Source organism: Nothobranchius furzeri, chromosome 8 (genome assembly GCF_043380555.1).
Source record: "Nothobranchius furzeri strain GRZ-AD chromosome 8, NfurGRZ-RIMD1, whole genome shotgun sequence".
NCBI classification, from domain to species: domain Eukaryota; kingdom Metazoa; phylum Chordata; class Actinopteri; order Cyprinodontiformes; family Nothobranchiidae; genus Nothobranchius; species Nothobranchius furzeri.
The window spans coordinates 55,369,647-55,441,330 of record NC_091748.1 but is presented as its reverse complement, the minus strand read 5'-3'; the positions used below and the strand labels follow the sequence as shown (position 1 = coordinate 55,441,330).

Sequence of the window (71,684 nt, the reverse complement as noted above, 5' to 3'; positions counted from 1 at the left end):
AAGCAAGGAAACAAGAAGAAAGAATAAAGAAGAAAGAAAAGAAAAAAGAAGAAAGAAAAAAGTTGAAATAAAAAAGATGAAAGAAAAAAAGAAAGAAAAGAAAAAAGAAGAAAGAAAAAATTTGAAAGAAAAAAGATGAAAGAAAAAGAAGAAAGACAAAGAAAGAAAAAACAACGTTGAAAAAGAAGAAAGATGAAAGAAAAAAGATGAAAGAAGTAAGAAAAAGAGAAGAAAAAAGAAGAAAGAAAATTGTTGAAAGAAAAAAGAAGAAAGAAGAAAGAAAAAACAAGAAAGAAAAGAAAATAGAAGAAAGGAAAAAAGAAAAAAGAAACAAAAACAAAGATGATAAAAGAAGAAAGATGAAAGAAAAAGATGAACGAAAAAAGATCAAAGAAAAAGATAAAAGATCAAAGAAGAAAAGAAGAAGGAAAAAAGAAAAAGATTAAAGAAAAAGATGAAAGAAAAAATGAAGATGAAAAAAGAAGAAAGAAAAGAAAAAAGATGAAAGAAAAAAGAAGAAAGAATAATGAAAAAAGAAAAAAGTTGAAAGATAAAAGAAGAAAGAAAACAGAAGAAAGAAGAAAGAAAAAAGCAAAAAATGATTAAAGAAAACAGATGAAAGAAAAAAGATAAAAGAAGACAGATGAAACAAAGATAGAAAAAGATGAAAGGAAAAAAGAAGAAAGCAAAAAGATGAAAGAAAAAAGATCAAAGAAAAAAGATCAAAGAAGAAAAAAGAAAGAAAAAAGATCAAAGAAAAAAAGATCAAAGAAGACAGAAAATCTTTTTTCTTTCTTCTTTTATCTTTTTTCTTTCTTTTTCTCTCTTCTTTGACCTTTTTTCTTTCATCTTTTATCTTTTTTCTTTGATCTTTTTCTTTCTTTTTTCTTTCTTCTTTGATCTTTTTTCTTTCTTTTTTCTTTCTTCTTTGATCTTTTTTCTTTCTTTTTTCTTTCTTCTTTGATCTTTTTTCTTTAATCTTTTTTCTTTCATCTTTCTTCTTTCTTCTTTTTTCTTTTCTTTTTTCTTTTTTCTTTTATCTTTTTTCTTTCTTTTTTCTCTCTTCTTTGATCTTTTTTCTTTCATCTTTTATCTTTTTTCTTTCTTCTTTGATCTTTTTTCTTTGATCTTTTTTCTTTATTTTTTCTTTCTTCTTTGATGTTTTTTCTTTCTTTTTCTTTCTTCTTTGATCTATGTCCTCGATCTTTTTCTTTCTTTTTTCTTTCTTCTTTGATCTTTTTTCTTTGATCTTTTTTCTTTGATCTTTTTCTCTCATCTTTTTTCTGTCTTCTTTTTTCTTTGATCTTTTTTCTTTCTTTTTTCTTTCTTCTTTGATCTTTTTTCTTTCATCTTTTTTCTTTCATCTTTCATCTTTTTTCTTTCATCTTTCTTTTTTCATCTTTGTTTTTTATTCTTTCTTCTTTTTTCTTTCTTCTTTTATCTTTTCTTTCTTCTTTTTTCTTTCATCTTTTTCCTTCATCTTTCTTTTTTCATCTTTGTTTTTTCTTTCTTCTTTTTTCTTTCTACTTTCATCTTTTTTCTATCATCTTTTTTCTTTCTTCTTTTTTTCTTTTTTCATCTTTGTTTTTTCTTTCTTCTTTTTTCTTTCGTCTTTTCTCTTGTCTTTCTTTTTTCTTTCATCTTTTTTCTTTCATCTTTTTTCTTTTTTCTTTCTTCTTTTCTATTTTCTTTCTTCTTTCTTCTCTTTTCTTTCTTCTATTTTCTTTCTTCTTTTTAAATAAAGGAAAAAAAGAAGAATAAAAAAGAAGAAAGGAAAGAAAATAGAAGAAAGAAAAAAATTGATGGAAAAAAGATGAAAGAAAAAAGTTGAAAGTAGAAAGAAGAAAGAAAAAACAAAGATAAAAAAGGAAGATGAAAGAAAAAAGATGAATCATTTTCTTTCTTCTTTTATCTTTTTCTTTCTTAATTTTCATTGTCCTTTGATCTTTTTTCTTTGATCTTTTTTCTTTGATCTTTTTCTTACATCTTTCTTCTTTTTTCTTTCTTCTTTTTCTTTTCTCTTTCTTCTTTTTTCTTTCCTTTCTTCTTTCATCTTTTTTCTTTCTTCTATTTTCTTTCTTCTTTTTTTAATAAAGGAAAAAAGAAGAATGAAAACAGAAGAAAGAAAAATAAATAGAAGAAAGAAAAAAATTAATGGAAAAAAGATGAAAGAAAAAAGATGAAAGTAGAAAGAAGAAAGAAAAAAGACAAAAAAGGAAGATAAAAGAAAAAAGATGAAAGGAAAAAATGAGAAAGAAAGGAAAAAAGATGAAAGAAAAAAGAAGAAAGAAAAAGATGAGAGAAAAAAGAAAAAAGTTGAAAGAAAAAAGATGAAAGAAGAAAGAAAAGAAAAACGAAGAAAGAAAAGATGAAAGAAAAAGTAAGAAAGAAAAAAGAAGAAGAAAGAAGAAAGATGAAATAATAAAGATGAAAGAAAAAAGATCAAAGAAGAAAGAAAAAAGAAAGAAAAAGATAAAAGAAAAAAGATAAAAGAAGAGAGAAAAAGAAAAAAGAAGAAAGAAAAAAGAAAGTAAAAAGATCAAAGAAGAAAGAAAAGAAGAAAGAAAAAAGAAAAGTTTAAAGAAAAAGATGAAAGAAAAAAGATAAAAGAAAAAAGGAAAAAGAAAATACAAAGATGAAAAAAGAAGAAAGAAAAGAAAAAAGAGGAAAGAAAATAGTTGAAAGAAAAAAGATGAAAGAAAAAAAGAAAGAATAAAGAAAAAAGAAAAAAGTTGAAAGATAAAAGATAAAAGAAGACAGAAAAATGATGAAAGAAAAATGACAAAAGAAGAAAGAAAACAGAAGAAAGAAGAAAGAAAAGAGAAAAGAAGAAAGAAAAAAGCAAAAAAAGATTAAAGAAAACAGATGAAAGAAAAAAGATAAAATAAGACAGATAAAACAAAGATAGAAAAAGAAGAAAGATGAAAGAAAAAAGAACAAAGGAGAAAAGAAGAAAGAAAAAAGATGAAAGAAAAAAGATCAAAGAAGAAAGAAAAATGATCAAAGAAAAAAGATCAAAGAAAGAAAAAAGATCAAAGAAAAAAGAAAGAAAAAATATCAAAGAAATAAGAAGAAAGAAAAAACAAAGATGAAAAAAGAAGAAAGATGAAACATGAAAGAAAAAGATAAAAGAAAAAAGAAGCAAGGAAACAAGAAGAAAGAAGAAAGAAGAAAGAAAAGAAAAAAGAAGAAAGAAAAAAGTTGAAATAAAAAAGATGAAAGAAAAAAAGAAAGAAAAGAAAAAAGAAGAAAGAAAAAATTTGAAAGAAAAAAGATGAATGAAAAAGAAGAAAGACATAGAAAGAAAAAACAACGTTGAAAAAGAAGAAAGATGAAAGAAAAAAGATGAAAGAAGTAAGAAAAAGAGAAGAAAAAAGTTGAAAGAAAAAAGTTGAAAGAAAAAAGAAGAAAGAAGAAAGAAAAAACAAGAAAGAAAAGAAAATAGAAGAAAGAAAAAAAGAAAAAAGAAACAAAAACAAAGATGATAAAAGAAGAAAGATGAACGAAAAAAGATCAAAGAAAAAGATAAAAGATCAAAGAAGAAAAGAAGAAGGAAAAAAGAAAAAGATTAAAGAAAAAGATGAAAGAAAAAATGAAGATGAAAAAAGAAGAAAGAAAAGAAAAAAGATGAGGAAAAAAGAAGAAAGAATAATGAAAAAAGAAAAAAGTTGAAAGATAAAAGAAGAAAGAAAACAGAAGAAAGAAAAAAGCAAAAAATGATTAAAGAAAACAGATGAAAGAAAAAAGATAAAAGAAGACAGATGAAACAAAGATAGAAAAAGAAGAAAGGAAAAAAGAAGAAAGCAAAAAGATGAAAGAAAAAAGATCAAAGGAGAAAGAAAAAGATCAAAGAAAAAAGATCAAAGAAAAAAGATCAAAGAAGAAAAAAGAAAGAAAAAGATCAAAGAAAAAAAGATCAAAGAAGACAGAAAATCTTTTTTCTTTCTTCTTTTATCTTTTTTCTTTCTTTTTCTCTCTTCTTTGACCTTTTTTCTTTCATCTTTTATCTTTTTTCTTTGATCTTTTTTCTTTCTTTTTTCTTTCTTCTTTGATCTTTTTTCTTTCTTTTTTCTTTCTTCTTTGATCTTTTTTCTTTCTTTTTTCTTTCTTCTTTGATCTTTTTTCTTTAATCTTTTTTCTTTCATCTTTCTTCTTTCTTCTTTTTTCTTTTCTTTTTTCTTTTTTCTTTTATCTTTTTTCTTTCTTTTTCTCTCTTCTTTGATCTTTTTTCTTTCATCTTTTATCTTTTTTCTTTCTTCTTTGATCTTTTTTCTTTGATCTTTTTTCTTTATTTTTTCTTTCTTCTTTGATGTTTTTTCTTTATTTTTCTTTCTTCTTTGATCTATGTCCTCGATCTTTTTCTTTCTTTTTTCTTTCTTCTTTGATCTTTTTTCTTTGATCTTTTTTCTTTTATCTTTTTCTCTCATCTTTTTTCTGTCTTCTTTTTTCTTTGATCTTTTTTCTTTCTTTTTTCTTTCTTCTTTGATCTTTTTTCTTTCATCTTTTTTCTTTCATCTTTCATCTTTTTTCTTTCATCTTTCTTTTTTCATCTTTGTTTTTTCTTCTTTCTTCTTTTTTCTTTCTTCTTTTATCTTTTCTTTCTTCTTTTTTCTTTCATCTTTTTCCTTCATCTTTCTTTTTTCATCTTTGTTTTTTCTTTCTTCTTTTTTCTTTCTACTTTCATCTTTTTTCTATCATCTTTTTTCTTTCTTCTTTTTTCTTTTTTCATCTTTGTTTTTTCTTTCTTCTTTTTTCTTTCGTCTTTTCTCTTGTCTTTCTTTTTTTCTTTCATCTTTTTTCTTTCATCTTTTTTCTTTTTTCTTTCTTCTTTTCTATTTTCTTTCTTCTTTCTTCTCTTTTCTTTCTTCTATTTTCTTTCTTCTTTTTAAATAAAGGAAAAAAAGAAGAATGAAAAAAGAAGAAAGGAAAGAAAATAGAAGAAAGAAAAAAATTGATGGAAAAAAGATGAAAGAAAAAAGTTGAAAGTAGAAAGAAGAAAGTAAAAACAAAGATAAAAAAGGAAGATGAAAGAAAAAAGATGAATCATTTTCTTTCTTCTTTTATCTTTTTCTTTCTTAATTTTCATTGTCCTTTGATCTTTTTTCTTTGATCTTTTTTCTTTGATCTTTTTTCTTACATCTTTCTTCTTTTTTCTTTCTTCTTTTTTCTTTTCTCTTTCTTCTTTTTTCTTTTCTTTCTTCTTTCATCTTTTTTCTTTCTTCTATTTTCTTTCTTCTTTTTTTAATAAAGGAAAAAAGAAGAATGAAAACAGAAGAAAGAAAAATAAATAGAAGAAAGAAAAAAATTAATGGAAAAAAGATGAAAGAAAAAAGATGAAAGTAAAAAGAAGAAAGAAAAAAGATAAAAAGGAAGATAAAAGAAAAAAGATGAAAGGAAAAAATGAGAAAGAAAGGAAAAAAGATGAAAGAAAAAAGAAGAAAGAAAAAAGATGAGAGAAAAAAGAAAAAAGTTGAAAGAAAAAAGATGAAAGAAGAAAGAAAAGAAAAACGAAGAAAGAAAAGATGAAAGAAAAAGTAAGAAAGAAAAAAGAAGAAGAAAGAAGAAAGATGAAATAATAAAGATGAAAGAAAAAAGATCAAAGAAGAAAGAAAAAAAGAAAGAAAAAGATAAAAGAAAAAAGATAAAAGAAGAGAGAAAAAGAAAAAAGAAGAAAGAAAAAAGAAAGTAAAAAGATCAAAGAAGAAAGAAAAGAAGAAAGAAAAAAGAAAAGTTTAAAGAAAAAGATGAAAGAAAAAAGATAAAAGAAAAAAGGAAAAAGAAAATACAAAGATGAAAAAAGAAGAAAGAGAAGAAAAAAGAGGAAAGAAAATAGTTGAAAGAAAAAAGATGAAAGAAAAAAAGAAAGAATAAAGAAAAAAGAAAAAAGTTGAAAGATAAAAGATAAAAGAAGACAGAAAAATGATGAAAGAAAAATGACAAAAGAAGAAAGAAAAAGAAGAAAGAAAACAGAAGAAAGAAGAAAGAAAAGAAGAAAGAAAAAAGCAAAAAAAGATTAAAGAAAACAGATGAAAGAAAAAAGATAAAATAAGACAGATAAAACAAAGATAGAAAAAGAAGAAAGATGAAAGAAAAAAGAACAAAGGAGAAAAGAAGAAAGAAAAAAGATGAAAGAAAAAAGATCAAAGAAGAAAGAAAAATGATCAAAGAAAAAAGATCAAAGAAAGAAAAAAGATCAAAGAAGAAAAAAGAAAGAAAAAATATCAAAGAAATAAGAAGAAAGAAAAAACAAAGATGAAAAAAGAAGAAAGATGAAACATGAAAGAAAAAGATAAAAGAAAAAAGAAGCAAGGAAACAAGAAGAAAGAATAAAGAAGAAAGAAAAGAAAAAAGAAGAAAGAAAAAAGTTGAAATAAAAAGATGAAAGAAAAAAGAAAGAAAAGAAAAAAGAAGAAAGAAAAAATTTGAAAGAAAAAAGATGAAAGAAAAAGAAGAAAGACATAGAAAGAAAAAACAACGTTGAAAAAGAAGAAAGATGAAAGAAAAAAGATGAAAGAAGTAAGAAAAAGAGAAGAAAAAAGAAGAAAGAAAAAAGTTGAAAGAAAAAAGAAGAAAGAAGAAAGAAAAAACAAGAAAGAAAAGAAAATAGAAGAAAGAAAAAAAGAAAAAAGAAACAAAAACAAAGATGATAAAAGAAGAAAGATGAAAGAAAAAGATGAACGAAAAAAGATCAAAGAAAAAGATCAAGGAAGAAAAGAAGAAGGAAAAAAGAAAAAGATTAAAGAAAAAGATGAAAGAAAAAATGAAGATGAAAAAAGAAGAAAGAAAATAAAAAAGATGAAAGAAAAAAGAAGAAAGAATAATGAAAAAAGAAAAAAGTTGAAAGAAAAAAGATAAAAGAAGAAAGAAAACAGAAGAAAGAAGAAAGAAAAAAGAAAAAAATGATTAAAGAAAACAGATGAAAGAAAAAAGATAAAAGAAGACAGATGAAACAAAGATAGAAAAAGAAGAAAGGAAAAAAGAAGAAAGCAAAAAGATGAAAGAAAAAAGATCAAAGGAGAAAGAAAAAGATCAAAGAAAAAAGATCAAAGAAAAAAGATCAAAGAAGAAAAAAGAAAGAAAAAAGATCAAAGAAAAAAAGATCAGAGAAGACAGAAAATCTTTTTTCTTTCTTCTTTTATCTTTTTTCTTTCTTTTTCTCTCTTCTTTGACCTTTTTTCTTTCATCTTTTATCTTTTTTATTTGATCTTTTTTCTTTCTTTTTTCTTTCTTCTTTGATCTTTTTTCTTTCTTTTTTCTTTCTTCTTTGATCTTTTTTCTTTCTTCTTTGATCTTTTTTCTTTAATCTTTTTTCTTTCATCTTTCTTCTTTTTCTTTTCTTTTTTTCTTTTTTTTCTTTTATCTTTTTTCTTTCTTTTTTCTCTCTTCTTTGATCTTTTTTCTTTCATCTTTTATCTTTTTTCTTTCTTCTTTGATATTTTTTCTTTGATCTTTTTTCTTTGATCTTTTTTCTTTATTTTTTCTTTCTTCTTTGATGTTTTTTCTTTCTTTTTTCTTTCTTCTTTGATCTATGTCTTCGATCTTTTTCTTTCTTTTTTCTTTCTTCTTTGATCTTTTTTCTTTGATCTTTTTTCTTTCATCTTTTTTCTTTTATCTTTTTCTCTCATCTTTTTTCTTTGATCTTTTTTCTTTCTTTTTTCTTTCTTCTTTGATCTTTTTTCTTTCATCTTTTTTCTTTCATCTTTTTTCTTTCTTCTTTTTTCTTTAATCTTTTATCGTTCTTCTTTTTTCTTTCATCTTTTTTCTTTTCTTTCTTCTTTCAACTTTTTCTTTTAACTTTTTTTCATCTTTTTTCTTTGATCTTTTTTCTTTGATCTTTTTTCATTCTTATTTTTTCTTTTATCTTTTTTCTTTCATCTTTATTTTTTCATCTTTTTTTCTTCTTTCTTCTTTTATCTTTTTTCTTTCATCTTTCTTCTTTTTAATCTTTGTTTTTTCTTTCTTCTTTCTTTTTTTTTGTCTTTTATCTTTTCCTTCTCATTTTCTCTTTCTTCTTTTTTCTTCTTTTTCTTTCATCTTTTTTCTTTTCTTTTTTCTTTCTTATATTTTCTTTCTTCTTTTTTCTTTATTTTTCCTATTTTTCTCTCAAATTTTTTCTTTCTTCTTTTTTCTTTCTTCTTTCATCTTTTTTTCAACTTTTTCTTTCTTCTTTTTTTCTTCCTCGTTTTTCTTTCTTCTTCTTTTCTTCTGTTTTCTTTCTTCCTCTTTTTTCTTTCTTATTTTTTCTTCTTTTTTTCTTTCTTTTTTCCTTCTTTTTTTCTTTCTTCTTTCATCTTTTTTCTTTCTTCTTTTTTCTTTCTTCTTTTCTTTCTTCTTTCAACTTTTTCTTTTAACTTTTCTTTTCATCTTTTTTCTTTGATCTTTTTCCTTTCATCTTTTTTCATTCTTATTTTTTCTTTCATCTTTCTTTTTTCATCTTTCTTTTTTCATCTTTCTTCTTTTATCTTTTTTCTTTCATCTTTCTTTTTTTTAATCTTTGTTTTTTCTGTCTTCTTATTCTTTCTTCTTTTATCTTTTCCTTTTCATTTTTTCTTTCTTATTTTTTCATCTTTTTCTTTCATCTTTTTTCTTTTCTTTTTTCTTTCTTCTTCTTTTTTCTTTCTTCTTTTTTCTTTATTTTTCATATTTTTTCCCTCAAATTTTTTCTTTCTTCTTTTTTCTTTCTTCTTTCATCTTTTTTCATCTATTTCTTTCTTCTTTTTTTTCTTCCTCGTTTTTCTTTCTTCTTTTTTTCTTCTTTTTTCTTTTTTCTCTTTTTTCTTTCTTTATTTTTTTCTTCTTTTTTCCTTTCTTTTTTCTTTCTTTTTTCTTTCTTCTTTCATCTTTTTTCTTTCTTCTTTTTTCTTTGATCTTTTTTCTTCCATCTTTTTTCATTCTTATTTTTTCTTTCATCTATCTTTTTTCATCTTTTTTTCTTCTTTCATCTTTTTTCTTTCTTCTTTATCTCTTTTCTTTCTTCTCATTTCTTTCTTCTTTCATCATTTTTCCTTCATCATTTTCTTTCTTCTTTTATCTTTTTTCTTTCGTCTTGTCTTTCTTTTTTTCTTTCATCTTTTTTCTTTTATCTTTCTTCTTTTCTATTTTCTTTCTTCTTTCTTCTCTTTTATTTCTTCATTTTCTTTCTTCTTTTATCTTTTTTCTTTCTTAATTTTCATTGTCCTTTGATCTTTTTTCTTTGATCTTTTTTCTTATATCTTTCTTCTTCTTTTTTCTTTAATCTTTCTTCTTTTTTACTTCTTCTTTTTTCTTTTCTTTCTTCTTTCATCTTTTTTCTTTCTTCTATTTTCTTTCTTCTTTTTAAATAAAGGAAAAAAGAAGAATGAAAAAAGAAGAAAGAAAAGAAAATAGAAGAAAGAAAAAAATTGATGGAAAAAAGATGAAAGAAAAAAGATGAAAATAGAAAGAAGAAAGAAAAAAAGATAAAAAAGGAAGATGAAAGAAAAAAGATGAAAGGAAAAAATAAGAAAGAAAAGAAAAAAGAAGAAAGAAAAAAGATGAGAGAAAAAAGAAAAAAGTTGAAAGAAAAAAGATGAAAGAAGAAAGAAAAGAAAAAAGAAGAAAGAAAAAAGAAAAAAGATGAAAGAAAAAGTAAGAAAGAAAAAAGAAGTTCTTCTTTCTTAGAAGAAAGATGAAATAATAAAGATGAAAGAAAAAAGATCAAAGAAGAAAGAAAAAAGAAAGAAAAAGATCAAAGAAAAAAGATCAAAGAGAAAAGATCAAAGAAAAAAGATCAAAGAAGAAAGACAAAAGAAAAAAGAAAAAGAAAAAAGAAAGTAAAAAGATCAAAGATAAAAGATCAAAGAAGAAAGAAAGGAAGAAAGAAAAGAGAAAAAGTTTAAAGAAAAAGATGAAAGAAAAAAGATAAAAGAAAAAAGGAGAAAGAAAATACAAAGATGAAAAAAGAAGAAAGAAAAGAAAAAGTGGAAAGAAAATAGTTGAAAGAAAAAGGATGAAAGAAAAAAGAAGAAAGTTGAAAGATAAAAGATAAAAGAAGACAGAAAAATGATGAAAGAAAAATGACGAAAGAAGAAAGAAAAAGAAGCAAGAAAACAGAAGAAAGAAGAAAGAAAAGAGAAAAGAAGAAAGAAAAAGAAAAAAAAGATTAAAGAAAACAGATGAAAGAAAAAAGATAAAATAAGACAGATAAAACAAAGATTGAAAAAGAAGAAAGATGAAAGAAAAAAGAAGAAAGGAAAAAAGAAGAAAGAAAAAAGATGAAAGAAAAAAGATCAAAGAAGAAAGAAAAAAGATCAAAGAAAAAAGATCAAAGAAAGAAAACAGATCAAAGAAAAAAGATCAAAGAAGAAAAAAAGAAAGAAAAAAGATCAAAGAAAAAAGATCAAAGAAATAAGAAGAAAGAAAAAACAAAGATGAAAAAAGAAGAAAGATGAAACATGAAAGAAAAAGATAAAAGAAAAAAGAAGCAAGGAAACAAGAAGAAAGAAAAAAGAAGAAAGAAAAAAGTTGACAGAAAAAAGATGAAAGAAAAAGAAGAAAGACGAAGAAAGAAAAAACAACGATGAAAAAGAAGAAAGATGAAAGAAAAATGATGAAAGAAGAAAGAAAAAGATCATAACAAGAAAGAAGAAAGAATAAAAGCAAAAAAAGATTAAAGAAAACAGAAGACAGAAGACAGATGAAACAAAGATAGAAAAAGAAGAAAGATGAAAGAAAAAAGAAGAAAGGAAAAAAGAAGAAAGAAAAAAGATGAAAGAAAAAAGATCAAAGAAGAAAGAAAAAAGATCAAAGAAAAAAGATCAAAGAAGAAAAAAGATCAAAGAAAAAGATCAAAGATGGAAGGAAAAAGATCAAAGAAAAAAGATCAAAGAAGACAGAAAATCTTTTTTCTTTCTTCTTTTATCTTTTTTCTTTATTTTTCTCTCTTCTTTGACCTTTTTTCTTTCATCTTTTATCTTTTTACTTTCTTTTTCTTTCTTCTTTGATCTTTTTTCTTTGATCTTTTTTCTTTCTTTTTTCTTTCTTCTTTGATCTTTTTTCTTTCTTTTTTTCATTCTTCTTTGATCTTTTTTCTTTCGTTTTTCTTTCTTCTTTGATCTTTTTTCTTTAATCTTTTTTCTTTCATCTTTCTTCTTTCTTATTTTTTCTTTTCTTTTTTTTCTTTCATCTTTTTTCTTTCATCTTTCTTCTTTCTTATTTTTTCTTTTCTTTTTTTCTTTTATCTTTTTTCTTTCTTTTTTCTCTCTTCTTTGATCTTTTTTCTTTCATCTTTTATCTTTTTTCTTTCTTCTTTGATCTTTTTTGATCTTTTTTCTTTCTTTTTTCTTTCTTCTTTGATCTTTTTTCTTTCTTCTTTGATCTATTTCTTTGATCTTGTTCTTTCTTTTTTCTTTCTTCTTTGATCTTTTTTCTTCGATCTTTTTTCTTTCATCTTTTTTCTTTTATCTTTTTCTATCATCTTTTTTCTGTCTTCTTTTTTCTTTGATATTTTTTCTTTCTTTTTTTCTTTCTTCTGTGATCTTTTTTCTTTCATCTTTCTTCTTCTTTTTTCTTTCTTCTTTTTTCTTTCATCTTTTCACTTTCTTCTTTTTTCTTTCTTCTTTCAACTTTTTCTTTTAACTTTTTTTCTTTCATCTTTTTTCTTTGATCTTTTTTCTTTCATCTTTTTTCATTCTTATTTTTTCTTTCATCTTTTTTCTTTCATCTTTCTTTTTTCATCTTTTTTCTTTCAACTTTTTTCTTTCTTCTTTCTTCTTTCTTCTTTTTTCCTTCTTTCTTTCATCTTTTTTCTTTCATCTTTCTTCTTTTTCATCATTGTTTTTTCTTTCTTCTTTCTTCTTTTTTCTTTCATCTTTTTTCTTTGATCTTTTTTCTTTCATCTTTTTTCATTCTTATTTTTTCTTTCATCTTTTTTCTTTCATCTTTCTTTTTTCATCTTTTTTCTTTCAACTTTTTTCTTTCTTCTTTCTTCTTTCTTCTTTTTTCCTTCTTTCTTTCATCTTTTTTCTTTCATCTTTCTTCTTTTTCATCATTGTTTTTTCTTTCTTCTTTCTTCTTTTTTCTTTCATCTTTTTTCTTTCGTCTTTTTTCTTTCAACTTTATTCTTTCTTCTTTTTTCTTTCTTCTTTTGTTTTTCATCTTTTTTCTTTCTTCTTTTATCTATTTTCTTTGATCTTTCATTTTTCTTCTTTGATATTTCTTCTTTTATCTTTTTTCTTTCATCTTTCTTCTTTTTAATCTTTGTTTTTTCTTTCTTCTTTTTTCTTTTTCATTCTTCTTTTATCTTTTCCTCCTCATTTTTTCTTTGTTTTTTCATCTTTTTCTTTCATATTTTTTCTTTCTTCTTTTTTCTTTCTTCTTTTTTCTTTATTTTTCATATTTTTTCTCTCAAATTTTTTCTTTCTTCTTTTTTCTTTCTTCTTTAATCATTTTTTTCATCTTTTTATTTCTTCTTTTTTCTTTCTTCCTCGTTTTTCTTTCTTCTTTTTTTTCTTCTTTTTTCCTTTCTTCCTCTTTTTTCTTTCTTCTTTTTTTCTTCTTATTTCTTTTCTTTTTTCTTTCTTTTTTCTTTCTTCTTTCATCTTTTTTCTTCTTTTTTCTTTCTTCGTTTCTTTCTTCTTTCAACTTTTTCTTTTAACTTTTTTCTTTGATCGTTTTTCTTTGATCTTTTTTCTTTCATCTTTTTTCATTCTTATTTTTTCTTTCATCTTTTTCTTTCATCTTTCTTTTTCATCTTTTTTTCTTCTTTTGTCTTTTTTCTTTCTTATTTTATCTTTTCTTTCTTATTTTTTCTTTCATCTTTCTTCTTTTTAATCTTTGTTTTTTCTTTCGTCTTTTTTCTTTTCATTTCTTCTTTTATCTTTTCTTTCTTATTTTTTCTTTCATCTTTTTTTCATCTTTTTCTTTCATCTTTTTTCTTTTCTTTTTTCTTTCTTCTTCTTTTTTCTTTATTTTTTCATATTTTTTCTCTCAAATTTTTTCTTTCGTCTTTCTTCCTCTTTTTTCTTTCATCTTTTTCTTTCTTCTTTTTTCTTTCTTCCTCTTTTTTCTTCTTTTTTCCTTTCTTTTTACTTTCTTTTTTCTTTCTTCTTTCATCTTTTTTCTTTCATCTTTTTTCTTTCTTTTTATTCTTTCTTCTTTTTCTGTTTTATTTTTGTTTATTCTTTCTTTCATCTTTTTTTCTTCTTTCTTAATTTTTCTTTCCTCTTTTTGCTCTCTACTTTCTTCTTTCATCTTTTTTCTTTCTTCTTTTTTCTTTCTTCTTTTTTCTTTCATCTTTCTTCTTTTTTCATTTTTGTTTTTTCTTTCTTCTTTTTTCTTTCATCTTTTTTCTTTCATCTTTTTCTCTTTTCTTTCTTCTCGTTTCTTTCTTCTTTCATCATTGTTCCTTCATCATTTTCTTTCTTCTTTTATCTTTTTTCTTTCTTAATTTTCATTGTCCTTTGATCTTTTTTCTGTGATCTTTTTTCTTTCATCTTTTTTCTTTCGTCTTTCATCTTTCTTCTTCTATTTTCTTTCTTCTTTTTTCGTTTGTTTCGTCTTTCATCTTTTTTCATTTTTATTTCTTCTTTTTAAAGCAGGAAGAAAGAAAAAAGATGAGAGAAAAAACAAAAAAGTTGAAAGAAATAAGATGAAATAAGAAAGAAAAGAAAAAAGAAGAAAGAAAAAAGAGAAAAGATTAAAGAAAAAATAAAGAAAAAAAGAAGAAAAGTGAATGAAAAAAGATCAAAGAAAAAAGATCAAAGAAGAAAGAAAAATGAAAGATCAAAGAAAATAGATAAAAGAAGAAAGAAAAAAGATGAAAGACAAAAGAAGAAAGAAAAAAGAAAAAAGAAGAAAGAATAAAGTTGAAAGAAAAAAGATGAAAGAAAAAAGATGAAAGAAAAAAGAAGAAAGAAGAAAGAAGAAACAATGATGAAAAAGAAGAAAGAAGAAAGAAAATAGTTGAAAGAAAAAAGATGAAAAAAGATTAAAGAAAAAAGATCAAAGAAAAAAGATGAAAGAAGAAAAAAACAAAGATGAAAAAATAAGAAAATGAAAGAAAAAAGATGAAAGAAAAAAGAAGAAAGGAAAAAAGAAGAAAGAAAAAGATGAAAGAAGAAATAAAAGAAAAAAGAAGAAAGAAATAAGAGGAAGAAAGATAAAAGGAGAAAGAAGAAAGATGAAAGAAAAAGAAGAAAGAAAAAAGTTGAAAGAAAAAAGATAAAAGAAGAAAGAAAACTGATGAAAGAAAAATGATGATGAAAGAAGAAAGAAAAATAAGAAAGAAAAGAGAAGCAAGAAGAAAGAAAAGAGAAAAGAAATAAAAAAGATTAAAGAAAACAAACGAAAGAAAAAAGATAAAAGAAGAAGGAAAAACAAAGATGAAAAAAGAAGAAAGATGAAAGAAAAAAGAAGAAAGAAAAAAGAAAAAAAGAGAAGAAAGCAGAAAGAAAAAACAACAATGAAAATGAAGAAAGATGAAAGAAGAAAGAAAAGAAGAAAGAAGAAAATAGAAGAAAGAAAAAGATTAAAGAAAAAAGATGACAGATGAAAGAAAAAAGAAAGATGAAAAAAGACGAAAAATGAAAGAAAAAAGATGAAAGATGAAAGAAAAAAGAAGAAAGAAAAATGAAGAAAGAAAAAAGATGAAATAAGAAAGAAATGAAAAAAAGAAGAAAGAAAAAAGAAGGAGAAAGAAGAAAGATGAAAGATGAAAGAAAAAATATGCAAGAAAAAAGTTCTAAGAAGAAAGAAAGAAAGAAAAAAGAAGAAAGACAAAAGAAGGAGAAAGAAGATGAAAGATGAATGAAAAAATATGAAAGAAAAAAGATGAAAGAAAAAAGAAGAAAGAAAAAAGATGAAAGAACAAAGAAAAGAAAAAAGAAGAAAGAAAAAAGAGGAAAAAAGAAGAAAGAAAAAAGAAGAAAGAAAAGATAAAAGAAGAAAGAAAAATGAAAGAAAACAGATAAAAGATGAAAGAAAAAAGATGAAAGAAAAAGATCAAAGAAAAAAGATCAAAGAAGAAAGAAAAAAGATAAAAGACGAAAGAAAAAAGATCAAAGAAAAAAGATCAAAGAAGACAGAAAATCTTTTTTCTTTCTTTTTTATCTTTTTTCTTTCTTCTTTGATCTTTTTTCTTAGATCTTTTTTCTTTCATCTTTTTTCTTTCTTTTTTCTTTCTTCTTTGATCTATTTTCTTTGATCTTTTTCGTTCATCTTTTTTCTTTTTTCTTTGATCTTTTTTCTATGATCTTATTTCTTTTTTCGTTCTTTTTTTCTTTCTTCTTTGATCTTTTTTCTTTGATCTTTTTTCTTTCTTCTTTGATCTTTTTTGTTTCATCTTTTTTGTTTCATCTTTCTTCTTTTTCTTTCATCTTTTTTCTTTCTTCTTTTTTCTTTCTTTTTTCTTTCTTCTTTGATCTATTTTCTTTGATCTTTTTCGTTCATCTTTTTTCTTTTTTCTTTGATCTTTTTTCTATGATCTTATTTCTTTTTTCGTTCTTTTTTTCTTTCTTCTTTGATCTTTTTTATTTGATCTTTTTTCTTTCTTTTTTCTTTCTTCTTTGATCTTTTTTGTTTCATCTTTTTTGTTTCATCTTTCTTCTTTTTCTTTCATCTTTTTTCTTTCTTCTTTTTTCTTTCTTTTTTCTTTCTTCTTTGATCTTTTTTCTTTCGTCTTTCTTCTTCTTTTTTCTTTTCTTTCTTCTTTCATCTTTTTTCTTTCAACATTTTTCTTTTTTCTTTCACCTTTTTCCTCTCATCTTTTTTCTTTCTTTTTTTTCTTCTTTCTTATTTTTTCATCTTTTTTCTTTCATCTTTTTTCTTTTTTCTTTTATCTTTTCTTTCTCCTTTTTTCTTTTATCTTTTTCCCTCATCTTTTTTCTTTCAACTTTTTTCTTTTTTCTTTCACCTTTTTCCTCTCATCTAATTTTCTTTTCTTTCTTCTACTTTCTTTTCTTTCTTCTTTTTTCTTTCTTCTTTTTTCCTTTCTTTTTCCTTCATCTTTTTCTTTCATCTTTCTTTTTTTCTTTCTTTTTTCTTTCTTCTTTTCTCTTTTCTTTTTCTTTCTTCTCTTTTCTTTCTTTTTTCTTTCATTTTTTTCTTTCTTCTTTTTCTTTTTCCTTCTTCTTTCATCTTTTTTCTTTCAACTTTTTTCTTTTTTCATCTTTTTTCTTTCATCTTTTTTCTTTAATCTTTTTTCTTTCTTCCTTTCTTTCTTCTTTTTTTCTTTCATCTTCTTTTCATCTTTGTTTTTTCCTTCTTCTTTCTTCTTTTTCCTATTTTCTTTCTTCTTTTATCTTTTCTTTCTCCTTTTTTCTTCCAGAAAATGAAAGAAAAAACGATGAAAGAAGAAAGAAAAGAAGAAAGAAGAAAATAGAAGAAAGAAAAAGATGAAAGAAAAAAGATGACAGATGAAAGAAAAAAGAAAGATGAAAAAAGAAGAAAAATGAAAGAAAAAGATGAAAGAAAAAGATGAAAGATGAAAGAAAAAATAAGAAAGAAAAATGAAGAAAGAAAAAAGATTACATCAGAAAGAAATGAAAAAGAAGAAATAAAAAGAAGGAGAAAGAAGAAAGATGAAAGATGAAAGAAAAAATATGAAAGAAAAAAGATCAAAGAAGAAAGAAAGAAAAAAGAAGAAAGACAAAAAAGGAGAAAAAAGAAAGATGAAAGATGAATGAAAAAAGTTGAAAGAAAAAAGATCAAAGAAGAAAGAAAAAAGAAGAAAGAAAAAAGAAAAAAGAAGAAAGAAAAAGAAGAAAGAAAAGAGAAAAGAAGAAAGAAAAAAGAAGAAAGAAACAAGAAAAAAGATGAAAGACGAAAGAAAAAAGATAAAAGAAAAAAGAAGAAAGAAAAAACAAAGATGAAAAAAGAAGAAAGATGAAAGAAAAAAGATGAAAAATGAAAGAAAAAAGATGAAAGAAGAAAGAAAAGAAAAAAGATGACAGAAGAAAGAAAAGAGAAAAGAAGAAAGAAAAAGAAGAAAGAAGAAAGAAATACAACGATGAAAAAGAAGAAAGATGAAAGAAAAAAGATGAAAGAAAAAGATGAAAGAAAAAAGAAGAATGGAAAAATGAAGAAAGAAAAGAAAAATGAAGAAAGAAAAAAGTTTAAAGAAAAAAGATGAAAGAAAAAGAAAAAAGAAAAAAGAAAGAAAAAACAAAGATGAAAAAAGAAAAAAGATGAAAGAAAAAAGAAGAATGAAAAGAAGAAAGAAAAAAATCAAAGAAAAAAGAGCAAAGAAAAAAGATCTATGAAGAAATAAAAAAAGACTTCATCATTGTGACAATATAAACTCACATACATGCGTGTTTACAAATACACATTATTTTACTAGGGGTGGGAGTTGATTTAAAAAAATTATCTAATGAATTAGAGGTTTTGTAATTAAAAAATCTAAATAATCATATCTTAATCATTCAGGTAAATGTTTGCTCAATGCAAAATTTTTAATTAAAAATAATCAGGCAGAGAATCAAACACTAGACATGGATATTATTACTGTAAACTCAAGCTTCATTTCTAAAAAATGCATTTTAATTTTTCAAATGTCACTTTGTGACATGAAACAAGTCACAAATCAACATAGATTAATAATTCAATTCAATTCAATACTTCTTTGTTTTTTTACATAGCTAGAGCTCACAGCCTCAGTGTGTCTTGTGACACAGGGACCATGACGGAAATTCATCTTCCAGAAAGTCCCAGAGCAGTGTCCACACCCCTGAAAAGACCAAGATGTGAGGTGTCTGCTGTTGATTCCAGCTTCCACCTCAGTGACAGTGCAAGCTCTGTGAAATGTTCAAGGTAAAAATTTTTTTAAACATTTCAGAATTTTTAAGATATTAACAATTAAATAAGTATGTGATTACATCATGAAGGAGGCGACTGATTCTGCCCCTGTGACACTTGGTGGTGACGTGTGAGCTGATTCACCTGGTAAATAACTTTTACATTAAATATTATGTTTTTGCTATCAAAAGTAAATTAACTAATAGCCTGCATTACTGCAGGACACTCAGCAAAATATAGACTCTACACCATGAGGCAGGCACAGGTTAATACTCTATAAGAGCACATAAGGTGAGCAACACTATAGATTATTGTTATTACTGTATACTGTCCTGGATTTGTTTTCTTTCTGCCTCCCATCCTAATTTGAGATATTCTGGGAACCACCAGTAAACCTGCAGTCTGAGAGCGAAGTGCTTGGTTAGGAACGTATGGAACAATCAGATCACTCAGTGTGTTTACATGCAGCCAGTAACCCTTTTAAAACGCGAATATTCACAATAACCCGGTTCCGCAGGTCTGGTTTTTAAAAACCCGGTTACTACACCTGGGGTAACCCTTTTCTAACCCGAATGTTTGGTCGTGTAAACGCATATCGGGATATCTCCATCAAAGCGTGTGTTCTGCGCATGCTCTGTTCGCAAGGAATCTTGGTCTTTGAGTAGTGAGACATCTTGTATGCGCCAGAACACCGGAAGTAAACAACAAGTTGGGAGCAACATGGCGAGTCGCGGCACAGCACCACACTTTTGGAGTGACAAGGAAACTAAAGCGCAAACAAACGTGGTCGCTATCTCTTCTGAACTGGGAAACATGTTGTTTTCACGGATACCGGAACAAGAATAACCGGAAATTATGCGTATTGCGTCTGGACGTAGTCCATACGTCCTGACGCTACCCCAACGTCCGGATTTAAATTGGGTTATGCAAGTTAGAGGTAACTCTTTCTACTTATGCTTGTAAACGGGTTATTCTGATCAACTCAGAAACCCGAATACCGACCTTAACCCGATCATAACCCGGATATTGGCTGCATGTAAACGTAGTCACTGATGTATGATGGAGCTTGATTATTAAGAGCTTTGTACATGAGAAGGAGGATCTTAAAATCTATTCTGAATTTAACAGGTAGCCAATGTAGCGAAGCTAAGACAGGAGAGATATGATCTCTCTTTTTAATTCTCATCAGAACTCTAGCTGCAGCATTTTGGACAAGCTGAAGACTTTTAACTACATTCTGTGGACTTCCTGAGAGTAATGAATTACAGTAATCCAGTCTTGACGTAATAAATGCATGAATTAGTTTTTCAGCATCATTCCTGGAAAGGACGCTTCTAATCTTAGCAATATTCCGAAGGTGGAAAAAGGAAATCCTACAAACCTGTTTAACCTGGGATTTGAATGACATTTCCTGATCAAAGATAACACCAAGGTTCCTTACTTTGTTCTCGGAGATTAATGTAATGCCATTCAAGTCAGGTGATTGGCTAAGCAATTTCCTTTTCTGGATTTCTGGTCCAAAGATGAGAACTTCCGTCTTGTCTTGATTTAAAAGCAAAAAGTTTAGAGTCATCCAATGTTTTATGTCCTCAAGACAAGCCTGTAATCTACCCAACTGATTAGGTTCATCAGGGTTAATGGATAAATATAGCTGAGTATCGTCAGCATAACAGTGGAAGTTTATCCCATGCTGTCTAATGATTTTACCAATTGGGAGCATATATATAGTAAAAAGAATTGGTCCAAGCACTGAACCCTGTGGAACTCCACAAGTCACCCTGGAGTATGAAAATGATTTGTCATGTACATTTACAAAATGAAATATTTCAGACAGGTAGGATTTAAACCAGCCTAATGCTGTTCCATTGATCCCTACACATGTTCAAGTCTTTCTAAAAGAACATTGTGATCAACTGTGTCAAAGGCAGCACTGAGATCTAACAAGACTAGAACACAAGATTCTTATCGGAGGCCATGAGAATGTCATTTGTAACTCTCACTAATGCAGTTTCAGTGCTGTGATACTCTCTAAAACCAGACTGAAATTCCTCAAACAGATCATTAGTGTTTAAATGCTGACATACTTGGATGGCCACTATTTTCTCCAGTACTTTGGATAAAAATGGAAGGTTAGATATTGGTCTATAATTCTTTGGGTCAACTGGATCCAGAGAAGGCTTCTTAAGTGAAGGTTTGATTACAGCAACCTTAAAATCCTGTGGTACATATCCATTTACTAAGGATAGAATACAAATAGAAAACACCTGAAACTGGTTCCTGGCCGTATTTTACTAGGGGTGGGAGTTGATTAAAAATTTATCTAATGAATTAGAGGTTTTGTAATTAAATAATCTAAATAATCACATCTTAATTATTCAGGTAAATGTGTGCTCAAAGCAAATTTTTAAATTACTGAGATAAATGGACTTTTGCACCATATTCAATGTTTTTCAGTTTCACTTGTTTGTATAAGTGGGTGTTTTATTTAGCATTTCTATTTCTCATAATGTAGTAAATGCATTTCTAGAAATAAAAATCCTTAAAAACGAGACTAGAACAGGCACAAATATGATGGAGGACTTAAACTTTTTTACAGGGGGACTAAAGGGGGACTAAAGAGATGATCAGCAACACTATCTGGTTCCAGTTGGATGACTGGAGGATGACTGGAAGATAAAAGGTCATGAAGAGGCTTTAATGTTGCATAAATGTAAAAGAATTAGCTTACCTCGACTTTTGTAAAGCTCTCTAACCCTAACCCCCAAAAGGGTGTATAAGTGCCTACTTATTACTGTGTGGTGTAATTATGTCAGTAGAATAACTAGATAAATGAGCTTTCTGGCACAAATGCTGTTTAAAAGCTGGTTACTGAAGAGATGAGCAGATCCATCAGGTTATAATGTGTCAGGGATTTAGAAATGTGGGTGGGGGGTGAACTGGACCACCCAGAGAAACGCATGACACATTGTTCCAACCAATCAGAGCTTTCGGCTGCCGCAGGATAATCTGGTGTTGACTTCAAGTGTCCAATCCACTTTACTCCAACTTATCAACAATTCAGAGATATAAAACAAGGCAACGCCATTTTAAGTCAGTTCCATTTTGACTTCAGTTCTATTCAACATCATCCTAAAGAAAAGCACAGCCTGTCCAGATGTGTTTTCTTCTCTAAACTAAGAACTGTGAAACGGGAGATTTTCGTCGTTTAACAACCAGACGACGTCCTTTCAAAATAAGAGCACCTGCTGACATCGACGAACGGTACCGGGGTCGACCCTCCAGACGGGCTTTGAAACGTTGCGACCGCTGCACCGACAGCTCCAGCGTACATCCGAGGTTCTTGGACCTGGCATTTCCTGATCTACCTGGGAGACCCCCACTGGGTACGTACACGGCAAAATAGCGGCTCATGTCATCACTTTATAAGCCTCGTGATATCTAGTCATAACAAAGACGACCAGATTCCTTTACGTCAGCCTAGAGAATCTGAACCAAACACACACACACGCACCAACACAACATCCGAATCCATTCTCATCCATCACAGAGTAGTCCTGGTAGATTGTTTAGAATTTATAATTCAGAAATTAAAGATTCTCAAACGATCCCATCTCTCTCTCTTTTATTGTCTCAAAGTCAATACAGAGTGTTTAATTAAACTCCCTGATGATAAAAACAGCCTATTCTTCTGTTTATGAAAAGTGAACTACTAACAGTGTATTAAAATACAACTTTAGATAGTTAAATCACTTCAATTCCGTTACACCCCCATGCAGCACAACGAGACAGAAATAAATTGATCAGGTGATCTTTTTCCTGTGAGATAATCCTTGTGCTGCATTTTTTTTATACGCCATGGTGGACGGAGTAGATTCTAGATAGAAACACCTCCTGACTGAATGTCTGACCCCAACAGGTCTTGCGTTACCACCCATGCCCACGTGCCTCTGGCAGCTCGTCCACATCCAGTGTCTTTGTTATCCAGACTTCTTAATGAGAGAGCTACATTTCGTTTTAAAGGTTTGGAAAAGTTTCTTCTTCTGACGCTTGGGTTTCAGATTTAAGTCTTTCTTCACTTGGTTCTCTGACTGAGACAAACACTCCTCTGCCTGGACTAACTTTTCAGATTCTGTGTGTTTAGCTTTTAGATACAGGACTTGTTCATGAAGGACTTTATTTAGGACCTGGTTTGTTGTAAGTTTCTCCGTTAAATGCTCAACATTCTCCTCCAAGCGTTCATTATCCTCAACCAGAGCGCTAGTAACTTCTAGAAACTCCTCAGTTTGGCATTCAAGGCTGCTAATTTTCTCACAGGCATAATGAAAGTCCAAAATGCTTTGATCCAAAGCCATTTTCTGAATTTCCATGTTCTCTTGACTCTTCTCCAGGTCTATGGTAGTGTGTTTGAGTTTCTCATCGAAGTCTGTTTCTTTCAGAGAGGGAGCTGTTTAAATCGCGCAGGAACCTACACTCATATTCAGAACCGTCGGGTTTAAAATGTGTGGCTTGGAGCTCCAGAGTCTGTTCTTCTAGTTTCTCCTCTAGTTCTCGAACTTTCTCGGTTTTCTGAGATAACTCGTTGTTACTAAAGGCAAGTGTTCTCTTCAGATCCCCAACTTGGTCACAAAGTAACTTATTGTCTTCCCTCCCCTTCTCAAAGTCCACTTTAACGTTCTGGAGTTTAAGACTTTGTTCTTCCATGACTTCGTGTTGTTTTTTTCAGATGTTCCAGTTGGTTGTTGAATTTTTCATAAAAGTTGAGAACCAATTTCTGATTTTCCTCTTGCAGTGAAGTGATTTTTTCACGTAGAAAGTGATTTTCTTCTAAAATGTCCTCTTTTTCCTTTTGGATCCGTTTAGACTTCCTATTTCTAAATGTTTCTATAGTTTTACGAAGGTCTTCCACAATTTTATGGAGTCCTTCATTGTCTTGTCGAAGGCTAGCATTCTCTCGGCTGAGAGAATCAGGAGTACCAGTTTGGTCTTGAAGACCCGTGTCTCTCCTTCTTCTTGCTGTTTGGACCAGTTTCATTGTTCTGATTTATTAGGTTCAAAACAAAAACGTGCTCTAACAGGGTATGTGTTTACAGCGGTGCGACTCTAGAGATGTGATCTGTAGGTGTGATCTGCAGATGTGATCTGTAGAACTGGTGAGATGAGCACAACAACATGCATATAGGCATCAAAGTGATGATGATGATGATGTCATAAAGAGCATTCTAGAACTTGCTGTATGTCCTTTGATTACAGCAGATTGCATGGTAACAACATCCAAATAAATGAATAATGCCCAGCATGCAGAATAAATCAAAATACAAATTTTGATCATTCGATGACTTCATCATTGTGACAATATAAACTCACATACATGCGTGTTTACAAATACACATTATTTTACTAGGGGTGGGAGTTGATTTAAAAAATGTATCTAATGAATTAGAGGTTTTGTAATTAAATAACCTAAATAATCACATCGTAATCATTCAGGTAAATGTGCGCTCAAAGCAAATGTTTAAATTAAAAATAATCAGGCAGAGAATCAAACACTAGACATGGATATTATTACTGTAAACTCAAGCTTCATTTCTAAAAAATGCATTTTAATTTTTCAAATGTCACGTTGTGATATGAAACAAGTCACAAATCAACATAGATTAATAATTGCAAATAAAAAACACCTGAAACTGGTTCCTGGCCCTTTAAATTGTCTCTGTGTTGAATTATTGAGATAATTTGCACCATATTCAATTTTTTTCAGTTTCACTTGTTTGTATAATTGGGTGTTTTATTTAGCATTTCTATTTCTCATAATGTAGTAAATGCATATCTAGAAATAAAAATCCTTAAAAATGAGACTAGAACAGGCACAAATATGATGGAGGACTTAAATTTTTTTAACGCCTGAGTGTTACAGGGGGACTAAAGAGATGATTAGCAACACTAACTGGTTCCAGTTGGATGACTGGAGGATGACCGGAAGATACAAGGTCATGAAGAGACTTTAATGTTGCATAAATGTTAAAGAATTAGCTTGCCTCGACTTTTGTAAAGCTCTCTAACCCTAACCCCCAAAAGGGTGTATGATGCTTGTTCAATTCTATTACCTTTTTTCAAGTTATGTGCCTACTTATTACTGTGTGGTGTAATTATGTCAGTAGAATAACTAGATAAATGAGCTTTCTGGCACAAATGCTGTTTAAAAGCTGGTTACTGAAGAGCTGAGCAGATCCATCAGGGTATAATGTGTCAAGGATTTAGAAATGTGGGTGGGGGATGAACTGGACCACCCAGAGAATACCCCCATGCAGCACAATGAGACAGAAATAAATTGATTGGGTGATCTTTTTCCTGTGAGATAATCCTTGTGCTGCATTTTTTTATACTCCACGGTGGACGGAGTAGATCAGGGGTGGGCAATTATTTTTTCCATGGGGCCACATGAGAAATAGAAAATATTGTGGAGGGCCAGGCCAAAAGGCTGAAGTCAATTATGCATAATATTAATGGTATTTCTTTATAAAAAGCAGTAAATACCATTGTTTTTTCAAGCTGGTAAGAGTAGGCTATATGTTATAAATGAGCAAAAAGGAAAAAGTGAGGTTGGCTTACAAAAATGTGATTTATTCAAATTTCCCAAGGCAATGGTAAACAAAGTGCGCATTTGGTTTTTGTTAAACATTTGTGACTTATATTAGTTAACAGTTTTAGTCACATTCACTCCAAAACACATTTTGAGTTTCAAATATTGTTGGAAAGAGGTTCTTAGCATTCTACAGACACACAGTATTGTCTGTAAAATAAAATCACTGAACTGTGATCTTGAGAAAGAGGTTTAAAAAAAAGTGTCCCAGTTCACTGCTAGTTGCCTACATTTGTGGTCCAAACACCTTATTTTGTGTTTTTAAGCGATTTTTTTCTTATTCAGTGAGAGAAATCTAGTCTCTGCTGGGCTTTAACGAGTGCATCAGTCAGGTTGAATGTCTGAGGTGGAGATGCGAAGCACAGCTGACAAATGAGCATCAGTGAGAGAGGATCTTTACCTGGATTTTGTAAACTTCATCATTGAAAATGTTTGTTCACAAATGTAGGTAGAGCCGAAGAAAACCAACATCTTCTGAGCATGTCTCCTCAGGTTTGGAAAGTCCTCCTTAAGAGAAGAGTAGAAATCCAGCAGAGATCCTGAATCTCTGCTTTCAAGTCCCAAACCCTCTTCAGCACTTTCCCCAGGCTGAGCCATCTGACAGCTGTGTGGAGTCCTCCAAAAGAGCTACAAACTGTCTGTGATTTATTGCCCGCGCCCTGATGAAGTTTATTATTTTAGTAACAACATCAGTAACATGGTTGATTTTTAGCACTGACTTTCACAACACATGTTGGTGTATAATTCAAGGCAAAAACACCTATTTTTAATCTGCATCGATTTCTGTCACTTTATCTTGCATGCATTTCTAAAGTTCGACATTTTTCCCTGTAAGATTTGGACAACCGTCTGTTGTGACACCTGACAGTCTCTCCCATTTCAATCCCAGAGTGTCCGTGCACGCATTTACCTCTGTAAAAAGATCACTCCCTGTCGTTGTCCCTTTCATCGGCTGCATTGCTGCCCGCTCCTCTGTGAGCTCCGTTATCCCCCGGACAAATACGAGCAGCTGGGCTGTGTCCCGGACATCACAGCTCTCGTCTGATGAGAAAAAGTCTAAACTTGCCACTTCACGTTGCAGCTGAAGCTCCAGGTTCCCCGCAATGTCCTCGATCCTCCCGGTCACGGTTCGCCTGGACAGCGGGATTTGCTCAAATGCGCCTTTTTTTCAGGGCATATTAGTGCGGCAGAGTCCACCATGCACTCTTTGACAAACTCTCCCTCTGAAAACGGCTTGTTGTTTTTAGCTATTTTGTGGGATATCACAAAGCTGGTCCTGGTTGCTGCATCCCTGGATGTGTGAAGCTTAGTAAAACAGCCTTGCTGCTTTTGCAACTTTGCTAGCAAAGCTTCGGATGTCCGTGCCCTCTCAGCATCAGACAAGTTCTTGTATTTTTCCGAGTGTTTCTTGTCGTAATGCCGACTCAAATTGTAGTCCTTAAACACGGCAATCTCCCCCCCGCAAACCAAACACACGGCTTTACCTCCGGCTTCAGTAAAAAAAATACTTAGCAGTCCAATTTTTGTTGAAAATCCTGCATTCGGCATCTTTCTTTCTTTTCTTTTTTTTTTTTGCATGAGCGGACATTTCTCGGGCTACAATCACCATGTCAACCGCAGGCACCTGTTGCTATACGTATTGCGTCATTGTGCACGTAAAAAACAACTTCAAAATAAAAGCAATGCAGCCTTAGCCCATGCATGAGGTAAAATGAGAAAATACATTTATTTTGTAATTTCCAATTAACCTTACGCGGGCCGGTCAAAGTCAACCAAAGGGCCGTATGTGGCCCGCGGGCCGTAAAATGCCCAGGTCTGGAGTAGATCCTAGATAGAAACACCTCCTGACTGCATGTCTGACCCCAACAGGTTTTGCGTTACCACCCATGCCCACGTGCCTCTGGCAGCTCGTCCACATCCAGTGTCTTTGTTATCCAGACTTCTTAATGAGAGAGCTACATTTCGTTTTAAAGGTTTGGAAAAGTTTCTTCTTCTGACGCTTGGGTTTCAGATTTAAGTCTTTCTTCACTTGGTTCTCTGACTGAGACAAACACTCCTCTGCCTGGACAAACTTTTAAGATTCTGGGTGTTTAGCTTTTAGATACAGGACTTGTTCGTGAAGGACTAGATTTAGGACCTGGTTTGTTGTAAGTTTCTCCGTTAAATGCTCAACATTCTCCTCCAAGTGTTCATTATCCTCAACCAGAGCGCTAGTAACTTCAAGAAACTCCTCAGTTTGCATTCAAGGCTGCTAATTTTCTCACAGGCATAATGGAAGTCCAAAATGCTTTGATCCAAAGCTATTTTCTGAATTTCCACGTTCTCTCGACTCTTCTCACAGAATTTAAATGAAAAGCATCATCAGAAAAACAGAATATTCCAAACATGTAAGTTGCAGACCCGCCTTGTCTTTAATTGACATGAACTTCTTTTAGTCTTCCTTGGCTTTTTCTTTTATTTTCTCCTTGTGTTCCTTCCACAACTTGTTTTCTTGCATCACCATTAAAGAAGTGAAAGACATGAAAGAATCTGAATATGTAATTTAAGGTCTGAGCTTCTATAAATGACTGTGCTTTTCATTCCAGAGTTTTAAAGGGACTTTACGGACTTTTGAATTTTTATGCTCGCGATTGCCCCCTCAGGCCAACAGCGTAACGGCAGCTTCAATAGTAGGCTCGTGCATGAGGCGCGCATGCTGTACGTGCACACTCCTGAACGAAAATAACAGTTGAGACAGTCCCGTGTGTGTGTGTGTGTGTGTGGCTGAGCTAATTAATTAAATAATTTGGTTCTGTACCTTTCTCTTCAGCACAGCCGACAAAGGTTTAAGATGGGTCAGTCCTCCTGCATGCTCAGATCAATCCCTTCCCTTGCTTGAAAAATTGTTCCAAAATGAAAGTTGAACCCACATCTTTTTTATCACATAAAAATTTGGGCATCGTACTGTAAAAAAAATACCATTAATGTAAAAAAGAAACTCTAAATGAACTATGTTCACATCCAGAATTGAACCCAGGTCTTCTGCATGGGAGTCAGACATCTTACAAGGTGAGCTACTCTCTAGTAACATTACAGTATCTGTATCTTTTATATCAGTGATGACACCTGAAACAACGTTAAACCAAAGAACGGTTCAAAGCGAAAATGGCTATTTTGTTGCTAATTTGCAGGAAATAACTAGAAAAAAGTTCTACAGAAAGTAGCTAAGTGTCCTCAGAAATGTAGCTAGGTTTGTCACTAGGCGTTAGGAACAGTGACAAAGTGGTAGTGCCTCACTCTCTGCTGCTAAAGCTTCTGATAGCAAATGCTACGGGCTATGCCTGAGCGTGAACGCGCATGAAGCAGCCTGCTCGACCCGAGCAGCTCTCTTTTTCTGTGATTTTACATACAAACAGGCAATCACAGTAAAAATGCCAGGGCTCATTCTACAGGACCAGGGCATTGCAGGAGAATGTATGAAGAAGAAATGTATTATTTCTATACATGTTTTGGCTGTCAAACTTCCATAATGCCCCTTTAAAATGAGATCAGCTTTTGTTCACAAATTTTATTTTAGTCAAATCTTAAAAAACTGTAAAACAACATCTTGTGTAAGACGTTTGCACCTTTGGCTACTAACATATGGTATTTCAACTTGAGTATATGAGTAAATATGAGTAAAACAGACAGAATTGAAGCCATTTGTTTTTGCTAAGTTAAATTGCTGTAGATCTGCTGCACATAAGTTGATTATTTTCTGAGAATTCATGAAAAATCATTCAGTGAACACCCAGTAAATATAGTAACAAGCAAAAGCATTACCACCTACCACCAATAGGTGAAAGACCAGTAAAAAGTGATGGATCTGCACAAAAAAAGCCTGCAGGAAGGCACTCTACTGAGATCACGGTGGATTTCCCTACTAAACCTTTCATTAGGAGAGATATAAGTGTGTTGGTGAAAATCTGTGAGCAGAATGACGCAACAACGTCTCTTATCTTCTGCAAACGTAAACAAAACACAAGAAACCTGACTGAGCTGTAATATGTAATGGACAGGACTAATCTAGAAGCCTACTCTGCTTATCAGCAACTGCATGAGCACTGAACCAAACTCCTGATGCTGTGATTGGATAAAATTACTGTACTGAGTGCTTTTGAGGCTGGTAAAAGAATTTAAGCTCAATCAACTGCTGGAAAAGAACATCAGCTAAAAGCCTCATGGCAGCAGCTTAATTGTGCTAATCACTACAAATGAGTATAATGCGACGTATCTACAAAGAGGATGCAAACTGCCTGTGTGAGTGCAAAGTTATGAGTAGCTACAGGTCATAAAGGCTTCAGACATAATTAGATTATAAAAATACTGAAAGTAAAGCATTAAAGAGTCCAAGTGTTTGGTTTGGCAAAGCTTTAGCTTTTCTCTTAATGTAAATAAATCCTGCATGCTGAGCCACAATGTGCACAATGGATGCTTACTGGATGCCTGGTGGTGCAGTTGGTAGCACTATTGCCTCAAAGCAAGTAGGCTGCTGGTTCAAATCCCTGCTGCGGCCTTTCTGTGTGGACGTAACAAGTTCTCCCCATGCGTGGGTGGGTTTTCCACAAACCACACATGTAAGTCCCTTTGGATAAAAGCATCTATAAAATGATAAAACATTTGTAAAGACACACATGAAAATTCTTCCTTTAACTTTTTTTTTTTTACAATAAAGCACAAAGAGGTTGTTCAAGCTTTATAACATCCACAGGCTGTTATTGTTCAGGACAGATGGGTAAAATCAATGCTGCAGAGTTCTCTCAGCTAGTGGGTGTTATCTGCTTTTTTCCATGCACCACTGAATGCCATAATTTCTTCTTCATTTCAGGAGCTTGCTAAGCACTCGCACAAGGAGAGGTATCACTTCCCCTCGACAGCTTCACCTCCAAATTTCTCACACATGTGCGTCACACGGGCAGATTATGTGACTTATTTTGCACGCATGCTTCATGAAAACAAGTCTGTCTGTGCATGCAGCTGACGTTCTTGCCACATATTTAACAGCATCATGCTGTAGCCAGTAAAGTCACCATGACAGCTCATGTTTCTATGCAGCCTGGCAGCCAGTGGTTTCACTGCAGGACAGTGTGGTATGGTGATTAATCAGTGGACAATGCTTGGCTGGGATAATCTGTATCCTTGAGAAACCGAATGCTGTTAGTACAAACATGCTAAATGTTTAATAATAAGCTGTCCTGTAATTAGGAGGCCATTTGAAAAGCACTGAAAGTTGAGAATGGGATTTCAAGTGCTGAAAAAGAGGGTGGGGGTAAGATGCAATCAATAATTAACTGCCTGCAAAAATAGGTTTGAACAGGTTCATGAATAAAAAAAGATGAATTACCAGATTTGCCAAATCAGATTCAAAGTAATGGATTACTGTTGTTGTTTCTTTGCTAACAGTGTACACTGCGTGGCACAAAAAATGTCACCATCCAAAATAAAATCTCACACACTAATATTTTGTTGGATTGCCTTTAGCTCTGATTACGTCACACATTTGCTGTGGCGTTGTTTCGATAAGCTTCTGTAACGTCACAAGATTCATTTCCATCCAGGGTTGCATTTGTTTTTTACCAAGATCTTGCATTGATGATGGTGGAGTCTGACCGCTGCACAAAGCCTTCTCCAGCACATCCCAAAGATTCTCAATGGAGTTAAGGTCTGGACTGAAAATGATGTCTCATGCTCCCTGAACCAAATTTCGACTATTTGAGATGATGAGTCCTGGCATTGTCATCTTGGAATATGCACGTGCCATCAGGGAAGATGGAATAACCTGGTCATTCAGTATATTCAGGTAGTCAGCTGACCTCATTCTTGGAGCACATTGCTAGGTTGCTGAACCTAGACCTGATCAACTGCAGCAACCCCAGATCATAACACTGCCCCCACAGGCTTGTGCAGTAGGCACTAGGCATGATGCGTGCATTACTTCTTCTGCCTCTCTTCTTACCCTGATGCACCATCACTCTGGAACAGGGTCCATCTGGACTCAACAGACCAGTTTTAATAATGCGTTGGACAGTTCTTAACCCAGTTTTAGTCATTTCAAAAATCTTCTTAGATGTTTTCTCTGCTTGATCCATGCCAATGATCCTTCTCAGACAGACCAACACAGTGAACCTCAACTGGTGGAATGCAGGGCACATCCGGCTCGCCAGGCCTTTATGCCCGGTCCCCCAACCCTTTGGGCCCTAACGGGGAACTTTGAAGTTAAACAGCAAAGTTCATGTCCCTAATACCAATAATTGTTTACATTCTCCAAATATAACTAAAACTACAATCAAAACAGTTTAGAGTGAAAACAAAGCCATTTTAAATATTAATAAATTAAGATGCAATAATACTTGAACTTTATTTTAGAAGAGCATCTGGCCATCACAGTGTCTTCTAAAAAAAACTCCGGCTCTTGAACAAATTTAGTTGAGGATCCCCGGACTAACATCTTTTCCACGACCATCAGATGTGCCTTTCTACATTGTTTGAGAAATGAGAAGCAACTAATTGCACCAGTTGGGGTTACATAACTTGTTACCAGCTGAAAGATGCATACAGTTATTATCCAATAAGAGGCTTGTACCTGTTTGCTTAGTTGAATCCATGTGGTGACTTTTTTAGGGGCAGGCAGTTTATAAGATACATGTGAATAAAAGTAATAAAATCAGTATTTGGGGAAACTGACTTTCTTTCGTTAGATGAAGTGATCAGAGATGTGCCTTGCAGAGACAAAAATGAGATGGCAGAAGAAAATAAAAAAGGTTTTAATCACAAAGATGTCACAGCAGAAGCATCTCGGGCCTTTTTTGTTAGTTGTGTGATAAAACAAAGGAAATGTCTGAGTTGTAACTCAAAACTGTTGTTTGATGAGCAACAGTTCTCAAATAGAGAGCTAGTGATTTCATTTAAGTCAGATCAGGTCTGTGATGTTGAGCTTTAGTTAATTGGTTAGAAAAATTATAAAGATGTAGTCATAGAAAATGTACTTCTAATGGATAATTCTGCTTTGGCAGTGTTTTTAATTTTTGAGGATTTTAAACTGAGAATTAAAAACGTTGTTGCATTTGAAATAATCATCTGTAGCGTGATGAATTGTCCATTTCTGACCTAAAAGGCCCTGCTCTGTTTTGCTCTGCTCAAAGCAAAACCAGCAGTTTCTGACACAGAACTAAACTGCATGAGATTTTGCTCAAGGTCTCATGCTCTGCTTCTAAACTGTTTCTTATTTTCCAGCTCAAGAGAAGAAGAAGAAGACGAACACTTTCATTTTAATAAATTAGAAGAACTCTTTCTCTATTTTTAATAAGCTAATCAAACAAAGTGTTGGTCCAATAATAAAATATGAGCCAATCTGTGAAATGACAATGTTTATGATCAGTAGTATTTTAATAAGTAATATACCTTTAAATATTTCCACTAGACATTCTCATCATGTAATGCTAAGATCACGTGACACATTTCCTTTTTCTGATATAGTCAGAACCTTCCAGATCTGATGCGAGGCGTGGTTTTGTTAGTGCTTGGTAAATCCCCTCTGGTTGTCCTTTTTTGATTCGACCGTAAATCAAAACATCCAAATTATAAAACTATGCCTACGTCATCTTAACTTAAGTCCAAGCGTTCTAGAGAAGTTGTCGGAGTGGCCAATCCATAAACTTTCCTCTTCAGCCAAAAGAACCTAACGACAAGCTGGATTAAATCTTTTGCATGTTCCACCTGCTGCAACAGTTCCTTTAAGAATAAAAGCTGAACCATCACAACCCCTTTTTGGATCTCTCTAGATGCCGATAAAACTGTCGTGACCCGGAAGTATCTCAAGACTGGTCTGGTCGGCAACCGCTGCTTTTCCTACCGGCTTTGGCTATAGAGAAGGTCAAGCTGGACCTCGACATTCCTGATCTAACGGGGACTTCCGCAAAGGGTACATAGGCCGGCAGAATGGCGTCTTAATGTGTGTTATAAATCTCCAAACCAAAGCTTAGCGCGAAACATCATCTTCACTCCCATCAGAACTAATTGTTTCTCTGGATTTGCTGGTTCTGAACATAATTTCACACATACACCATCCTCAGTCTTACTTCACCTTAGTTACACCATACACCTAGTGTTTAAAGTTAGTCTTGTTTAATTTGTTTAGTAATAAATCTTTAAACTTTTATACCTGACTCACTCTCTTTTCTTGAAGTTAATACGAAGCGTTGCTCAATCCCTGCAATAAAAAGATCTGATCTTCTGGTTAAATGTACTCAAAGATCCATGAAGGTGATATTTCATCTTTCGTGATATTTCACATTTTATGGTTTCTAATTAAATGTAGGAACATCTTCTCTACACATCTAAATGGGGAAAAGTAATTTTGTAAAGCTATTATATTCCTGTTTTCTGTTTTACCTCCTCAGTCTTTCAGGCCATGTAGGAAAATAACTGGTCAGAACTATTAAATGCTCTATTTTCAAATCTATTGAGAGCTTTCTGGGTATTATGACAGGCTTTGTGTCCTTCATGATTAATGCTAGAACAAGCCTCCTGAGAGGGACATTTAAAAATAAATGAGCAACCTTCTTTATAAAAGAAGAAAAAAGCAACACATAATGTTTAGGATAGTTCACTGTTTGGTGGATTGGATGGTTGATTAGTTGGGTAGTAGGTCACTACTTGGTTGATTAGTTCACTTTTCTGGTTCACTGGTTGGTTTAGTTTGAATAGTTGTTTGCCTAATTTTGGTTGGTTAAGTTAGAATAGTTGTTGAACCTGTTTTGGTTGGTCGGTTGGTCAGCTGGTGGGTTAGTTAACTGTTTGATGGATTGAATGGTTAATTAGCTGGGTAAGTCACTGATTGGTTGATTAGTTACCTATTTTTTGGTTCGTTGATTGGCCTGTTTGTTTAGTTTGAATGGTTCTTTGCTTTATTTTAGTTGGTTGGTTGTGTTAGATCATTTGTGTATTATTAGACTGCTGGGTCACTTCATTTGACATCAGTCAGCTGTGAGTTCTATGCTTTTTCTTTATAAAAAAATAGTTAAACCAACCTACTGCATAACGGTCCTTTTTAGGGAGCATATCAGTAACAGAGTTCCTCCAGAGTTTCCTTCCAGAGTGTAACTGGTCTTCGTCACCTGGAGGTAAAGAACCAAGAAAATGAGGTCCTCTAGCTGGAGGTGAGCTACTCCAGAAAGGAGCTTTCTCAAGACCTTGAACAATAACTGTTCATCTGATGGGTTAGTTCAGTGGTTGTTGGTTGGTAAATTCTGGTTGATTGGTTGGGTAGGTCACTGATAGTTTGGTTAGGTCACTAGTCGGTTAGTGAAATCATTGGTGATTGGTTAGTTCAATTCCATTCAAGTTTATTTATTTAATGCCAAATCACGACAAGCGTCGTCTCAAGGCACTTCACATAATAAACATTCCAATACAGGTCAATTCATTAAGCCAATCAGAAAAAAGTTTCCTGTTGGGTTATAAGGAACCCAACAAATTGCATCGAGTCACTGACTAGTGTCAGTGACTTTACAGCAATCCTCATACTAAGCAAGCATGCAGCGACAGTGGAGAGGAAAACTCCCTTTTAACAGGAAGAAACCTCCTGGCTCAGTATAAACAGCCATCCGCCACGACTCACTGGGATCAAGAAGACAGAGCAGACACACACACACACACACACACACACACACACACACACACAAAGTAGTGTTTCCATGGTTACATTGTGATTTCTTAGTAAATATTCTATTTGGTGAGAGATAAACTTTATTGTATTTATCCTAGTGAATCTATAATTAAATGGTTAAACCAGTAGTAGCACATTCAATGTCAAGGAAAGTAAAGTGTTATTATCAGGAGAGGGAGAATGATTAAATGGTTAGCAATAGGGTTCAAGACGATGGCCCTCTCCATGAGGCTACCACAGCTCAGCAGCACATCATTGTAGCTTCTTCTGGGGAGAAAAACACTTAGAGAAAAAATAAAGTTAACAGCTGAATTTGCAAGAAATAATACGGTTAAAGAGCAGATTGCAGAAGAAAGTAGTAGAGTGTGGAAAGTGGTCAATGTGTCCTCCAGCAGTCTAAGCCTATAGCAGCATAACTACAGAGATAACTCTGGATAACCTAGCCTTTTAGATGGAGGCATGTTGGAGGCAGGGCAAGGGAGAGCCGTCTTTACCGACTGTACACTCCACCTCCCTCTACTCCCCCACTTGTCCAGATCTAGGCTAACATCAGATTTTAACCATAGGCCCTATCAAATAAAAATGTTTTAAGCCTAGTCTTAAAAGTAGACAAGGTGTCTGCCTGACAGACTAAAGCTGGGAGTTGGTTCCACAAGAGAGGAGCCTGGCAACTAAAAGATCTGCCTCCCATCCTATTTTTAGATATTCTGGGGAACCACCAGTAAACCTGCAGTCTGAGAGCAAAGTGCTCAGTAAGGAACATATGGAACAATCCGGTCACTGATGTATGATGGAGCTTGATTGTTAAGAGCTTTATATGTGAGAAGGAGGATCTTAAAATCTATTCTGAATTTAACAGGCAGTCAATGTAGGGAAACTAAGACAGGAGAGATATGATCTCTCTTTTTAATTCTCATCATAACTCTAGCTGCAGCATTTTGGACAAGCTGAATACTTTTAACTACATTCTGTGGACTTCCTGAGAGTAATGAAGTACAGTAATCCAGCCTTGATGTAATAAATGCATGAACTTTCGTTATTAAGCCTGATATTTAATCTGTGTGGTTTTGGCCGTGGGCAGGACACTGTCTCTATGGGGTAGTGGGTGGGTAACAGTACTGAAGCTGCAGAGGGGTGTGTTAAACTACAACTCTGCTTCCTGGTCTGGACCCTGGGTTGTCATGGAGGACTAATAAAATTGGCCATGTTCCTAGAAAGAAGAGCTGCTGCATCCAAAGAGGGATGGATGCTGTGTCTTCGCATCAGACCAGGTTTTCCCCAAAATGTTTTCCAATTATCAATGTAGCCCACGGGACACCATCTAGACAACCAGCGGTTGAAGGACATCATGCGGCTAAACATGTCGTCACTGGTCCGATCAGACAGGGGGCCAGAGAAAATTACGGAGTCCGACATTGTTTACGCAAACTTACACACCGAAGCAACATTAATTTTAGTGACCTCCGATTGGAGTAACCGGGTGTCGTTACCGCCAGCGTGAATAATAATCTTACTGTATTTACGCTTATCCTTAGCCAGCAGTTTCAGGTAAGATTTAATGTCGCCCGCTCTGGCCCCAGGTAAACATTTAACTATGGTTGCTGGAGTCTCTAATGCCACGTTTCTGACTATGGAGCTGCCATGATCAGAGTCGGCTTATCAGTGGGTGCGTCACTGAGCGGGGAAAATCTATTAGAAACGTGGACGGGTTGGTGGTGGCCCACGGGCTGGGTTCTATGCTTCCTGCGTACCGTCACCCAGCCGGCCTGAGGTCCCGGGTGCTCGAGTTCTGCTGGAGGACTGCTACGGGGTGGTTCTGAGCTAGTTAGCTCCGCACTAGCTAAGTAGCTACGGCTATCTACGGGCTTTTCTACAGCGCAAAACCGGGCCTCCAATTCCGACACCCTCGCCTCCAAAGCTACAAAAATGCTACGTTTATTACACGTACCATTATCACTAAAGGAGGCAGAGGAGTAACTAAACATCTGACACAGAGAGCAAAAGATGGGAGACAGAGAAGCAGAGACAGAAGTAGCCATAGCCGTGCTGAGGCAACTGGACAAGCAACTCTTTCAACACCAAATAAACTGAGTGCGAACTCAAATGGTTCCCAAAAAGCTAGGTGGAATAACAGAAAATGTGTTTTAGCATGCTTATGTGCTACAATAACTCAGAGATATCCTAGTACAGAGAAATTTAAGTAATTTTAGCGAGCCACAAACACGAACAGCTACACGTAGTGCAACACTGAAAACAGGAAACGCCTTACCGCAGATACGGCCACCTACAGGGAGCCAGGTAGAGTTTAGTAGGTTAATTGGTTGGTTAAATGTTTTGGTAAAATAAATATGATATATTTCCCATTACATTTCCAACCCCTAAGGCAGCCCAATAAACATGTGTATTCTATCCCCATTACATGAATCATTTCAAAGATGCACTTTCACATTTTTCCATTTATAGAATATAACTATTTTAAAACAAAATTCAATAATCTGACCAAAACCAGCAGGTGAAAAATACAACACAACATTTGCATCATTACTTAAACTGGGAACATGATAGATGGATGATTGTGCTGAGACTGATCAACAGCCCTCCTGTGTTGAGCTGTGTATGTGTGTGTGTGTGTGTGTGTGTGTGTGTGTGTGTGTGTGTGTGTGTGTGTGTGTGTGTGTGTGTGTGTGTGTGTGTGTGTGTGTGTGTGTGTGTGTGTGTGTGTGTGTGTGTGTGTGTGTGTGTGTGTGTGTGAGTGAGAGAGAGAGAGAGAGAGAGAGAGAGAGAGAGAGAAAACTCAGTCAGAGAGATGTTGGCCACAAAGGGACAGCTGCTTCTTCAAATGCTGGAGCTGTTTTGGGTAAGCGAGCAGTGAATCGTGCTGGCAAATTGATTCATTTCTTGTGCTGATAAGCACCTTTTCTCTTCGTACTCTTATGCTGCGATGGCTTTGAGAGGAGCTGCTGAAAACCTGTGCCTCTGCAGTAAAAAGGAACAAGTTGGGTAGATGACAACAGCAACATCTGGCGGCATGCAGCTGAGTGACACAGGTCAACATCATAAACTCCTACTTCAGTGATCTGCTCAGAGTGAGGCTGCACTTCAATGAATACTGCAAACTTTTTTGATTTGCATTCTGTTCTCCTGCTGGGTCTGGATTCTGCATGTATTTAATTTGTTTACTTGATTTTTTGTTTCATGAGTTTGATAAACACTAAACAGACATGCATGACTTGGGGAGTTTGCATTTAACAAAAAAAGCTGGGACTCTTCTTGTCATGCAGCTGTTCATAGTAAGAAAACAGGCTGCAAGAAGTTTTAAAAAACACACTAAACCAGCTGGTGTTACAATTTCAGCTCAGGAAGCCACCTGTTGCTGAAGCCACCGAATGTTTGAATCATTGGGAACAGATCAACACGTGTCAGCTGGAACAAGCTGCAGGGAAGTGATGAGCACATTATTTGGTTTCCACAAATCATGTCTAATTTGTGTATTGACGCTTTGCACGTGAGGTCACGCCACTCATGGGATCACCCCGTTCACCATGATGGACGGCAAAAAGGCCATTTACAAACGTTGAAACTCTGGTGAAGCTAGTTGAAACAAGCCCGTTTGTAGCCTTTTATCACTTTTATTTAGCTGGTTTCACAGTATAATGGTAACAACTTGTTACGTGGCTGGCTGCACTAACAGACAAGGATGTTAAGCCAACTTTTTTTTTTTTTTTTTTTTCAAATAACGTTGATCGAAACTTGAGGACGGAGATGAATTGCAGCGATCAATCAAACGGACTAGCAGCCCTCAGGTTTACAGCTAACATGTTTTTACCAGGTAAGGTTAACATTTATTTATTTCACGACGAAGACAGGGACAGGGACGTGCCTTACACGTGCGATCCAGCTGTCTTCCAGGAAGTAAAAGTATCTACATGACAGAAGATGCAGCACCCTCTACTGGGGACATAAGGTACAACTCATTTACAGCTAGATTATATTACAGCTAGATGACTACCTAATATCCTGCTCAATTTAGAAGAGTTACACAAGATGTATTTGAACCTGCATCACGTGGAGCAGAATCAGGTATCCATCTTAACTCCTCACTCATGTCTTCTCCTACCTACGTTCTCCTATCCTAAACTGCCCCTAGTGGTAGACACAAGGTCTAAATTGAAGAAAATAAAATGTTATAGTGCAAGAAGCTGATGTCCTCAGGGATGGGGTCAAGATTAAAGTTGTGCTTATGAAAAATAAAATAATGTATCTGACTTGCTTTTGGAGAAACACACTCCAAAAATAATTTAGGTCTAGTAGGGCTGGGCAATATGGCCTAAAATCAATATCACGATATTTTCAGGATTTAATCTCGATAACGATAAATGGATAACTACAGGTATGCACAGAAACAAATGTTGTCCACTAGATGGGGCTGTCACATGTAATACATGAAGTCACTTTTACATGACTCAAGGTGGTACAGCTTCTTAAAAGGACACCAACGTTGCCAATCTACACCAAGCCCCCACAATGCGGGTGAAAAATTGAGGCCAAAGCGGAAGTGAAATAAATTGCAGTTCCACCCTCATCTGCTGGGGGCTGGTGTCAGAAGCGAGCAAATCCTCATGACTCCCATGTTAAAAATACCAATTTCACAGCAGAAATAAACATGTTTACAGCCTGGTACCAAAACATGTTTTCTGTTTAAATTATCTAGTTAACACTCATGACAACTCTGAGGGGGGTGAATTTTTTTCTCACTCTTCTGTCTAAGTGTATTAAAAGCCTAAAATTCTGTATAATTAATGAGCATCAGACCCACATGACCGCAGAGCTAGCTCCGTGGAAAGGCCTCAGTCTGAGCCTCTGCCTCGCCTGAAAACTGTTCCGTCATTTTCAGTCTCTCAACTTAGACCATTAGTTGTAGCGTTTGTGCGTTCTTGTTTGGATATTTTTTGTGCAATTGTTGGACAAAATGACTTGCTGTGACATTAATTGCACTAATAGAGCGTCCAAGGAGTCTCCACTTCATTTTTTTCGGTAAGTAAAATTATATTTATGTATTTTAGGTCACTGCCAAGCTGAGCTTAGATTTTAACATGTACTGTTTAACCATGAAATTTAAATGTAATAGGGTAGAACCCAGTGCATTTAACATAATGCTGCACTTTAGAAAATGGCTTGAAATATAACATGTTGGTGGAGCTGGGTTCCGACTATCGGCTTGTGGAGCTCTTGGGAGACCGATGTTTTCCACCCGGTTCTCCCTTCCCCGCAGCTCGGCACATCTCTGTCTGATCGCGGCTTCTGTCTGCTGCGCGGGCTGACGGCTTGTGGAGCTCTGGGATGGAAATCTTTCCACCCGGTTCTCCCCAACGGCAGTTCTGCGCATCTCAGATCGCAACGGCGCTTGCCTGCTGTGCAGCTGCCGGCTTGTGAAGCTCTCGGGAGACCTCTGTGTTCCACCCGGTTTTACCCAGCGGTCAGCCCGGCGTATCTCTGACTCAGAAGCTCTGGTGTTGTGCACAGTTAACTCTGGTTGTAGCTAGGTTGCTACCTCCGTTAGCTTAGCTCCCACCTCCTTGTTAGCTTGTAGCTAGTTTGACCGGGTGTCATCAGTTGATCCCAGCCTTACAGCCCCACCCTCAGCTCCACCTCTCTTCCCTTTTGTGGAATTGTCTGGGCTTGACGGAACTTGTGACACAGTCACACCTCCCATTTTTCTTCACAAACGTGTTATTGGAGAGTCTATGGAAACCCACTGTCCAATATTTATATGTCGATGATCTACACACATCTTTTCATTTCTTTATTGACATGGAAAAAATATCTCCATTAGTCAGAAATTTTGAAAACAATACATTTTTGATTCATTGCCTAGCCCTAAGTTCTAGTTATAAAGTATGAATTTGAAACGGAGAGTAAATTAAACAGTGACTCAAAGATAGAGGATTCTTCAGAGAAAACCTGTTAGCAGGATTAAGTTAACTGCGTGAGTTCCTGCTGCAACACACTCAGAGTTTCAAACATCTGTTTCTGAAGCAATTTGAGTTTCTGCAGAGCCTCAATCGGTTTGCTGCTGCCGCTGCCTGCACGTGCACGCTGCTTTGGGTGTTTACAACTAAACATCAAGGAGGATTTGCTTGAACAATGTTCCTTCCAATGTAATATCTGTGAAGTGCATGAGTGTGTTTTTGTTGTGCAGTAGTCAGTTAAGCAAAAATGACCGACTTTTATTTGGAGGCTGGATTCGCCACTTGCTAATGATGTAATCAGACAGCTTCCATATTCAACTGTGGCATCTGCATTTGCAGACCGACAAGAGTGAACGTTGTGCCGTCTGCATGCTTCTCCTAGCCGTCACTGCAGGTAAACACACACCGTTTATGGAAATGACTTGCTGCATGCATGTGTCAATCCTATGCAAATCCTGGAGGCTGTTATTTGCAAACGTTGGGTGACAGAGTCTCAGACGATCGCCTCTGAGACCAGTTTGTTCCTGTGACGAAACAGAAACATCAGGATTGAGTTGTGTTCTAATTTTAATTTTTAATAAATGCTATAAAGAAGTATTGTTTTTTCCTTCACCAAAATCTAAACACTGGCATGAAATGAGAGAAGGTTCCTGCTGCCAAATGTCTGAAAATGCTCCGAGGAGAGAGTTTAATGTGCTGTCGTTGAACAGTATTACAAAATAAGCTCTCACAAAATAATCACAACTTTTACAGGTTTGAAGAATCCAACAGCATCGGAGTGCTGAAAGTGCAGCAAGTGGAGGTGAAGCAGAAACACACACACACACACACACACACACACACACACACACACACACACACACACACACACACACACACACACACGTCAGTTCATTTCATGAATTTCAATGTCATTTTCCTCTCAGTGCTGAATGATGCTCACAGCGGTGGAAGTCACACTTCTGATCAATATTAAATTTCCTACTGCAGCCTGCTGACGCTGAGCTCTTACTGACATCATGTAATTATTCTTCCCGCAACGCAGCGGACTGCTTGTTTACACAAATACATTACAGGTTATTCACACCCTGACTTTCCAGAACCAAATTGATTTTGATGAACTAGAAAGTAGTTTCTGTGTGAGCTGAGAGCGGACTTCTCCAAGCAGCTCTTTTCTTGTTTACATTTTTAGTTTAGAGGTTTCTCTTAAAAAACCCATGTTGACTATTATTATTATTATTGTCTTCCTCCTGGTACGCTCACTTTTATTATTGCTGTAATAATGAGACTTTATTCTTGATCTGCACTCAAATTATTAACAATTGATTTAAAACAAGATAATCAGATACAGACCATTTGGATGGATGGAAAAGAGGAAATGATGTCCCAGGATTGTTTAAACACTAAAATGAATGCCCATAGGCACTTAAACCAGTTTTAGACGCTATTTTTTACACTTCAGGTTAGGAATAATATGTAGCAATAGGGAGTCAAGCACCTCTTAATTAGAGGATTATCAGTGTTTACAACAAAATCAGTCAGGTGAGGGATGGCATTGTAGTTTTAACTCATATGATCAACAATCAGCTCCAAAAACTGTTTTCTCCATCAACAATGGCTTGATTTTGCACCTTCAGGAGGCTCCTCATCCTCGTCATGTCTAATGAAGGTCTTTCTTGGAAATTTTCTGTTGCATTTCTGTGTGTGAGCCACTCTTCCACCTGCCAGTACCTGGTGGGTGCACCTAAAGCGGTTTAATGTGTGTACGGCAGCTCTGGCGCACCCGTGCGTTCCCCCATCTCGACATTCTGAAAGTCATTATACTGTTAATGGCCTCGCAGCACTTCACAGCAGCTCCACTCCTGCCTCAATTAGGAACTGTGATGCTTCTACAACCTCATTCATGCTTCTTCATCTTACAAATAAAGAAAAGGGGCAGACTGAGAAATGTATGGGTGATTCCCGTTACTTTTGTGTCTGCTGCTTCAGAAAAGGAGGAGTGGAGGAGAAGCACCTTCCATCTCCTCTTGATGTTTCATTAAAGTCAAATTTAGGAGGAAAGAGGGGAGGCCTGGTGATCTGGCAGGTTTGAGAAAGGTTTGGCGTTTTTTACTTCAAAAACAAAAGTTCATCCGAGCTCTCTGGAGGTAATGGTCCAGATGGAAGTGAGAGCCCTCAGTGATGGGATGGAGCTCAGATGACTCCGTAGTCCCTCAGAGATTTAAGCAGCACTGTGTCCCGGACGTCGGTGAAGACCTTGCGAATATTGTTGGTATCCGTTGCACAGGTGAAGTGCGGGTACAGAGTTTTCCAGTCTTTCTGGTTTTCAGGGTTTACGGCGCGATCCTCGTACATTTGAAGGATGAACTTCTGTGCGGTCTCGGCATTTTGCCTTTTGTCTGTATGATGGAGGAGATGGTGGAAACAAGAGAGGAGAATTACGGACACATATGAGACATGATGCTGCTAATCAATAAAGAGCAAGTCACCCCCAAATCAACTTCATTTTGCTGATAAACTATATAAATGAGTGTCTAACCATGAGGTAGACATGTGTAGTCAATAATTTGGCACTTTAGAGCATCTTAGGAGAAAGAAAAATGTTCTGCCTAAAACTTGTTGCACCCTCTTCAGATAAAACCTCTGCACTACATTTGAATTTAAATCTACCATCGCTTAAGGTAAAGAGGTACTCTATGACGTCAGCTGGTACATTATAATGTCACAAAGCCGTTGTGAGCCTGTGTGTGTGTATTTGTCAGTGGCTCTGCCCTCTTGGTCTGCCATGCAACAGCATTTGTTGCATTTTTCTAACTGGAAGTGGAAATGGAGAAAGACTCTGGTAGTGGGTGACTTGCTCTTTAAAAAATCACTTACATTTAAATTAGAATCATAAGACCTCTTGAAATAAATGAACACTAAATGAGAATTTGGATCCAATCAACTCATTCTTGATTTTTACTTTTACAATGAAAAATAAGCCATTTTGACAAACTTTAGATTTGGGTCGTCCATGCACAATCCTGGCTTTCTAAACAAAGTTTCACACAAACAGTAAAACCAATGAAAAAGCAGGAACAGAGACGACACGTGTTCTGTGTGGATTAATTTCCTCTCATCGGAGCAGCTAAAGACACCCAAACTCTCCTAGGTGCAAAGCACACTTTGTCAAATCTTCAAGCAGAAGCAGGAAATGTTTCCTGATATAATTTAATTGTTTAGAACTGGTTCAAAGTAGTTTCTCTCTGTTCCAAAACAGCCTGGGGCTCCAGAGATACCTGACAGCCAAAGCCTTCAAATGCAGTTAGAGCAGCAGTAATAAGGGCCACGCAGCCCCCGCACAGGAACACAACAGCATTAGCAGCAAACAGCAGCCGATGGCAGGAGCTGCTCCCAGTCGCCATTAAGGTTATATTGACATCAAGTACCTTGACCCTGTATGAGTCATTATTTTACCCTGCTAATGCTAGTGGTGCAACACTAAAGGAGCTCACACACACACACACACACACACACACACACACACACACACACACACGCAGGCTCAGATGTGAACACCTGGGGGTGATCAGGTGGGGGTGTAGGGAGCAAAGTATCTGTCTGTAGTTGCCAAGGGTAACAGAAGGAAGGTGGTGGGGATGGAGGTGTGTGTGTGTGTGTGTGTGTGTGTGTGTGTGTGTGTGTGTGTGTGTGTGTGTGTGTGTGTGTGTGTGTGTGTGTGTGTGTGTGTGTGTGTGTGTGTGTGTGTACACAACAGAGCTAAAGAAAGAAGAATTCGATAGATGGATGGTTAAAAGGAGAGTGGACAGAAGAAGGAAAAATGACGAAAGGAATGGAATGGAGGAAGAAAAAAGGAAATGATACAGAAATATAGGCAATATACAAGGAAATGGAAGAAGTGAGTCAAGGAGAGGGGGAAAGAAGAGCCAAAAGAATATAAAAACAAAAGAGAAGGAGAAATGAAAGACAGGATCATTTGTCTTTAAACTAGAATATGAAGGTGATGAGAGGAAACGGCGAGGATGAAAGCAACACGGCAGTCCCAGTGTCCTGACAGTGAGTCTGTCCGCTTCGTTGTGATGAGAATAAACAGCAGCCGCTGAGCTTGCTGAGGGCTCTGAGACAGAATGATAACCAGCTTCCGACTCCGTTCTGCTGTCATTACTTGTCTGGAAGTCGGATCCAACAGGTTTCAGTTAACACAGCTCTCCTCGGTCTGCTGACTACACAGTAAATAATACTCTCAAGTGTGATAGTTTAAGTACTTTTGGAAGATTTCTGAAACGCAAATATATTTTTTATTAAATCAATTAGTGGAGAAAAAGTCTCAAGTTGTGTCTTTTCAAGCTCTTTTTAGGCTTTCATTTAAATCTTCAAATGCGAAACAAGAACAGAAACATTATCGAACGCCAACGTTCTAACCAGAGCAAACACCATTTATTTAGTGAAATAATTAAAAACTTTGAGGTGATGATTTGTTTGAGCTACATAACTACATGCTCCTCTTGTGTATGAGGAGACAAAAAGGAAAATAAAATAAATTTTAGATAAATTATAAAACTTATAATCATGTACAACCAATAATTTGAGTGAATGCTTCTCTGTTAACGTCAAGATTATAATTCTCTATTTCAATGAGAAGCAAATAGCTAATCTAAGGCCAGCTGACCTGTGAACTTGGGGAAGTATCGGCTCAGGTCCGAGGTTTGGATCTTGTCAGCCAGGATGTCGGTTTTGTTGAGGAAGAGGATGATGGAGGTGTTCATGAACCATGCAGAATGGATGGTGGTGGAAAACAGAGCCAGACTCTCCTGCATTCGGTTCTGAGAAAGAACAGATGTTTGTGCTTCAGCTCAGTTGGACAGTTTTCAGCAAAATGCCACAAACGTGGATTTTAACAGATGAGGAGGTGTTTCAGACAGAGAGGAAGGAGGACAGAACCTGAGGTTCCTGCAGAAAATTGACCAACATTGAGGTTAATGAATGTCTAAAAAGTGTCTGGGAGAGATAAGCGGCTTAGTGCTGAATGGGAGGAGATGCAGGGCAAAAAGAGGCACGGAGGAAAAGATACTGATATCTTGTACAACAGTGACACCTGCTGGTGGGAGAATGACATCGGTGACTGAATGAAGGCAAATTAGAAACTTTAAGAGTTTCATTAGTCTAACAAATCTAAATGATTTTACTCCATGTTGTTAGCAAAAGTCTAATTTTTTCTTTTGCTGACTTTAAAATTGATAAAATTATTAAAAAGGATACAAAAGAATAAAAACTGCTCAAAATAAACACTGATAACTAATTTGATAGCAAACACATCAAAATATCAAGAAATTATCTAAAAAATAAATAATATTTGGTTAATTGCATATTTTAAATGAGATAAATAAATTAAAAGCTATTTTTACACTTAAAATTTTTTTGAAAATGTATGTGGAAAAATAATAGTTAATAATCTGTTTAATTAAAAATACAAATAATTCATAACTAAAATGGAATTTAAAGTAGCTTTGCTTCATGATTTACCCCAAAATCTACTTTTTTTCTGATTAACTATTTAAATGCGTGTCTAATTGTGCAGCAGACACGTGTGGTCAATAGTTTTGCACTTAAGTGCGTTTTAGTTAAAATTTAAATTTTCCGTGTAAAACTCAGTGTTGTGCCGTTGTCAGGTAAAAACTCTGCACTGCAGTTGAATTTAAATCTGCCATTGCTATTGGCTAAGAGGTGCCCTAGAGCGTTAGCTAGTACCATAAGATGTCACAGTGTCGTTGTGAGCCTGTGTGAGTGTGTGTATTTGTTAGTGGCTCTGCCCTCTCGGTCTGCTAGGCAACAGCATTTGTTGCATTTTTCAAACAGGAAGTGAGAGTGGAGTAATACTCTGGTAGGGGGTGACTTGCTCTTTAATAAAAGCTTTTCTTTGTAAAGTGACCAGGCAAACGTTGGAATCTCACTCTGGGAACGATTCAGAAAGTAAAAAGCTTTAAACTCATCTCTTCAGCTGGTGTTTGAGACAGAAACTTAATTATGAATTCAAGTGGATGTTTTCAAGTCAAAGTAAAACATTAAAATTAAAGCCTTTAAATAAAAAAGCAGCCAGTGTAACAAGTTCTGATAAAAATACTTTTTATCATCCAAGACTAGATTACTGGCAACTTGAATAATAACTATTTCCTATTTTATTAGCAGCTTATTAACTTAAATCACCAAACTTTTATTTCTAAAAAATATATATAAAAATGAAAACATGAAAATTATTTTTTTACATAAAGTAGTAATAATTATCTAATTCTATAATAAATAAGTGTTTCCTTTAAATACAAAAATCAAGTACAGCGGGTACAGACTCTTGTCATTTTTTCACTCTTTGTCTTATTGCAGCCGTTTGCTAAAATCCTTTAAAGAGCAAGTCACCCCCAAATGAACTTTTTTTTGCTGATAAACTAAATAAACGAGTGTCTAATCGTGCTGCAGACACGTGTCGTCAATAATTTGGCACTTCAGTGCATCTTAGTTAAAATTTAAATATTCTGCCTAAAACTGGCAGTGTTGTGCCGTTGTCAGGTAAAAACTCTGCACTGTATTCTAATTTAAATCTGCCACTGCTATTGGCTAAGAGGTATGCTATGATGTAAACTGGTACATTATGATGTCACAATGCTGTCGTGAGCCTGTGTGTGTGTGTGTATTTGTTAGCAGCTCCGCCTTCTCGGTCTGCCAGGCAACAGCATGTGTTGCATTTTTCAAACATGAAGTGGGAGTGGAGTTAGACTCTGGTAGGGGGTGACTTGCTCTTTAAATTCATTTTTTCCTCCTTAATGTACACAAAGCACCTCATATTGAAAGAAAAAACCATAATTTTAGAAATGTATGCAGATTTACTTAAAAAGACAAACTGAAACATCACATAGTCCTAAGTATCCACGATCCTGCTAAAGCACCTGCGTTCCATTCCACCTTCAATAATTCATTACAATTGTAGCGTCACTGAATGGCCTGATTCTTGACCCTCAGGTCAGAGACACAGCCTGGGTCACCTTGATCCTGGCTGCTACGACAATCTACAGTGTTTCTTTCACAGGAGACTGAATGTCGGTCTACCACCCCTTTAATCTGACTGCCTTTATCTGACTGCTGTTCCATCCGCAAGACGAAGGACACTTCAAGATTTAAAAGAATAATTTTTAATAAACTCTTTTCACTGTCTATTACAATGTTCATAAATAATCATCATGGTTCATTTTAACTGTGTTTAATTACCAAAATGAATTATTATTCTTTGGTTAATAATACTTATTATTTATGATAATCAGTAATGTTTAACAGTGACAAGAAGATCATGTGCACTTATACACAATCATACAGGACACAGTAAATCAGGTTAAGGTTAACTGCACTCACATGTCTTTTTCCATAACACCATAACTTCTGAGGTATGTTAAAATCTCTACATGTCAAAACCTGATTCGTAGACCAGGAAATGCCCATCTTATAAAACAGAACTCTCGGCATTTAGCAAGTGAGTTCTAGAGAAGTGGGATGGCCGCCCACACGCTCTGTAACCAACCCGCGATTTCTGTCACGCTGGCAGAATTGCTACGACACAACAAACGAAACCTGCAGAACAAAGATGACGCAAACTCAGAGAATTTTTTTTTTTTGTGACGCAACCAGTTTCATCAGTCGTGGTGACCCGGAGACATCTCAGGACCGACTTGGTCGCACTAAGGTTCTTCTACCCATCCCGTGCTTGGGGTCATCATCCCCTCCTGACATCTCGGATGCAAAAGGGGGTCTCCTAACTGGGTGAGGTAGACACTTCCGACAGATTGCATCTGAATGCTCTTTAATAAGAACAACTTAAGTTTATCTGCAAACCAAATTCTAACCAGAACACGTCTTCTCTCAAGATACACATTCTGAGAACATTGCATTCACCTGCAAACAAACACACTTCCAGCTTAGATTCATCCATTCACAGGGTTGCTATTTAATACCAAAGCTTTTAAAAATTGTCTTTTATAAATTGTCTTTTAAATTGTTTAGTAATAAATTTCTTAACTTTTTAAACTTAACTCTTCATTGAAATAAACAGAGTGGGTGCATATTGATCACTGAATGAACAAAGATCTTTAGGTCTTCTGAATTAACAAATAACTTTGTTATTAAATTAAATATTTAAAATTAAATATTAATCTTTTGATTAAACATAGACCAAGCAAGTTGGTGTATGAATTTCTATCCATATATATATATATGTGTGTGTGTGTGTGTGTGTGTGTGTGTGTGTGTGTGTGTGTGTGTGTGTGTGTGTGTGTGTGTGTGTGTGTGTGTGTGTGTGTGTGTGTGTGCATATAATTTCATTTGTCAATGTTTGATCTCATAGGAAATAAAACATAAGCTGAATAGCAACAGCCTTTCATTCCTAAATATGTAGTTTATCAACACTACACAATCAATAGTTTCTGATCAATGTGCTTCTGAGCACTTAAAGACTGTTTTAAGTCTGTTTTGATTGCTTGTACATATTATATGTGAGAACAGTCCTTCGTCTTTATGTCTATCTGTTTTATCTTGTTTATATCTTGTATGTTTTTATCTTACCTGTTTGTCTTTGATGTAAAGCTAACTATGTTTGTTGCTGCAGCCGCTTGGCCAGATCATTGGTGTGAGACAGAATGAGTTCTCAATTGACTCATCTGGATAAATAAAGATTAAATATATAAAGTATTCAGACACTTTGCTGTGACACTCATGTATTTAACTCAGGTGCTTTCTATTTCTTCTAATCATCCTTGAGATGGTCCGACCTACACCTTCACTGGAGTATAGTTGGGTTTGATTATACTGATTGGACTTGATTAGGAAAGCCAGACACCCGTCTATATAAGACCATACAGATCACAATGCATGCCAGAGCAAATGAGAATAACGAGGTCAAAGGAACTGCCTGAAGAGCTCAGAGACAGAATTGTGGAAAGGCACAGATCTGGCCATGGTTACAAAAACATCTCCGCAGCACTTAAGGTTCCTAAGAGCACAGTGGCCTCCATAATCCTTAAATGGAAGACGTTTGAGACGTCCAGAACCCTTCCTAGAGCAGGCCGTCCAGCCAAACTGAGCTGCCGGGGGAGAATCTGAATCAGAAGGGTGTTATGGCCATATGTGCGAGAATCACAGCTTTAGGAAATTTCTGCTGTACTTGGTGCAAGAAAGAAAGAAAAAAAAGAGATAAGCAAATATAGGAAGTAAGAATATAATCATGATGAAATAATAATATAAAGTAGACATAATTAGAGAAACTGCACCTTGGAGGTACAAATCAGAGTGGATCCGTTCAGGTACAAACACAACACCAGGTCATGTGACTGGAACCAAGCGACTAGAGTGGGCAGCCCTAGGATTGTCGTTCATGAGTCCAACAGCAGAGGGGAAGAAACCATTCCTTTGGCGAGAGGTTCTGGTGTGAATGGATCTGAGCCTCCTACCAGATGGGAGAGAGTCAAAAAGACTGTCCAGGGTGACACGGGTCAGCTGCTATCCGACCTGCATGCTGCAATGTCCTGGAGGTGTACAGGTCCTGTATGGAGGAGAGTTTGCAGCCAGTGACCTTCCCAGAAGACCTCATCAGAAGAGTCTTGGTGACAGAGGTCAAGCAGAACCCAAAGACCACTGTGGCTGAGCTACATAGATGCAGTCAGGAGATGGGAGAAAGTTGTAGAAAGTCAACCATTACTGCAGCCATCCACCAGTCAGGGCTTTATGGCAGAGTGGCCCATCGGAAGCCTCTCCTCAGTGCAAGACACATGAAAGCCTGCATGGAGTTAGCTCAAACACACCTGAAGACTCCCCGAGATCTTGAGAAATAAGATTCTTTGGTTTAACGAGACCAAAATAGAACTTTTTGGTCTCAATTCTAATGGCGCTTACACATTAGCGTCAGCAAGGCCCCAAAAGGTATCGAACGGCACCGGAATTTGGTTTCACACACAGGTCAGATTTGTGTTTTCGGTGCCGAGGCGACTCTTTCTCAGACCTTCTCCCCAGCTGTCAGACTGGGACCGAGGCGACACTACGGACTGATTGGCCGGCTGAAATTACGCCTACCGCCTCCAATCTGCGAGAAGAATGAGACAGCGGGGGGTTTCCTGCTGGATGATGTGGAGTAAAGTCTGTAGCATGGAGCTGCCGTTCCGAAGCTGCAGTTCAGTGTGGAAATGAGAGAAAATAATAGCTCTCTCTCTCTCTGTGTGGTGTGTGTGTGTGTGTGTGTGTGTGTGTGTGTGTGTGTGTGTGTGCGTGCGTGCGTGCGTGCGTGCGTGCGTGCGTGCGTGTGCAAGATTATGAGGACCCTCACAGCAGATTAATAAAATAATGTGGTTCAGAGTCTCCAAAGGCAACACAGCTCATGTCTGCCTTCCGTTTACCTTATGGAGCAGACTTTCCCACACGTATTAAACGCCGCCCACAGGCCCGGGGATTTCCGCATTCCTGAGAAGGCCCTCGGATTCATATGTGAACACGACACCACCCATTCGAGATCGAACTCACGCCATCCAGCCCGACCAAACCCCGACCGTGCCGACGCTAATGTGTAAGCGCCATAAGTGGTATGTGTGGGGAGAGTCAGGCACTGCTCATCACTTGTCCAATACAGTCCCCACAGACTGAAGCATGGCGGTGGCAGCATCCTGTTGTGGGGGTGTTTTTCAGCTGCAGGGACAGGTCGACTGGTAGCAAACTAGGGAACGATGAATGCAGCCAAGTACAGGGAAATCCTGGACAAGAACCTTCTCCAGAGTGCTCAGGACCTAAGACTGGGCTGAAGGTTTACCTTCCAACATGACAACGACCTTAAGCACACAGCTAAAACATTGAAGGAGTGGCTTTACAGCAACTCTATTACTGTTCTTGAATGGCCCAGGAGAGAGACCTAAAAATGGCTGTCCACCAACGTTCACCATCCAACCTGACAGAACTGGAGAGGATCTGCAAGGGAGGAATGGCAGAGGATCCCCAAATCTAGGTGTAAGAAACTTGTTGCATCTTTACCAAGAAGACTCATGGCTGTGTTAGCTCAAAAGGGTGCTGCTACTAAATACTGAGCAAAGGGTCTGAATACTTAGGACCATGTGATGTTTCAGTTTGTCTTTTTTAATAAATCTGCAGAAATTTTGAAAATTCTGTGTTTACCTGTCAAAACGAGGTGCTGTTTGGACATTAAGGAGGAAAAAAAAGAATTTAATTGATTTTAGCAAATGGCTGCAATATAACAGAGTGAAAAATTGACGGGGGCCTGAATACTTTCCGTACAGACTGTGAGTGAAAGTGTTCCTCTTATTACTGGTTTACAAGGACATCAAGTTACTCTTACGATTGACTCTCTCTCCTCCAGAACCTGGTCGTACTCGCTGAGGGAGGCCAAGAAGATGAGTGAGGTGACATTTTCAAAGCAATGGATCCACTTCCGACGCTCGGACTTCTGACCACCGACATCCACGATCCTGCCAGAGGGAAAACAACAGAGAGAAAGAGTTTTCAATAAACCATTTTGTCCAGAACAAAAACCTTATTAAGACCGATTTTTATAAATAAGTGAACCCTGGTTTTTGAGAAGCTTAATAACGTATGCACAATACAAAATTTATTCATGAAACCAAATGTGCTCAAACTGAGAGCCAAAAATAAATAAATAAATAAATAAAGAAGGAAAGCATTTGAGACCATCCCAGTTCTCCCACACCCATGAGAAACTCATGAAACTGTTAAAAGACACAGCAGGGAAGCTGAGATGTACGTCATCATGACAACATGCCACTCTTTTTATTCAAAAACTCAGACCCATAAAAAACCATCACAGGACCATGTTGTATATCAAAATTAAAGCCAAATTACATTCTATAGTAAATTGACATTTTGCCTTTAAAACTTGTAAATCTTCAAACCAAATCCTGTTACATGCAGATTTAATTTTAAACCTCTATAAATTTGTGAGTTTAAGATCTAAATAAAGCACAAAGTGACACCTCTCTTCGCAGCAGGAGCTTTGCATAGAGGCAATTAGAAATCTGATCCTATTGCTTCCCAACAGACGTGGCCAGACAAAGACGCCGCAAGAGTCAATAGTGTTTGATTCAGCGAGCAGTGAATAGTGCGGGTATTAGATTTGTCCCTGTGAGAGGCTGGTAATGTGAGGCCGCTCCACCTTAGTGTGATGTTCTTGACGGTGAAGGCGTAGTCGTGGATGCCCGTGGTGGGGAAGCGAACACGCAGCACATCCTGTTCAGTGGGGATGTAGTCCTGGGCCGAGATGCGGTCCAGGTTGTTCATGTAGCTGAAAGGAGAGGAAGGGACAAACCAAAACAGAAAAAGTAAAACATATTGTCTGTGTTTGCTTTCCATCAGCAATGAGGAAAAGAACAGTGATTAAAAACACAAGAAGAGGGCGGCGTGAGCCCACATTGGTCTGTTTGCAAACGGCACCTTTATGGTTCGTGTTGATCCACGTCGTCATTAGCTAATGTTGACCGACCACCCCTTATCGCGCTTGCATCATGACTGAGCTGCCAGGTAAACATGGGGCAAGACGGCAGGAGAAAAGACACTTCTGACACATGATCCTATACATTATGTGGTGAATAAAACACCCACTCACTCTGCAACTCTGCACTGCCACATTTAAAAGGATTATTTCACAATGTGTGAATGTAACACTCGCTAATCACATGGTGGGTAAGGGCATTGGATTGTTTAAAAAACCAAAAAGGCCCTAGTGCTTGAAACACAGAAAATGAGCTGAAAGACACAAAATACATCCTAGTGCCACGATTAGTTTAACACGACATGAATCTTAAAAAATGGCTTGTCAAACAGCTGGAATTTTAAAAAGTACAATTTATTATTATCCATCAACAGTTTGTTTTTTCTGGATAATTATACAAAATTTTGGTTTAAACCCTCAAATAAAAACTAAATATGCAGGAAGCTTCAAGGGAGCAAATATATTAAACAACATTCTGACAACAGGTTTGTAATATATCACAAAAAAGATGAAAAAGTAGATTAAATGAAAACAATAGGAGCTGAAAAACTTCAAAAATAAATACTGTAAATCCTCTAATACAGGCCCGGGCCTGTATTTGTCTCAAGCTCATCAAGCTCCAGGCCTTTATTGGAAGGAGGACCAGAATTAGAAGCAGGCGTCTATTTCTATTTGAGCAAAATGAACTAATGGTTCGCTGGAGTTTTTGACAATTAAAATTGCGCCCACATTTTCAAAGTTAAACACATTTCTTTTAACAACGGTAGTTTCTGCTTCAGCCCTCTCCCCCCTCCCCCTGTGCAGCGGCCGCAAACTCACAGATGCGCCTGCAGCCTCCCGGAGTTCCTGCTGCTCTAAACATTAAAATAATTATTTCATTTTCTGTTCCTCATTTCTGATTACCTTCAATGGTGTCTGTTTGTTGCAACCACCAGGTACAAAAACTAACTTGTTTTTATTTGACTATTTTTGACTATTTTTCTGTCCTGCCTGTTTATTATCTTCCTGCATCTCCTCTCAATCCTAAAGAGAAACTGCTACCTGGGTTCATATATATTCACCTTATGAGTTACCTTTGAACTGCAGTTCTAAAAGATCTACCGACCGCAAAAACAGCGGAGTGCTCGCTGCTTGGCGGCCGCAACAGTGATCAGTGCGTCACCGGATGACAAGGTGATGCGCCCCGCTCCACAGCGAAACGCATCAGGCGCTATTAAAAGACAGAAAACATTAAAGGAAATGAGCCGACGTGAACGATCGCGTGTTAAATTAGTTTTTGAGGCAGCGACACCAGATTTGATAATGTTACTGTGGCCGTGCTCTGGACGCAGATCTACCGACCGCAAAAACAGCGGAGTGCCCCCTGCTTGGCGGCCGCATCAGTGATTGGTGCGTCACCGGAGGACAAGGTGATGTGCCCCGCTCCACAGCAGCGAAACACATCAGGCGCAAATAAAAGACAGGAAACATTAAAGGAAATGAGCCGACGTGAACGAACGCGTGTTAAATTAGTTTTTGAGGAGGCGACACCTGATTTGATAATGTTACTGTGGCCGTGCTCTGGACGCAGATCTACCGACCGCAAAAACAGCGGAGTGCTCCCTGCTTGGCGGCCGCATCAGTGATCGGTGCGTCACCGGAGGACAAGGTGATGTGCCCCGCTCCACAGCAGGGAAATACATCAGGCGCAAATAAAAGACAGAAAATATTAAAGGAAATGAACCGACATGAACGATCGCATGTCAGAACCGACACTCTGGCACAGTGCGTTGAATTAATTAATTAATTGAATACAGGCCTGTATTAGAGGATTTACGGTATGAACTGTCTACTGATGAGTGTTTTTTCGTGTAACACTTTGCTGAAATATGAATTACATTAGCAGATATCAGGTGTTTTGTAGTTTAAATGACCAGTTATCATTGCCTCTCCCTCCATCTCACTTGGAACTATTTTGTTTCCCTTTAAAGTTCTTCAGAGTTCAAATATAATTGGACTCATCTGAACCAGAATCAGGTTAGATTAGAGAAATCTGTCTATAAATGCAATAAAAACATAAATAGACTCATTAAATTGAAAACATTTGTTGATTTATCATTCTTTCTTGTTGACAAAAAAGCAGACGGCATTGAGATAATATTTTAAGCCAGTAGCTGTGAAGCACCTGCAGCTTATTTAGAATGCTGCTGCTACAGTCTTAACAAGAACCAAGAGAACTGAGCACATCACTCCTGTTCTTAAAGGTGCAGTATGTAAGAAAGTAGTGAGAATTTTACAGTGACAAAATCCAAAATAGGTCTAGTGTTTCAAGCTCCTCTGTGACAAGGCTCCAGGGGTGGATGAGATCCGCCCAGAGTTCCTTAAGGCTCTGGATGTTGTGGGGCTGTGTTGGCTGACGCAGCTCTGCAATATCGCATGGACATCGAGGGCAGTCCCACTGGACTAGCAGACCGGGGTTGTTGTCCCCTTATTTAAAAAGTAGGACCAACTACAGGGGATCACACTCCTGAGCCTTCCTGGTAAGGTCTATTCAGGGGTTCTGGAGAGGAGGGTCAGGCGGATTGTTGAACCTCAGATTCAGGAGGAGCAATGTGGTTTTCGTTCTGGCCGTGGGACCAGATCTATACCCTTGGGGGGGTCCTGGAGGGTGCGTGGGAGTTAGCCAAACAAGTCTACACGTGTTTTGTGGATTTGGAGAAGGCGTTTGACTGCGTCCCTCAGGGGACCCTGAAAGGGGTACTCCGGGAGTATGGGGTACCAGGCCCTCTGATACGGGCTGTTAGGTCCCTGTTTGACAGGTGTCAGAGCTTGGTCCCCAATGCCGGGAGTAAGTCAAGCTCGTTCCAAATGAGAGTTGGACTCCGCCAAGGCTGCCCTTTGTCACCAATTCTGTTCATAACCTTTTATGGACAGGTTTTCTAGGCGCAGCCAAGGTGTGCAGGGCATCCGTTTTGGTGGCCTGAGGATCAGGTCTCTGCTTTTTGCAGATGATGTGGTCCTGTTGGCTTCATCAGAACGTGATCTTCAGCTTTCGCTGGAGTGGTTTGCAGCCGAGTGTGAAGCAGCCGGGATGAGAATCAGCTCCTCTAATTCTGAGACCATGGTCTTGATTCAGAAAAGGGTAGAATGCCCTCTCCGGGTCAGGGATGAGGTCCTGCCCCAAGTGGAGAAGTTTAAGTATCTCAGGGTCTTGTTCACGAGTGAGGGAAAGATGGAGCACAAGATCGATAGGTGGATTGGAGCTGCATTTGCAGTGATGCGGGCGTTGTACCGGTCTGTCGTGGTGAAGAGAGAGCTAAGCCAGACGGCGAAGCTCTCGATTTACCGGTCGATCTACATTCCTATTCTCACCTATGGTCATGAGCTTTGGGTAGTGACCGAAAGAACGAGATCGTGGATACAAGCGGCCGAAATTAGTTTTCTCCGCAGAGTGGCTGGGCTCTCCCTTAGAGATAGGGTGAGAAGCATGGTCATCCGGGAGGGGCTTGGAGTAGATTCGCTGCTCCTCCACATCAAGAAGAGCCAGTTGAGGTGGCTCGGGCTTCTAGTCCTGGTGAGGTTTTCCGGGAACATCCAACCGGGAGGAGGCCTAAAGGAAGACCCAGGACACGCTGGAGGGACTATGTCCCCTGGCCAGGGAATGCCCTGGAATTTCCCCAGAGGAGCTAGCCCAAGTGGCTGGGGAGAGGGAAGTCTGGGCCTCTCGGCTTAGGCTACTGCCCCCATAACCCGACTCCGGATAAGCGGATGAAAATGAATGGATGGATGGATGGATGGATGGATGGATGGATGGGTCTAGTGTTTCAGTCATTTTGGAAGGAAGGTAATACTGAAACATATTTCCAGCTGACTGTGAGGACTGTCAGTTTTTCTCCTTTTAAAACAAAAGGAAAGAGGGACGTACTGTAACTACTGTTAACCATCAGTGAGTGTGGGGGTGCCGTGTCTCCCGCGAGCTAATGCTGCAGCGCAGACAAATGTAATTTGACGAAGGCCGGCTAAAAACTCTTGAGTTGTTAAAAATAGTTACAGTAACCAAATTTTGCCACCAGATGTCATTTTTACTTCATTTCTACATAATGCACCTTTAAATCACTACACTGGTTACCAGTAAACTACAGAATCCATTTCAAAGTGCTTCTAATAAATCACTCGGTGGCATGGGGCCAGAATACATGTCGGATCTCCTTGCAGGAAGAAGTCAGCTGGTAGAACCCCGGGTCAGAACCAAACAGGGTGAAGCTGTTTTAACTACTATGCTGCACACAGATGGAATTAGCTCCCTTATGACCTCAAATCTGACCCAATGTTTGTAATTTTTTTAATTAAAATAGAAAACGTTCATGCATTCATCTGCCTTTGGATGAATGCTTCCTTATGTTACACCTTCTGAACTGTAACTGCTCAGTCTTGAACTTTGCCTTTTTATCTTATTCTCACAACTAATTTTATGCGTGTATTTTAATCCTGACTTTAAAATCTGTTGTTTCATGTTATCACGTTGATTCTAATGTTTTATGTTCTTGCTGTCATTACTCCTGGAAAGCCCTCTGAATTGCTGCTGTGTACGAAATGTGCTATACAAATAAAGCTGCCTCACCTCGCCTTGCCTCACTGTGTTAGCAAATACAAAATAGTGATAAAATACAAACATCTCAATTTTCTTGTGAAGCTTTAGTGTTCTCTATTTAACTGACCATCACCTTATTCTGTCTGCCCGTATCTTCTTTCACATCATCTGAAACCACTCGAAACTCTCATGTATCTAAATAAATCTGCTTACTCATCTAACTTCCTTTATTTTCAACGCCCACTAAGACTCAGCTTCATGACAGCATTTGCCAGTATTTTGATATTGTTGCTGTGACCATGAACCCTCATGTGACTCTCTCAGATTTCCAGTCTCAACACAGGGTGAGGCACAGCTTTGTGTTCCAGTACAGCCCAGTTTACTCACTACTCAGTGGAATCCAGGAGCTGGTACTCGCAGCGGCGGCTGTAGCAGGTCCGGATTCCCGAGTCTGCCCACAGGCAGCGGATCGCCTTGACGTGTCCCCGCTCCAGGAAGGAGATCTGCACTGTGTTGACATCCTGCAGCAACTTGGCATATTTCTAGAAAGCAGACAACATGATCTAGAAGTCTGTAAAATTAAAAGGACCATGTCCTATTACACTTATTGTGTGTAGTCATTACTGTCATTTAAAATCTGTGTGTGTGTGTGTGTGTGTGTGTGTGTGTGTGTGCGTGCGTGCGTGCGTGCGTGTGTGTGTGTGTGTGTGTGTGTGTGTGTACATGTGCCCACCTCGTTCTCAGAGTTGGCATAAGGGATTCTGAGGGTGCTCATGGCTCCCGTCATGGCCTTGATGGCGGTGAAGATGTTCTGGAAGATGCAGCTGGCGAAGGTCTTCCTGTCCTCCTCCGAGTATCCTCGGCCGTGGATGATCCTCATCTGTCGGATGAAGGTGGTTTTCCCGCTCTCCCCAGTTCCTGAGGAAACAATGATTTAAAACTAATGATTAAAATCCACCAACTAAAATTCATTCATCTACTATTTGGGAAATTTTAAAAGCATATGACTAAAAAATCTGAAAGCCAGTCTTTAGGAAGAAAAAAGAAAAATAAATAAATCAGAATGATCAAACTGATAAAATGAATCAAACTGTTGGCTGCAGCATTAATACTGTTTTTATTTATTTATTTAATTTGTTCAAAAACAATTTAAAAATACAACAAAATACACACAACACAATTTTTCAATCAAAAGGAGCAGAAAACTGAAAATATTTTAAAATATCTGCCCCTTTTTACAACATTATTCAGCATTATTACATCCCCACGCTAATTTTCAAACGTAAACAAATGAATTAGTCACCTATCTGATCTGATTTTCCTACTAAATTACAGAAACTATCTTAATTTACATTTTCATAATTACTTAGTACACTTATTGAATATTTTGAGGTTTTTTGTTAACTAGTTGTTGATCCAGTTAAAAACAACTATAATCTGTTCCTTTTAAGATACACCCGAATATTCAGAGTAATTAAGAGCTATATTTTATTCAAAATAACCTAAAGTTGCAATGTTAAATGATAATTTCTAATGGAAAAAACAATAATACATTTTAAAGTGATATTCCACCCAAAATTTACATTTTGTCTGTTGATATTTTTCCTCAGAGTTAGATAAGTGAGAAAAAAGTCTTTAACCAGCCCAGTCATTCTCCTGACCCAGCTGTACTCCTTTAGCTTTAGCTTAGCATAAAACACAGTAAGAGAATGGATCCAACTAGCATTGTGAATAAAAACTTAAAATCACTCAGAAGTGATCCTAATTCTGCCTGGTGACCTAAATAGTCAGACTGACTGAAAGTGAAAATAATTACCGGTACTAACTAAGAAATCACAGGCACCATTTTAGACTTGGGACTACTTTATGACAAAGCACAGCTGTAAGTCTCCGCTGAAAGGTACAGGGCACGTTGTGACACTTTTGGTTGTGATTTCCAGTTGAAGGACAACAAAGGAACCAATTTGTGTCCACAGCTTTCCTCGCGAGAAAATTGTTAACCTAAATAATTAAAAGAAACTAATAAACGGGAGGTCAATAGAACTGAAAAAGATGAAATATGAGATCTGGGAGCATGTTAAATGATGGTGTAGCGCCTTCGAACCATTTGTTTAGTCGCTGGCTGTCTGAGGTGGTTTTGATCTGTGACGCATATCCAATAATCCATATTGAAATTTAAGCTTGTGTTATTTATTTAAGATAACGAGTCAAATGACGGTCAATAAAAATTACAGCAAACAACTTCAAGCCGGCCCTGCTCAATGTGCAGGTGCTAAGATAATAAAAACAAAAAGTATGACCACACCCCTCAATCTCATCACCTCAGGTGATAGTACATTATAAAGAACACCTGTGCCCCTCCGCCATGACTGGTTAAGCATAAGTAGCAACCTTGGCTCCTACAGATGGTACAATATTATGTTTTGCTATGCTATTCACTTTATTATTGTAACAATGCCAGTGTTTCATATTCATTTAAAAAAAAAGAATATCATTAATTATTATTATGAACATTAGATTGGATGTATGAATTAAATGGTAAATGGTAAATGGCCTCTGTCAGTGCGCCCCAGGGCAGCTGTGGCTACATTGTAGCTCATCACCACCAGTGTGTGAATGTGTGTGTGAATGGGTGAATGACTGATTGTGTTGTAAAGTGCCTTGGGGGGTTCTAGGACTCTAGAAGGCGCTATATCAAATACAGGCCATTTACCAATTACTAATTGAAACATATTTAGAGGACACTTATGTCTGTAGTTTTATGTGTAAGAGAAACAAACGTGGCTAAAAACGGTTAGTTTAGCTGTATTATTACCTAATTTAGCATTTAGTCTGAAGTTCTAACTTGCCAAGCTATTGATTATGGGGTAGAACAATACATTAAACTGTGAACTACATGTCATTAAAATGTGTCCATGCCTCATCTACCTCTACATGATCAACATCAGTCGTGTCAAACCCTGTTTACATGCCACTTGTATAGCGATAAATATAGATTTATATCTATATTTCAAATGTGACATAGATTTAGCTTGTTTATAATCTTATATTAATTAATCGGTGCACCACCAGTTTTCAGAACTGGACCGTTGGATGTAATATCAATATCTCCGCAATGTAATCAGTCTCAGAGTTTACACCACAAATTAATCTAAAGGATGAATTCTTGACAGAAATATTGAGTGCATAACTGAACATAATTATTTGAAGGTTGACTTTTTTTGTATTAGAAACACTTTTCTTTTATTGGTCGGACGAAATATGCAAATTTTTTGAGATAGGAACTTTGGGTTTTCATGAGCTGTATGCCAAAATCATCAATATTAGTAACAATAAAGGGCTTGAACTACTTCAGTTGTGTGTAATGAATCTAATATATATGAAAGTCTAATGTTTATCAGTACATTACAGAAAATAATGAACTTCATCACAATACGCAAATTTTTTTAGACGGACCTGTATTTGCTCCAGTTAGGAGCCTTGCTGCAGAGTTCTGGACCAATTGAAGGCGGTCAAGTGCTTTTTTGTTAAAACATGTGATAAGTGTGTTCCAGTAATCTAGTCGGGAGGAGATTAAGGCATGGATAACAATTTCAAGTTCGTGTTTTGACACCAACCTTTGAAGTTTGGAGATATTTCTTAAGTGATAAAAACTATTTCGGACCAATGTTTTTGAGTGGCCTTCAAGAGACATTGATTGGTGAAAAACAACACCCAAATTCCTTAAGTTTGTCTTGATGGCAGAAGATACATGGCCAATTTTTGACTATGAAATAATGGTTAAATATTTACGTTTGACACGTTTTATTTAAATGCGTTTGAGACTAATGTTTAGTAAGAATTTTTATATATATTTTTGCCAGCTTTGCCAACTATTTCACTGTTGATTTAAAGAAACAGGAATGTGACTCAAAATTAAAAAGATGATCAAGAATTTTTTTTATACATAAACTGTCATTTCTTTATTTATCTGCCCATAAACCATCATTTTGTAAGGAAGTAAATGGATAAGAAACATGTTAATAGTACAAAAAAAGCTCGTTATTCACATGCACCTTCCCATAGATCATACAAAACTTGGCTGGCAGGCTCTTTTAGGCACAACACCTAAAACAATTGCACCCCACCAAAAAAAATAGCCACAGCTGCCCTGGGGAAGACTGAGGAAGCAAGAGTGCCGAGCACTGGTGCCACTAGTGCCTCTGACCACCACCAGCAGGCAAGAAGGGTCAAATATCTTGCCCAAGGACACAACAAATGCAATAGACTGAGCAGGACTCGAATCTGCGACCTTCCGGTTACGGGACAGGCACCTAACTACTCTTCCACCAACGCCCCTGTATTAGCCGTGTTCCCACTAAAGGAGTTCTGCTAAAGTACTGGGAGTGGGTATGGTGACAGTAATACTATGATGGCTCGGTCTTCTCAGACGTTGTGTCCCCATAAAAAAATAACCTTTCAGGACTTTGCTAAGATGTCAACATATCGCAACCGTTTTGACAGTGAGTGACATCACTGATCAGCGACAAAAGGCCTTTGTGCACATTAATAACATTTAAAAACTTTTATTCTTTCAAAGTACGCCATCATTTCATCTATTCAGCTTACTAAAAGGCAACTGTGTGACGTAAAAAGCAGTGTTCAATGAGAAGAAGAGTTGTTTATTATGTCGCTGTGCAGGAAACCAAAAGTGCTATCAATTAAAGGGCTGTGGGGGATTTCCTTTTCTTTAACTTCCATTCTGCTTCACCAGCAACTGTCCAATTTTACAAATGCCGGTTGTTTGGCGACATCTGCTGACATGTCCCACTGAGTTACAACCAATCAGCATGAGTTACAAGTTCCACCCAGCAACTCTACTGAGCCATTTCCAATTGCACCGTTTAGGTAATTGGTTGGTTCCTAGTGGTCCTTTCGGACTGGCTTAGCGAAATATAGCTGCAAGCATGCCGCAAAACTATGGTAAAATGTTTTGAAAGCATCAGTGGTGACAGCGAGCTTATTGTGAGTATAGCAGAACATAATCCTCCTAATCTTGGACTCAGGAATTTGGTTTTTATCCCAAATTATATTTATGCATGCTTCTCATACAGCATGCTCCCTTAAGCCTGGTTTATGCTTCTGCGTCAGCTCCGTGAGGAAGAGACACATACGCATTGACATGGAAATTTTGCCTTCGGACTTCTCCATTACCGAGGGGAAGGAATCTGCCTTATTGGCGGATGTTTAGAAAAGTGGGCTTGACTCTGTCTCTTCTTGCATGCCTGTTGGACAGTCCTCGCAGCGGCGAATATTGGCATTGTTGCACATCTCCGTACTGACGCATAAATTAGACTTTAGACCTGCTGTCTAACTTGAAGCGTTGTCTGTATGTTTCCTAATAATTTCCTGTTTCCAAGCTTGAGAGCTCTTGTTCAGTAGCTCCTCTGTGTCACTGGTGTTCCAAGGCTTGTTATTGGGGAACCCGTGCATAGTTCTTGTGAGGATTGCTTTCTCCTCAAAGATGTTGATGCAGATGGTCATCTTTACATAGTTCTAAGGCTGCATCTCAGTCTCTTTTTCTCTCTCAAACTATTCCTTTGGAACTAGTTTTGTCTCCTGTGAGAACAACTCCATCCTTCTTTCAGTCACAGGTTGGTGCTGAGAAATGTGTCAGAGGAGGTGAAATGTCACAGATCACTGTCTGTGAACGCCAAAGAGAGATTAACGGAGGAGCTGTATGCAGTTTGTGGTTTGGCTCAAAGATCTTATAGTTATTTACTTACAGTAGACTCATTACAAAATGTGTTAAAGGACTTCTAACAAACAATTTTACAATTTCCTTTAGGCATGCATTTGAAAAACAAAGGACTTGACATGAGGATTTGAAATACAACAGAGCGAATGACTGAAATATAGCATGTGTTTATCACAAAAATATCAACTAATCAGCCTCTAGGTGAGGAAACAAGTGTGTTGGTTATCAGAGCACTTTGCTGGAAATCACCAACACTGCTCTCCAATGAAAACACATGATTCATACACCAGGATGTGTGAAATCATGACAATGTTTAACGAACAGTTCCATTTCCCAGTAGACAAATGTTTGTTTCCTGTCACTTCATAAAGTGATGCGAGCAATATAACACAGGACAATAACTGAATGTTGGTGTTTACAGGATCTCTGCTCCATCACAGGGTTTCCCCTAATCCTAAATCAGTCAATATTATCCTTTATGTTTAACTTGTCAATGCAGGAATGAATTGAAAACCCAACTAAAGGAAATCAGAGTGTTACAGCATATCTGACTGAAAACAATACAAAAAACACCATGTCAGCAGGGCATGGTACTAAGGCAGTAAACAAAAGGCCACATATAGGCAGAAATCATTATATTGTTTAAGAACAGAGACAAAGGACGGGATTTACATCTCTCTTCCTCCAGTGCACAAGACAGTTAGAGAAAGCTGCAGGATTGCCAGCATGCTTGTGAGAAGGAAAATCTAAACTGGATACCAGTGAGCAAAAATGGACACACAGGTTAAAAAATGTCATTTAAAGCTCTCAATCATTAGTTTTTTTTTCATTTTTCAATAAATATGCTGTTGTCTGCAGTAGGTGTTTGTCAGAGGAGTAGGGGACAACAGGTTATTTCTTCCTCAGTAATATACTTGTCTTATCTGTAGTCATTTAATGCCCCAGTACATTCTCTAAGGTCTACAGATCTGGAGGATGAGGATGCACTGTCCTAATGGGTGTGACTCAGCGAGGAAAGTTGACCATTGAGCAGGGTTGATGGTTTATCCCTTGGGTCCATGTGGCAGGAGTGAGTACCACCTCATCCCTGCCATGTGGACCTCAAGGGATAAACCATCAATCCTGCTCAATGGTCAACTTTCCTCGCGCGGTCGCCCATAAAGACAGTGGGAGGGTTAAATGTAAAATGTAAATGACAACCCTATCCTCTATGATTTACCATCTGATTTTATTTCTTTCTGACATAGGCCTCTCCCTTGTCCCGACTTTTACAACCTCAGCAACTTGTTTGGTTATTTTGCACTTTGGCAGCCAGTGTCTCAGTCTCACAACAAAATGTTCCTTTTTTTCCCGGGTAAAGAGCAGAGAATTCCCTCAGGAGCTGAGGACATGGTGTGACCAAATATGGTTAATTGAGGTTGTTTCTTATGTAAGTGACTGAGAACGGACATGAGCACCGGGGTATGCACCGGTGGGATTTATCATCAGACGGTTGCGGAGGAACATGCGTATGAGAGGCCACCGCATGTCTCATGAATCATATATTCCAATAATATAGGAATATTTCTACGAACGTTAGATGAATGAGGGCCCAGATGGTCTCTGCTGTTTGCTAGACACTAAACCAACAGCAGCCTTCTGGGCCGTGAGTCAAGATGGGTGAGTCCACGAATGTTCAGTGACCGTGTGACGTAGATCTGTCACGCTTTTCTAGTCCTAGAGTTTCACCGTCTATTTTCTATCAGAAGCTAATGCAGGAGATAGGTGTAGGAGACTATTTTTATGTTCAGCCAGCATGAAAAACTCAGAGTGACCGAATATAATCAGAAATAATAATTAAAAATGGTTTTTCAGTGAAGCTGACCTTTAAAAGTGTCACAAAGGCATCTTGGACTGAACATCACATTGAAAAAATAATATCATTAGCTACATCTACATGGGTATACATAATCTGAATGAACGCCCTAACAGATCAAAAATCCTTCATGTAAACATGTCAATCGGAATATTCTGATCCGATACGGCCCAATCGGAATGAAATTTCCTTCCAGTTGAGACAGGTGGTTTTGTCTGATCATCGTTCCGATTGACGTCCACGTACACACTCATTTGGATTGTTGCCCACTGCGCACGTGTACAACTTAAGCGTAATGTCTTTCCACCTTTGCAGATGCTCAGGACAAGTCGAAAACATGGCGTGAGGTAAAGAGAAGTGGTCAGTTGCAGACACTATTTATTTTTTTGCTTGAAACACTATAAGAGCTCCATAGAACTGAGCGTCTCAATGGCCAAAAGGGTAGAAATGTCCAGTTATACACTCAAGTGCAGGAAGCAGGAATTCACCTAAGTATCGACCAAATCAAAAACCACTGGAAAGGTAAGTCAATGGACAAAGCTAGAGAATAAGGAAATAAAATGCGAGTGAAAAGACGTGCAGACAAGATGGTGTTTGGTTACAATATTTATTTCTGAGAAAGACAACTCTGCTCATGCTCAACCTATTTAACCTGATTGAATGCTTGGTGCATGTATACTCACGGCATGATCGGATCATTCCAGTTAGTGTCCATGTAAACAGAGATTTGGGATTTACGATCTATCAAGATTTGAACCAGATAGACGAAATGTAGCACATGTAAACGTAGCTATTTTCCAAAAAACAAAGAAACCTAAAATCCATTTGTCAAAACCAAAAAAGTTCTTAAAATAAAACTAAAGAAAATGCATCTCATTTAGTTTCTGTTCTAATTTATAGTTCCGTTTTAAAGCAGTATTGCTAGTAAATATCTTCTATTCATAGCTAGATTTAACTGACTGAATCAGAGCATCAAGGTTAAAACACCTGTTGGGCCCTGAGTTGTAAAACCAGCCTTGAAACAGGCCCTTCGTAGTTTCTGAGGTGTGTGTGTGTGTGTGTGTGTGTGTGTGTGTGTGTGTGTGTGTGTGTGTGTGTGTGTGTGTGTGTGTGTAACCTCTGCTCAGGTATAGCCGATCCCAATCTGAACAATGCTTCACATACCCACATGGTGACATGATTTGCATAGTTTTGTCTCCTGTCTGGCAGCCTAAACAGGCCAATCACTTTTTAAGATTCATCCCACACCTTTTATTTAGTGTTTCACGCATCATGTAAGCTAAACTTACCCAGCAGAAGGATTTTTATCTCTTTCTTCTCTTCCTTCTTTTGCTTCCTGAGGATCCTCTGGATCTCTCTGTCCACAGCCAGGGATGCTTTCTCCTCCTCGGACAGAAAGCACACACAGGTGCGGTGGCACCACCACAGGCAGCCCGCCATGGACAAAGGCTCTGGAATCAAACTGTCAGATGTTCTCCTGTAATAACTCAATAGCCTGACAATAAACCTGGTATCTAAGCAACCCTTTCTTCGTGTTTCTTCACTTTGACACAGCCCTGCCGTGATTTATTTCACCACACCTGGGAATATTTACAGGTGCCATAAATTTCTACATAGGTAGGACGCCCTATCTTTAGAGTATCACACAGTTTTTTCTCTCTTTAGCCTCAAGTTTTCGCTATTTTTAAGTCAATTTTCATTAGTGCACACCTGTTGGCGGGTTTGTCTTGGCTCTGCATTCGGAAAACGTTTAGCTGCTTACCTCCAATCAGAGCGCCCAACTTCCCGGAGACGGTACAGGTACACAATCCGGTCGCTGTTCGCAACCCATGTCCCACGGAGCCCCCCTTCCTGCCGCTCCACCTGCGGCTTTCACCCCACTGATGCCGAGTTTTAGCACCTCTCTCCGGATCCCGTCAAAAATACCCTGCCGCTCGGGAAAATCCACCGCGCCTACAGTGGAATGTGCTGCTTCTGGTCCGCTGAAAGCACTCCGTAGCTGGAATGCGTTTCAGGTGAAGCTCCGGGAAACTACCGGAACCGCACCGGAAGTGCCAATTTCCTATAGAATAAAACATGCGCGTGTTTGCACTTAACGTCATTGTGAAACAGATACAGAGAGATGGCTGTACCCCTCCATGTTCTGATGCTTGTCGTTTCATTAACCAAACAAATGGGAAGATTTTTGTTTTTGTCAATCATATAGGCTGATGTAGTAGCCTATTTTTTCTTGTAAATGACGTCCTCAACATTGTCATGTAGGCTATCTAAACATGGTCCTTCTACCCTCCAGTGTTTTAAATGTATTAGTTCACAGTATGTTTCAGAAAAGTAAGATTTTTTGCAGTTTCACATAATATTGATATTAAATATATTTACATAATTTGCTCCAAAAATGCCAATTAGTGAAAAAAAAACTTTCAGGTCACTTATTTCTATGCTAACAGAGAAATGTATGGAGATGACAGATCGTAGCTTAACAACAATTCGAAAATAAAATGTATTGTCTTTAAATTAATTATTGAGGTTTGGAGTACTGCCTGAAAGGGTGTTATAAAGGTCCTGCTGGACCTGACACTGTTGACCATCACCTGCTACTGGATAGACTGAGAGACTGGGTAGGCCCATTGGTATCTGCTCTGGAGTGGTTCTCCTCGTATCTGTCTGAGAATTCTTTCTCTGTGGCCGTCTCCAAGTTTCGGTCCTCCTATTCCTTCCTTGCCCATGATGTCCCACAAAGTTCTGTGCTGGGGCCTCTCTACTGTTCCTCCTCTATCTCTGCTCCTTCTCCAGCACATCCTGAGCTATTCTAAAGAAATCTCATAGCATATTTGTGCAGATGACATCCAGCTGTACATCTTTTTTAAGCCCAATGAGATATCTAAACTGCAGCTGTTATACTCCTGCTTAGACATATTTTAAAATGAACTAGTTTGTTTCTTAGTTCATAATAAAAAAAAATTGAACTAGGTTCACTGTTCCAAAAATGAACTAGTTCATTGTATTTTTTTCTCATTATATATATATATATATAGATAGATAGATACACCTATCTATCTATCTATCTATATGTATATATATATATATATATATATATATATATATATATATATATATATATATATATATACTGTACACACACACACACACACACACACACATATATATATATATATATATATATATATATATATATATATGTATGTATATATGCATATATTTTTTTCCCAATAGTTGGCACCCGTTCAGTCTACACTCATACCCAGCTGCAGTTTTTACCCTACAGTATATTCTCAATAACATGAGGAATACATTATTTTGATGGGAAATTATTAAACAATCTTAGGAAGCAGGCTGGGGTAGCAAACTCAAAGTGCAATATTAAAAGTGCAAAATATTAAAAAATGTATAATCTTTCAGTTAAGTCCCTTTTCAATTTTTCTGAATGAACTTTGACTTCTGCACACAGCATAGACATAGAAGAGTAGACGCCGCACCAACTGCTGCTGCCTATGTTTGGCCGCAGTTCTATTTTTTATAAACTCTATGGTTAACAGGACGTTTTAGCTAGGCTTTAGCTCCGGAAAAGCTCCGTGGAGATCTGGAGCTAGAATGGTGAAAGAACGCATTCATAAACCCGTTCACACACTCTAGGACTAATGCACTCACTTTTACGTTCGTCAGGCAAAATACGAAGGAGTTCATTTCGCGTTCACACAAAAAAAAACCGAACAAATTCACAAGCGATCATTCAATGAATGCGTTCAGGCACAACACTGTGCATTGGTGATCGTCTCAATCCCTACACCCCCAGCGGGTCTCTGATGTCCAGTGACCAAAGCCTACTGGTTGTGCAGCGCACCAGGCTAAAGGCCAAAGGTGACAGATCATTTGCTGTTGTGGCCCCCAGACTCTGAACCCCTGGACCTGAGCCTGAGATCAGTGGACTCAGTGGTCTCCTTTAAGAAGCAGCTGAAAAGTCACCTATTCAAGCTGGCTTTGGTGTGACCTTTGTGTCACCTTCTGTTATATAAAAAATGTGAATTTCTTTGTCTTCTGTTATTTAAAATAAACATGATTCGTTTCCATTAGAATGAAAATCCAGTTACATTTTAAACTTACATTTTTATCAGATGGAGGCTTTAAGTGCAACATACTCAAGATGTTGTTCCCGTGCAGTAATTTTACCATGTCTTTCACACTTGATAAGGGCCACTCCTTGGATATTTTGCTTTAAAGTAAATAGGACTCTCGTAAATTATGGTCATTACAGATCTGAGGCAGGTTTACATTTGCTTGATTTCTATGGTTTTTGACACTTTGTAGTTTGAAAATTACAATTTACTCTTTAATGGCAACATGAAGTCACACAATTAAATGCTACATCAGGGAACTTATTTTGAAAATATGAAACCGGAAAAGGGGCATATCTGATTCTTTTTACCTGCCAGTGTTACGACCGAGTGCTCTGAGACTGTGGCTTAAGTGTCGACTGTGCTGCAGAGGCTCCCTGTTTCAAATTTCAGTTGAGTTCAAGAGAAATCTTGAACAGAGAAGTTTTGTTTTATCATAAAAAATAATAAAAGAAAGAGTTTCATTCTACAGCAACGATAATTTAATTATTTATTCTTCATTTTGGAAACATATTTTAATCAGTTCTTTATCATTTGAATTGTTTCACCTCTAAACCAGGTTATAATTAGCCTATGATGATAAAGTATCAAGGAGATACATATAAAACATATAGCAGCTGTCATGAAAATAATAAATGCATAAGATTTAATGCAGCACACAAAATAATCAAAACAACTGTAGAGCAGCTGGTGCAGTTCAGAGCTCTAGAGTAGTGTAGATAAATTACTGCTGAGTCTCTTTGGCTGTTATTTGGATGTCATGCTTTTGTCCAGGCCAGTAGAACCGGTTTGTCCAGTTTTGCATGGTTTCGCACCGTAGCCATCCACTGCCGTGAGAAAAAAGGAGAAGAAAAACTCAGATGGATGTGTTTAAATAAATATTCTTTGTGCTTACGAGTAAAAACTTTGATATAAGTTTGTCAATGGATTCAGAGTTTCCCTAAAAAGTCTATTAAACAGTCAGTTTTAGTACAAAATGTGCTCATTAACGATAAAAAGGCAGTTTTATATTACATGATGTCTTCATGAAACATTGTTTTCATTTGTTTTGGGTAAATTAGATGCAAAAACTGACGTAACGTACAAAAACGAGTACATACGAAGATATAGGAAGGTTTCTCCCTCCTTTTTACTACAGCAAAGATGGCGTTATGATCTGCTGATGGATGAGAATCCAAATGTCCCAGAGTGATGTGGCACAATGTGTAATTATGTTGTTAATAAATGTTTGCAGCACAAAGACAAACCAGTTGAGAGGCTGCTTCTGATCCTGTTACTCCTGTTTACATTATACACATGGATCTACTGACACCTTTGTGTCCAGCTAAAAAGTTGTTTAGGTTTACCTAGACCACAGATTTCCATATCGACATCTGGCACAAATGTAACATTTTCAGTGGTTTTTTTTGTAAAGTAGCATAGCCTGGTTTGTAAAAATTCATCAATATTTTGCAGAAGTGAAATCTACTGAAATGTTCACACTTCCTTATTCAGGAAGATTGTAAGAAGACAAAGCAGCACTAAGAACAAAAAAGTAAAAATCCCAATTGGTTTGTGAACAGCTGACTGCATACAGGCTCTACGCTGCTTTATGAAATGTTGAATGAGCTCAGAGTGAATGAATGGGTTTGCCTGTTGTTTCAGTAGATCATGTGACACAAGGTAGGACAGGACAACATGTCATGAGTTGTGTCTGAAGAGCTGCTCCATACCAAACATACCATGTACTTACCAACATCCGCTACATCCCCTTCTTTCACTGTGATTGTGCATCTGTGGCATTGTGGCTAATCAGATTTAAAAAGCAAAAACAAGAGAAAGGTGACTAGATATCGGATTTATTAAATTTTCTCAGGTGAAAATCATACCGCCTTTTTTATAATTTAAGATTTTTTTACAGTAAGTTGGATCGTTTTGGGTTTTGCAAGAAAAGTGCATCATGTGGGTGTAAATACATGTGCAGAAATAAAGGTTTAAATGGAACAGTTTGTTTGGATTTGCTTCAGATGACAAACATCTCCTGTATAAACTAAAGGACTGCCTGAAACAAGTTTTAACATAGACAAGCTCCAATTAAAAGGTGCTAAACAGATTTCATAAAAAAATAATAAACCTACCCTTGTGACTACATCTAATGTCCACAAGATGTCACTTTGCTCTACTTTATTGCTTGTGTTCCTCCAGCAGGTCAAACATGGCCTCATTGATTAAAAATGTGCTGTAAATGTTGCCAGTCCTTTCCTCTTTGCAGTCACCAAGAATCAAACTGGCTCAAACACGTTCATCCGGTTTAACAGGTGTGAGAAACGAACGCTCGTTTTGCATCTAATCAAGTTCCCTCAGCCCAAAATCTAGATGTAACCTGACAAACAGCATGCACCAAAGTGAATGAAGAAAAGAAAGCAAAAGTTTCTCATGCCACCCTTCAGAGGAACAATGTAGACAAATCATTATTCACCGCGTCAATTACTTTGAGTTATGTTCATTAACACAAGTGTGTGAAGAAGGTTCTGAAACAGAGGCACGGTTGAATTCTGACTGGCAAACAACTTTTTAGGATCCGTCGATTGCAGAAATAATATGCAACAATGACAACCTGTAAAAGACAATGACTTACAGCTCCTGAGCTGATGTTTTTCTTGAGAAGACAGAAACAGGTTTCTCCTCTTCTCACATTTTTCTTCTGTCTCAAAAATCCATCCATTTTCTACACTCACTTGTCCACACAGGGGGCTGTTGCCTATCACTTGGCATCGATGCAGACTTGGGTGAAGTGCGGATCAGGGGCACAAAATGGGCGTGATCA

At 36.2% G+C, this 71,684-nt stretch overlaps 1 protein-coding gene across 2 annotated transcripts; it reads right to left on the bottom strand.

Moving 5' to 3' along the window:
• Window positions 1-42,094: 42,094 nt before the first annotated feature.
• LOC107393185 (guanine nucleotide-binding protein subunit alpha-14) lies at window positions 42,095-66,649 on the bottom strand. 2 transcript variants are annotated; one of them, XM_054752408.2, is made up of 8 exons: window positions 66,508-66,649; window positions 66,035-66,196; window positions 57,887-58,071; window positions 57,541-57,695; window positions 52,248-52,376; window positions 51,417-51,546; window positions 44,715-44,868; window positions 42,095-42,444 (listed from the first exon to the last, which is right to left on the bottom strand). In XM_054752408.2, exons 2-8 carry the CDS (start codon window positions 66,183-66,185, stop codon window positions 42,239-42,241), a joined length of 1,110 nt encoding a protein of 369 aa, XP_054608383.1. In that variant the 5' UTR covers window positions 66,186-66,196; window positions 66,508-66,649; the 3' UTR covers window positions 42,095-42,238. The 2 variants fall into 2 exon arrangements, with proteins under 2 accessions (XP_054608383.1, XP_015826878.1); XM_015971392.3 differs by having other exon boundaries at window positions 66,035-66,207; window positions 66,508-66,646.
• Between the last annotated feature and the right edge of the window lie 5,035 nt (window positions 66,650-71,684).

Excerpts from the sequence above, each read along its gene's own strand:
- LOC107393185 (XM_054752408.2), bottom strand. The coding sequence starts at position 66,185 with ATGGCGGGCTGCCTGTGGTGGTGCCACCGCACCTGTGTGTGCTTTCTG. Across the intron at positions 44,869-51,416 it reads TGGAGGAGAGAGAGTCAATC|AACCGAATGCAGGAGAGTCT; the intron begins GTAAGAGTAACT and ends GTTCTTTCTCAG. Across the intron at positions 42,445-44,714 it reads ATACTTCCCCAAGTTCACAG|ACAAAAGGCAAAATGCCGAG; the intron begins GTCAGCTGGCCT and ends TCCATCATACAG.